Here is a 72,089-nt window from a genome sequence, read left to right on the forward strand (position 1 = left end):
ACAGGTCACACTCACGAAATTGGTGATGTGGCACAGACTGACATAGTTCCTTGCATTCTGCCCAAACCTGGCAATTATGGTCTCAAAGATACTTCTAACTAAAACTTTTAGATCTAGAAGAGGAAATGAAATGTCCTGCAAAACACGTGCTTGTTGATGAGAAAAGGGAGATAAAATGAAACTATGGACCCGTAATGTGGTGAAATGAAATGTCAAAACTTCACTCACAAGCAAAACATTATTTCAAAGGTACACACTGAAGCTCTTGGTACATTAAAAGGGAAGAAATAAATACAATCACTGTAACAGCCATGGATTGTAAAGGTCTCAAAAGCAGCTTCTGCATGTATCAAAAATGCCCAGTTAGTGGGCTTCCTTGTTTGGCCTCAATAGATGAGATGCACCTAGTCTTACTGCAACCTGATATGCCAAGGCTGGTTGATATCCATGGGAGGATTCCAATTTCCTGAGGAGAAGGAGAAAAGGGGTGGGTGTGGGGAGGGTGGAGACGGAGGAGATGGGAGGAGAGGAGGGTGGGGAAGCTCTGATCGGGATGTAAAGTAAATAAATAACAATAAAAAATGGCTTATTAATTATTTTCCATCCTCCAGTCTTTCAAAATCTCACCTTTCAATTACTCTCACAACTTAACCAAAGAAAACAGGCATGCAGCCTGGTTTGTGGGGCAGCTTCATCTGAGTCACTTGAAAAAAAATGTTGTTTATACATGGTTTTGTTTTATTTTATTGATTGATTGATTGATTGATTGATTGAAATAGAACTCGTGTAGCCCAGGCTGGGCTCAGACTCACTAAGCCACTAAAGATGTCCTTGAATGTCTGTTCCTTTCTCTTTCCTCCACCTCCTGGGTGCTAGGGTTACAAGTGTGTACCACCACCTGGTTTAGGTGGTGCTAAGGATCAAACCCAAGGCTTCATGAGCGCTAAGCACGTGCTCTGACAGTGACATTCCAGCCCTATATGACTGAATTTTTAAGGATCCAGGTCAATGCTTGTCTTAGTTAAGGTGTCTGTTGTGATAAATCACCACAACTAAAATCAACTTGGGGAGGAAAGGGCTTATTTTATCTTATATCTTATTCTTCATTATCCAGGGAAATTGGGGCAGGAGCTTTGGGAAATCAGGCTTGGGAACCTGGAGGTAGGAACTGATGCAGAGGCCATGGAGGAGGACTAGTTTGTTCCCCATGGCTTGCTCAGCCTGCTTTCTTATAGTACCCAGGACCACAAGCTCAGGGATGGACGGCACTACACACAGTGAGCTGGGTCCTCCCACATCAAATGTTCCACAGGCTTGCCCACAGACTAACCTCTGGACGTTTTCTCAATTGAGTTTCCCTCTTTCAAAATGATTATGGCTGTGACAAGCTGATGTAAAACTAGCCAGCACAATGTTGACCACACTCTCCATTTGAACACACTTGACTGGGTCTCCCTGGATTCTTCAGCTGATGACATCTTACTGTAATATAAACAATAGCTTAGTTAATCTTCCCTCAGCAAAGCTACAGGGTTGGCTGTTATACCAGTTTGTCTATGTTGTAGAGAAAACCTATTAGAATTTAGGTTTTATGATGGTCTGGACCCTGATTTGCTTCTTGCATTATTGACCACAGCCCAATGCAGCCTGGTACTTAGAAAGTATGTACTGAGGGCTCAGTGCGTGGAGGCTGGGGGTTGGAAATGCATAGATTCTTTTTCTCAGGGCAACAATATTTTTTTTGATACCTTCTTCAGAAAGTTTATTCTGCTTTGTCTCCCAAAGAACTTTTATCGCTTACTCTGTGTTCTGTCCACTTTGACCCTATTGGACACGGCATGGCAGATCTGAGTAGCTATGTGTGCTCTGCTGTGTTGATTAACGGCATCATCGTTATCACAAACACTATGACAAATGATCTCTAATGGATGCTCCCCTCCAAGGCCTTCTCAGGAACCGATACCTATTTGCATTCAAAGCATATTTCATTTTCACATGCAAATTAAAAGTTTTTACTTTTAAAAGTGGGAGCAACGGGAATCCGACAAGAAGAATGATACTCTTGCAGAATATTGAATTAATATGATATTGGTGATTATTAGTGAAATGTTTCAACACTTGAAGCTTTGACAGATGAAATGAAGACCTTATAGAAATATTGAACTGGGGGCTGGTGAGATGGCTCAGCAGGTAAGAGCACTGTCTCCTCTTCTGAAGGTCCTGAGTTCAAATCCCAGCAACCACATGGTGGTTCACAACCACCCATAATGAGATCTGACACCCTCTTCTGGTGCATCTGAGGACAGCTACAGTGTACTTGTGTATAATAATAAATCTTAAAAAAAAAAAGGAAGAAAGAAAGAAATATTGAGCTGATGAGATGGCTCAGTGGGTAAAGATGCCTACTGCTAAGACTGACAATCAGAGTTCAAGCCCCAGGACCACCTGGTAGAAGGAGAGAATTGTTCCCACAAATTGTCCTCTGACTTCCTCATGCCCATGAAGATACATACACACACAGTAAATAAATGCAAACCATTTTTCAAAAGAATTATTTATTCATTTTATGTATGTGAGTACACTGTAGCTGTCTTCAGACACACACCAGAAGAGCGCATCAGATCCCATGACAGATGGTTGTAAACCACCATGTGGTTGCTGGGAATTGAACTCTGGACCTCTGGAAGAGCAGTCAGTGCTCTTAACCACTGAGCCATCTCTCCAGCCCTTAAAGCGTCTATTTTAATGATAGAAAGCCTGTATTAGGAGAAGCTAGATGTTCTCTTGGGGTCACTCTGTGTTGTTTGCTTACATTGTTGCCTCGATCACATTTTCTATCAGGTCATGAGGAAGGACGGTAACCTTGCTGTCTCTCCTTCAAAATAACTCATGATGTTACAGCATGCAATTATTCAAAGCAGCCTTACTTTTTTTTTTTTTTTTTTTTCAGTTTTTCGAGACAGGGTTTCTCTGTGTAGCCCTGGCTGTCCTGGCACTCACTTTGTAGACCAGGCTGGCCTCGAACTCAGAAATCTGCCTGCCTCTGCCTCCCGAGTGCTGGAATTAAAGGCGTGTGCCACCACGCCCGGCTAGCAGCCTTACTTTTAAGTGGTAAAGTTGGGAACAACCAACTGCTCACCAATTGATAGATAAATGTACGCTACTAGATATACACACAGGGGAGTATCTACCAGCTATAAAAAGGAATAAAATACTGACACATGCCCAGAGATTCACCGTGCAAAGTGAAAGAAGCCAGTGGCAAAGACGACAGACAGCATGAGTCTCCTCCTCACATAGACAGACACATGTGCATCCAGAACAGACGTGTTACACAGACGCTCTGTTTTAGAGAACCGGACGCCTCCTAAAAATGATTGTGCTGTTGCTTCACAAGTGTGAGCAAGCTTTGAACCGCTGAATTGTAAACTTTGAAGAGTGTGAAACCGACACCTCACTAAGGCTGCCACTTACAACACAGACATCAGAGAGAATCCTCACAGAGGGTCTGGCTACTTATGCGAAAGCAGATCACACTGTGCCTTAAAGGCACTGGGTCATGGGGCGAGGAATGCATTCCTGTCTTCAGAAGCATGCTGTGCTGGAATAAAAGGACCGGGAGAGGCAACTGTGTCAGAGTAGAAGCAAACTCCAGGTCCAGAGAACAGAATCTGCAGCTGGGCTGCTTCAGTCATTTTGGCTAAGACGCTAAATCTGCTAAGGTGGGCTCAACCTTAAGCCATTGCTAAGGAGACAGTTGGGATAATTAGTTCTGGAAGGGCGTGCTGTGCTTTTCTCCCAGAATCCTCAGCCCTTGAGCAGAAGCTTGCATAGCCCTGTAGGGTCCTTACATTAGCCTCTTTGTCAAAGTTACTCAGAAAAGGGTAGCTACGCTCTTTTTCTTCTCTCCTCTTTTCTTTCTTTCTTTCTTTCTTTCTTTCTTTCTTTCTTTCTTTCTTTCTTTCTTTCTTTCTTTCTTTCTTTCTTTCTTTCTTTCTTCTTTCTCTCTTTCTTTTTCTTTCTCTCTGTCTCTCTCTCTTTCTTTTTTTCTTTCGTTTTTGTTTTTCAAGACAGGGTTTCTCTGTATAGCCTTGGCGGTCTTGCAATTCACTCTGTAGACCAGGCTGGCCTCAAACTCAGAAATCTGCCTGCCTCTACTTCCCAAGTTCTGGGATTAAAGGCATGTGTCACCACTGCCTGGTGCTACTCTCTTTCTTTAATTCTCTCCTAAACATGTCACTTTGGGCTTTTCTGTCGACATTTTAGGATTCCCTAGTCTCTCTTTGATCCCTCCCTCCCTCCCTCCCTCCCTCCCTCCCTCCCTCCCTCCCTCCCATATGGCTCTTTCTCAGCCCTGTGTTTGGCCTCAGAGATTTTATGGCTTGCCTGCCTATGCTTGTTCTGTTAAGTTGTAATAAAGTTGGCCCGTGCTTCCATCTGAATCCATTCTTAAATTGTTTTATTAACGAGAATGAGAATCCTAACAGGGGACCCAGTTCCCCTTTATCAGCTGGAGTGTCTGGATTTCAACTGTGGCATGAGCTCTTAGGGAGTCATGGCATTTGGGAACTTATTTCGTGGCACAATTTCCTTGTTTATAAACAGATGACAGTTGTGGTGCTGTATAACAGGGTTCAGTCGATGATTAAAGCTTTCACAGGGCCTGGCTTAAAGCAGAGTAAACGACACATAAGTAGTTGACATAAATGTTATTCTGTAGGTTAGCAAATTCAAAGCATAACTTTCTGATGTTGACTGAACTCCAACTCCAAAACAATAAATCAGTGAGTAACCGACCACACAAGAAAAGGAGGAAAGATTTTAAATGGAGAAATGGATGTGTAACAGACAACCTTAGCGCGGAGGTGTCTGTGTCTTGCTGTCCTGAGATGCCTGCAAGAAGTGATGTCCTTCCATCTTGTGATGGAAGGGTGGAAAGGCTGCCTGAAGGAGTGCTAGCCAGAGCTGGAGTCACGGCGGCAGTGATGGGAAAGTGGTAGTGCTGAGAACCACTCTGAGAACCAGAGGCTCAAGGACAGGGATGCTGGGGAAAACAGATTGGTGAGATGACAGATGTGTGGGGCTTAGCAAGGACCACCCATCAGGGTTCTCAGATGCTGGAACTAGGAAACCTGCTCCCAGGAAAGGCTCTGTCTGCATAAGGAGGATCCCTATTAAGATTTGGGTCATTGGTGGCATTGGCTAATTTACCTTGAGGTTTCTCACTTTGACCTCAGAAACCATTCGATAGCCGTTTCTAACACTATGTTTAGTGCTTCCTCTTCAAAACTGAGGGCTTATATATTTTTTAAGAGAATTTATAAATATTTATTTTCTAGATTAAAAATATTCTGTTGGACTTAGTATTGAAGTTAAGCTCAAAATAGGCACATTTATGTTTCCATTTTCATATGTCCACAGATATGATTCACTTTCAGGATCATAAACCCAACGGGGCTGAAGACCAGCTGGGTTATTACTCCGTAGTGATTGTGTGTGTGTGTATTTCAAAGTATACAGAAATGATTTTATGGTTATTTTCTAATTTGACTATAGTCACAGTTAATTGTTTACAGTATAACTTAGCCCCAAAGCCCATGTTAGAATAAGCTGTAGGCTACTGACTTTCTCCTCTGCCACTATAAGATGAGGCAGGAGGCAGGAGGCAGGAGGCAGGAGGCAGGAGGCAGGAGGCAGGAGGCAGGAGGCAGGAGGCAGGAGGCAGGAGGCAGGAGGCAGGAGGCAGGAGGCAGGAGGCAGGAGGCAGGAGGCAGGAGGCAGGAGGCAGGAGGCAGGAGGCAGGAGGCAGGCAGATTTCTGAGATCGAGGCCAGCCTGGTCTATAGAGTGAGTTCCAGGACAGCCAGGCTACACAGAGAAATCCTGTCCCGAAAACAAACAAACAAACAAACAAACAAACAAAAAAGAGAAGTGGGAAGAAAGAGGTAGCAAAGTGTGTAGGTCTATGTAGAGCATGCCAGAGATTGTCTGTAATTTTGTCAAGGGGTTGCAGATTATTTATTACAATGCATAACCAAAATTCCAGCTCTCAAGAATCTGAGGCCTGTGGATCAGGTGTTCAAGTGCAACCTTCGCTACACAGTGGGTTGCTACACACACACACACACACACACACACACAAGCAGCAGCAGCAACAGCCAAAAACAACAAACAAACAAACAAAAAACAAAGAGAGGAAGGAAGGGCAGAAAGACCAAGAGAAGCAATCAGGATGCTTTGGGTTCCAGATGGCATTGGGCTTAGGGGCACCAACATGGCTGGGTTGTACCCAAGCTTCCAAATCCTTTGGAACTGTTTGGAAGCTTGGATAATGTTAAAACATTGTACAGGGTGTTGCTATGTTTGATTTCAGATACATTTAGTGGTACTTGGTGTTTCTGAGTGTGTAGAAACACACACATACTTTCCATCCAAAGCAGAATGGAATAAAGAGAATATTAACTGGGATGTATACTGAACTATTTTCATTTGTGAACTGTAATTTCTTTGTGTCTTCTCTTCCTGCAGGTATGGAGGGCCAGAACTTTAGGGAGAAGGGTGGGTGGCCTTGTTGGTTAAGTTTCAGTCACCAAAATACGGAATGGAAGCAGGGTTTGTGCTATGCCCCCTTAGGTAGGTACATTAAGACCCGAGGGCATCGTTATTTTAATACTTAGTCAAATAAGTGATATTATTATGACTTTTGAAAAAGTGACAAAATATCTAGACCTTTCCTTATAATTTTTCTTAGCTTGCTTTATGACTTTTATTTCCAATTTCTCAGTTAAAAAAAAAAGAAGTAAAAAATCATGAAGTGTCTTTATTTACTATGAAATTTCAATAGGATAAAAAGAATTAAGGATAAATAAAAGCTTAGTAGCTTGCTTAAAGGGTTATTTTCTTTTGTATGTATATGTTGTCATGGTATGTGTTCCTGTGTGCATGTATGTGTACTTATGTGCAGGTACAATGTGGAGGTCAGAGGTCAATGTCATGTGTCTCTCTCAATTGCTTTCAGAATGAGTTTTTGAGACAAGGTCTCTCACTAAATCTAGAGTTCACTGACTGGCTAGATCAGCTGGGCAGTAAGCTCTGGGGAGCCTCCTACCTCTTTACCACAGAGTTGGAGTTACAGACATATAGGGTACTAGCCTGGCTTTGTGTGGTACCAAAGATAAGAACTCAGGTCCTCATGTTTGTACAGCCGGCACTTTACCAACCAGCTGTTACTGCAGCCCTAAAATGCTGATCCTCTAAGCACCCTGGGCAGCAGGATGAATACCACCTGAGAAGGGCTTAGAAAGTGCCAATCCTCACACCCTAACTCAACCCACTCTACAGAAATCCTAGAAGGGGCCCTGCTCTATCCTGATCTGTCTTCTGAGATCCTCTGGAGCATCCTGGTTCATCCATGGGTTGAGAGTCACTCCCTTAATACTTAATACTGCTGGGGCTAATAGGTGGGGAGCTTTGATTAAAAGACCAAGACCTTGCAAATTAATTGATTTATGCTTATCTTCATCTAGCTTACAGATGAATGAGACTCAGATTGTGGTTTAGTTATTTGGCTTTTATAATTACTGGTGTCCTAGGAAATCATTTCAATCAAATGTGCTGTTGGTCGGTCGGTCCATCATGTCTAATGGAGACCTCCTGTTCTCTCAGTCTCCTTCTCTCTGTCCTCCTCCTCCTTCCTCTTCCTCCTCTTCTTCCTTCTTCCTCCCTCTCTCCCTCCCTCCTTCTCCCTAGTGGTCCCTACCTGCAACCCCCAGCCTGGGAACTCCAGCTCTCTCTTTTCTCCCCAGTAATTGGTTGTAATTATTTAACCAATAGTATTAAATCAAGGAGCAGAGTTTTCACAACCAAAGCTAGTCTACATGGGAATTTGCTCATTTGTCTTGGGACAACCAGATCTTGGGGACCAGTATTTAGCATTTGATTATATAGTAGCACCATACCAACCCCCAACAAACCTTCCTAAAGTGGATTCAAAGGACTTGGTAACTCTGTAGACCATCTCAGGTGGAGGCTGTATTGTCGGACACTATTTCTAAAGTGACATAAACGAATACCAAGTCACCTCACATAGAGAACTGACCAAAGTGTGACCAAAGTGTGGACATCACCAGTCTAACCTAGTGAGCCGATGACCTTGATTGACACTGATTACAGGAATGTGGGTGAGGAATTACTTTTAGGAGCAAAAATGGCTCAAAGAGAGGTGCATCACCAAACTCCATCCCAGCGTGGGTGACAAATCAGGAAACCTGGGAACCTGAAGTACACTGCACAGCCTGCAGTGTTGGAGAGTGTCCTTCTTAGGCAGCCTAGCCTGTCTCTGGTTATTCTGGGCCGGCTAGCGAGATGGTTCAGCAATTAAAGCACTGACTGTTCTTCCAGAGATCCTGAGTTCAATTCTCAGCAACCACATGGTGGCTCACAACCATTTGTAATGCCCTCTTCTGGTGTGTCTGATTATTCTAGGCAGCTGGTCTTCTCTATGAGCAGGCTTTTGTCATGAGAACCTGTCATGATAGTCTCTGCCACACAGACAAGTGCCTGAGAACACTGTAACTGTGAGGCAAAGTATCCTGTTTTTAAGTTATCTCAGGTATTTGTCACAGCAATAGGAAGTGAACACATGGGGAGTCTACTACTAGTTATTTTCATGTTTGCAAGAGTATCAGCACAATTCTTTCTTCCTTTTCGTTAGTTTTAATTGATAAATAAAAACTTTATTTTGGACTTTTTTTTTTTTTTTTTGGTCATGGTGGTAGTAGCACTAGGGACCAAACCCAAGCCCTTATACCGCGAGTTGCATCCTCATATACAACACTTAAATCTTTAAATTGTATTGTGTGAGTGCAGGTGTTTTGCTTGCGTGTATGTTTATACACCACCTGTGTGTCTGGTCCACACAGAGGCCAGAAGAGGGCATTAGATCTCCCAGGGCTGGAGGTTCAGACAATCGTGAGCTGTTATGTGGGCGCTTCCATTTAAACCAGGGTCCTCTGAAAAGCAGCCAGTGCTCCTAACCATTGAGCCATCATTGAGACAATCTCTTTTCCCTTTTTAGAGGAAAGATATGGCTAGTCCTATGTACACAAACATGGGGTAAATTTAAAGTTTATTTTTAAAAATATTTATTTATTTTATGTATATGGGTACACTGTAGCTATCTTTAGACACATCAGAAGAGGGAATCAGATCCCATTACACATGGTTGTGAGCCACCATGTGGTTGCTGGGAATTGAACTCTGGACCTCTGGAAGAGCAGTCACTCAGTAGTTTTAACCGCTGAGCTGTGTCTCCAGCCCCCGAAAAAAATTTTTTTTCAAGTAGATGAAAACACTAATTTTGAAAATTGTTTAGCGTTACTTAAATTATTGACAAAACATTACATTACAACTTGGAAGAGGAGTAGGAAGTTTTTGAGTTCTATGAGGTACGGGAGGCACGGAGGCGTCTCAGAGGTCCAGGTGACCTCACGGTTTGAAGACTCCCAAGGAGTGTGCCTAGCACAGTCCTTAGAGATTCCAGAATCAGATTTCCACAAAAGTTTTGTTTTGTCTTAAAGTGGTGTACTGGTACATTGATAATTTGCATGCGACACACTGATATATATTTTTAAAACACCAAATATATTGCATGCAACTTTGACTTGTGTCCTTAGTTCTGCCGTATGAATTCCTGTGTCTATCAAATATCAAAGCAGCAACAACAAACCCACACTCAGTTCTCCCGGCCCCCCACCCGCCCGTTTTAAATGGCTTGCAAGTAGATATAATTAAGAGGTGGGCTAATGAGATGGCTTAGTGGGTAATGGTGCTTGCTGCAAAGCTGGGTGACCGGATTGGTCGCCAGGTTCCATATGTGACTCTTGACTTCTGTTAGCTGTCCTCCGACCTCCACATACATGTATGGCATGGTTGAGCACACACACTAAATTAAAAATATAAAAATGTTTCAGAAGATGTGAGGGAATGTCTATAGTATGCAGCTGTCTTGTTTGTAGTCCTGATAACAGTTTTCATTTTAAACATGTGTATGTACGCGCACGCATGTGTGTGTGCATGTGCGTTTATATGTGTGTGTGTTTGTGTGTGTGTGCATGTGTGTGTGCGTGCGTGTGTGCGTGTGTGTACATGCGTGTGTGCGTGTGTGCGCGTGCGTGCTTGTATATATGTGTGTGTGTGTGTGTGTGTGCATGTGCGTGTATGTATATGTGTGTGTGTGTGTGTGTGTGTGTGTGTGTGTGTGTGTGTGTGTAGGGCCCTCAGAGTCCAGAAGAATAATCAGCTCCCTTGGAACTGGAGTTAAAAGTTGTTGATGTAGGTGCTATGAACCAAACCCTGGTCCTCTGGAAGAACAGCAAGTGTTCTTAACTGCTGAGCCATTTCTCTGGTCCCCATGTTTATAGAAAGATTACTGTCAGTTAAAGCACATTTAAATAACACTATATAAAATAAAAATGTAAGCTGTTTTGATTATGAATGCTCTGATTTCTCTAAAATACCAACCAGGTTTCAGTTTTCTTGAAATGTTCATAATTTTGGGTTTGTTGAAGGTACTTATTTTAGGGATACAGCTCACCTGTTAGTAGAAAATGCACATTTTTTTGAACTTGTGTTTTCTTTGTTATCACAAATTTTTGAGAATTAACTCTCCTCTCAAGTGGTTTATCTCTTTAAAAAAGATATTTGCACTTCCGTTTCCACCAGCCAGTTTTCCCACTGCTTCTTCAAAAGGAGCAGAGGATAGACTGTCTTCTTTTGAAAGTTGTCTAAGCCATTTAGGAAAGCAGAAAGAACAAAAAATATAAAGGGTAATTAATATACTGGCAGATGCCGAAGAATATTTTGCACACATGACAGATGTTTATGAGAAACAATAGAGAGAAGGCACAGAAGCAGACAGACAGGTGCACACATCCTCTTCTGGGAGGAAAGTGAATCCATCTCTGGTTTTAGTAAAGACTAATTTGGATTAAAGGAAAGTTGCAAGTCCCAGTTGTGATGGTGCCCACATTAGATCCTAGCACTCAGGATGCAGAAGCAGGCTGATCTCTGTGACTTTCAGGCTACCTGGGTCTATATACTGAGTTCCAGGACAGCCAGGGCTACATAGTTAGATGCTATTTCAAAAACAAAAACAAAAACAAAACTTAGCAAAACAACAGAGAGGGGGAGGTTGGTGGAGGAGGAGAGCTTGTAAAAGGATTTGGTGGTAAGTGGGTAGCTATCTCTGAAGCAAACAAAGTTCATTCATACCTGTGGCTGTGCGACCACCAAACACTCTGCTCCTTTCTTCCTAAAAAATGTGAAATGAACACAAAATATGTTTAACAACCTCTCGAGTTCATCGTTCACCTTCGAATTTTTTACAAATCCCTATTTCTTTTACCTAATAAAGCTCCTAAATATTCTTTTAGTGACTGTTTGTGTGTGTGTGTGCATGTGTGTGCTTTGTCATTTTTCACTGAATTAATTTATATGTTTGGCTTTCTTTTCTTATATGACACCAAATAATTGTAAATCAGCCAGAGTTTATTTATTAATTAAATGGCTCCCTAGCCACCATCTGTTGTTGATTTCCTATGAAGTAGACACACTTCCTTCCGAAAACATTGAAGTCACAAACCCCTGGTAATGATCATTTTAGAGATAAAAATTCCATAAACTCAAGTCAGCCACTGACATTCCCTAAGTGCCATTGAGCCAGCGCAGGGGATTAAAGCCGTATCCTACTGTGTGCTCTGGGAAGTAGAGACAGACTTTATCTGCCTTGTATTGACGGCAGGGGGGTGGGCGGTGCGGAAGGCTGGGTAAATCAGGGCTGCTCTAGTGACGTCCGGCTTTGTTGTAGGTTTTGCCTCTGTGCTCCCGCTGTCTTCTGACACTGCAATCCCTCTGCTCAATGGTTTTCCTCTGAAGGGGCTCAGTGGTTGGGCCTCGGCAGGACTTCCCACGTACAATGCTCTGAAAGCCAGGGGGCAGCCGGGGTGGAAACAGGAGACTTCTGGAAGGCGTAGCCTGGGAGGGATCTGTTTTCTATTTTCTCCTCTGTATTGAACTCATCTGGATGGGAACCGTTTTCCTGTTTACTATTATCATTACCTGTGTGGGGTATTTTGCTTGCACGTTTATTTCCCCTGTTAGAAGAAACCGCCCGTGGGAAGAGTTAGATAATAAATGCAATTTTCAGTGAGAACACTCTGGGGGTGGGGGGCGGAATCCAAGTGCTTTAAAGTGGGCTCCACGCTTCGGTTTTAAAAAGAAAAACTCAAAAGTTCGAATTCTACAGGGCAAAGAAAAACTCAGAAGGAAGCAGGGAGGGAGGGAGGAAGGGAAGGAAAGAAAAGAAGGAGGAAAGGGAGGAAACACACCCTTTCCACGTTTCTGTGGGTCTGTTTGTTCTCTTGCATTTTTTCCCTTTGTGAAAGTCAATTTCTCTACGGGTATTCCAATCACAGACTCCCCGAAGTCATTAGTCCTGCCTTTGCTCTCAGGAGGCTGCGATCTCTGCGACGTGGACATTTAAAGTGACTTTGCTCGCGCCTTCCTGTCTGACTTTCTGCAGGCGGAGGTGCGCTCGGGTTTGCTCTGAGGAAATAGCTGCGGGCAACGAGGGACGGAGTGGGCTCGTGGGGCGGGATACAGGGGTGCGCATCTCTGTGGTGCGTTGAGACCGTTTCTCCCGTGGGGACCATGGGCTTCTCTATGGAGCCGGAGCCGGAGCCGGAGCCGGGGGTGGAGTGGGGAAAGGTGCGCGGCTCCTGTCGGGAGCTGTCTGGGGCTACAGCATCACAGCTAGACAGGGTCTCACACTCTAGTCCCCTGAAAACTCACAGCCTTCCCGGAAGGAGGAGCCGGAGGGCAGGGGACCGCGGGGCGGAGCTCTTGTCGGCCGAGGTGGGAAGGCGCAGCTGCGAGCCAAGGCGCTGACCTCCTCTGAGCTCCTCCGGCCGCTCGCAGGATCTTCCCGACCCTGCAGGACTTGGCAAACTCCCACCTCCGCTCCCATTAGTCCTCCCACCCCCACCAAATCTCCTCCCTCAGGGTCCCCCATCCATCTCACTTTGCAGAATTTATCGCTTCTTCCAACACCTTTTTGCAACACCCCAGAACTCTGAGTCCCTTAACTGAATTTGACTTTTGTTTTTATTTCTCTCTGGCTTCCTCTCCTGCCCCCTCATCTGATTGATGTGCGAAGGCTGATGTCTCTGCCAGAGCGAGAGGAATAAATAGATGCTGCCTCGCCTAGAGGCTTAGACGCTTGGGAAGAGCAGCCAGCGCAGCGAGGCACCGGGCTCCGCCAAGCTAGTGGACCGGACCTGGGAGGACTTGGATCCAAGAGAACTGTGATTGTCCCGGGGGTGGGGGCAGCTCCCCAGGTCGTTGTGTTCACCCCTCGGAACCGCAGGGGGAGACTTCGGAACGAACGTGCCTCCCGCGTCTGTCGCCCGGCTGCGCCCTGCCCCATCCTGCTGGGACTATGGTCTGCTGCGGCCCGGGACGGATGCTGCAAGGATGGGCCGGGTTGCTAGTCCTGGCTGCTCTCTGCCTGCTTCAGTTGCCCGGAGCCCAGGCTGCAACCTGTGAGCCTGTCCGCATCCCGCTGTGCAAGTCCCTTCCCTGGAACATGACCAAGATGCCTAACCACCTGCACCACAGCACCCAGGCCAACGCCATCCTGGCCATGGAACAGTTCGAAGGGCTGCTGGGCACCCACTGCAGCCCGGATCTTCTCTTCTTCCTCTGTGCCATGTACGCACCCATTTGCACCATCGACTTCCAGCACGAGCCCATCAAGCCCTGCAAGTCTGTGTGTGAGCGCGCCCGACAGGGCTGCGAGCCCATTCTCATCAAGTACCGCCACTCGTGGCCGGAAAGCTTGGCCTGTGAGGAGCTGCCGGTGTACGACCGCGGCGTGTGCATCTCTCCTGAGGCCATCGTCACCGCGGACGGAGCGGGTGAGTCCTGAACTTTGCCCGACCTCTGAGAAGTTAGTTATTTGTCTTTATCCTCTAGCTTGCTTTCTGCGCTGAGCCCTTACCTTTCCCCTTAAGCACACTCCTCTACTGAATCCTATTCTTTTACTTAAAAGCAAAACAAAACAAAACAAAATTCACTTTTATCACTCTCCCAGACAAACGCAGTCTCTTCCAACAGGTGATCTGAGCGATCCATCCGTTCTCTACTCTTCACACCCAACCTCCAAAGCTCCTCTTCCCTCCCCACTCTTTGCGTGTGGGAATTAGCTGCTTTACTCTTAACGACATTTGAGTTTCTTCTGTGTCTTGGTGGATTCTTTTGCAATCTCGATCGTTAGTGTTTTCGCGGCTTGCAATTGTATGGAGACATCAGAAAAACGAAAACCCCTATTTTCTTCTAATCATGAAAAGTGCTAATTTAGTCTAAATCAACTTCTAATACAGAGATCTCTTAGTGACATGTGCTTGCCCAGAGCTCATTTTCGTCGGTTGCCATCGCCTTTCAACAGAGTTCCCCCTCCTCTTGACAAAATAGATGGTGATTCCAATCCAGAATGAAACAGCTATGGGATATTATTGCTATGCCCTGCTAATTAACTTCTGTTGCTCACTTCAATCAGATAGCTGGAGAACCGAAAATAGCAGGCCCTTTTCACATGCCCACGTGCCTTCAAGTAATTTTGTATATGGCATATGGGTGAGTGGAGTTATATTTGGGGTTATATGTCATCTTCATAGCCTTATATAACTTTGCTTTCAATCTTGCCGGTTATTCCACCCATACTGTGTGTGTATACATGACCCACACGTTCACCCCCTTTCCCACTATCAAACTGTATTTTAGCTCTACGTTTAATGGGTTTAATCAGAGCTTGTTTTCTCACAGATATTTGTTCTAATTGTGACATTCATAACTTCAACACCACCCTCACCCCCTGGCCCCCAACTCAATCCAGTTCAAATGGAATATTTTCAGTAAACTCATCATTTTCCTACTAGGTAACCCAAGACTTGGATTTTATCCTTCATGTTCTTTAAAGAGAACGCTTGAACAAACAAACCATCGATCATCTTTCAGTCTCTCCCAGGATCAACTGCTGTTAAGTGAGCATCACTTGGTTGGTCCATCTCTGCTCATTTCGTTCTGTTTCTCAGTTTGCTCAAACTAGGCTCATGTCCTCAGTCCATAGTTAACGAATCAACAGGGCCGATTCAGAAAAATTACGCTCATTAACTAAGAGAGGGTAAAGGGAAGGCAGGACTAGTTGAAAACCAAGACTGAACAGAAAGATCTCACATCTTTCTCATGGTCAATTTCCTTAGCAAATCACCACGAATAAAGGTACTGTCTTCTTAATATCAATGATGAATCAAAAGCTAGTTTTATAAGACAATCTGAAAGAAATACATTCTTTTCGCTGTTGGGTCAAAGGGAACTCTGAGCCCTTGTACTGACTAACTAACATCCCAGGCCCTGCAGACATTGCTCTTACAGCTCAATGTGGTTGCTAGCCTGGCTTGACAGACACTGTTAAAGTCAGCCAAATGCTAGCACGCCTCTCTGGCCAAGCACTAGAAGTAACGCATTTCACTCTGAAATGCATACTTCCCTTAGAAGACAAACTGCTCCTAAGCCTAAGCCTAGAGGAGGACCGGGGAAAGAGTGAGGTCTGACAAGGCTCAGGGCTCTCAAAGGCCACAGTCACTGTGGATGGGAAGCAATTTCATTGAGAGTCCCGAGTTACCTATCCCCATGGGCTGAACATGGCACAACTGTCTCACCGAAGCACTGAAAGAGACATGCGCACCCGACAGACAGTTGGCACTCCCTGATTGCTGAGCGGCTCAGGAGTCCCGGAGGATTTGTTTTACTGAAGCAAAGCACCTGCCGGCAGGAGATAATCAGTATGCTGACACTCCACGGTTTCGTAGGAAACAGAAACCATGAGCTAAAGATGGGGTTGGCCTGAGAGGTCGCCAGGCTTACAGTCTTTTGAAAAATTACACATTCCCCCTGTTCGGTGAAACTGCCAGACACCTGGAATTACTTTATATGGTGACCTGGGGCTGGAGAGATGGTTCAGTGGTTAAGAGCGCTCTTAACCACTCTTCTAGAGGACCTTGGTTTGATTCCTGGTGCACACAAGGGAGATTAATAACCTCTGTAACGCTCATTCTGGGAGCTTTGCTTCCCTCTTCTGGCCTCCATCAGTACTACACACCTCTGGTGCACAGATAAACACACCCAAACTTAGAGTGCAGAACCAGATGGTGAATCGCTACGCATACTCCATGGGCACTGCATACATGTGGTGTACAGACATACAAGCAGACAAAACACCCATATACATACCACATATCACCATTTTAATTCATTTATTCTTTGGTTTATTGGGCTATAATAGTTTTCAAAACAGAGCTTATTTGCCTGTTTGTTTCTCCTTCGGATATAAGCAGAATTCTGGTGTTTTGGTACTGCATTCTATTTAGCCAGATATGAAAATGAAATCTCTTCTTAAAGAGTGGTACAACCGTTCACATTCAAGAGGATTTTAGTTCATTCATCCCATTCACAGTTATCTGTTTGCACCTAATATACTGTGACTCGGCACATAAGCTTAGCGCATTTAACAGAGCCGTCTCAATGAAACACACCGATGCGCCAGACGATTTTTAACTTCTGAAACACTGTGAATGAACATATTTTTATGAAGAACATGTGAAGCCTTGACCATCACTAGTAATTTCATATTAAGTTTATTGTGTATTTTGTATTTACTGTAAAGTGTGGCTTTGAGCACTACTATTTGGGAACAGCTCAATTTGGCCATTTTGCCAGTTAGTTGAGACTCTTGGGCAAATTCGTAGTACTGAACCGGGTGCTGAATTTCTACATGAGCCCATGCCTACTCCAGCTATAGGGGAATGATATAACCTCTTCAACCCTTACCTGGGAATAAAGGCAAAAGTGTTTGTATCCTAATGGCGTGGTGAAGACTACATGGTATGTGAACTGGCTGAGTCAAACCTGGGGCAGAGCCATCACAGAACAAATCACCGATATTATTTTCCCTTTTGTTAAATTTTTTTTATTATAGTATGTAAGCACAGTGTAGCTGTCTTCAGACTCACCAGAAGAGGATGTCAGATCTCATTATGGATGGCTGTTGAGCCACCATGGGGTTGCTGGGATTTGAACTCAGGACCGTCTGAAGAGCAGTCGGTGCTCTTAACCACTGAGCCATCTCACCAGCCCTATTTTCCTATTTTTAATGTTGCTTTATCAACTTAACTAACTTTTCCTTTTTATTTTTATTTTTTGTCTATTTGCTCATTTTTAACTTGCTAAATACAGCAGACACAGCCTCATACTCTTATTACTTCATCCCTGGAGAGCAAGATTCAACACTTGGATTTAACTGGTGAAGCAAGTGTAATTTCTCTCAGATACAGAAAATTAGTATTTTATTTCATACAAATCAAACTAGAACTCAGGTTTAGGAGTTTACTCCTACAGGAATAAGAGAAAGAGTGAGTTTGATGTCTGTTAACTAGAAATAGTTTATTAGGGGAAGAGACTCACAAGCCTCCACCTCTTCCTGAGGACTTACAAGCAGTTAATGGGGGCAAGGGTAGGGGTGAGGGGTGGAGGTGGATCTGGGGGTTCCACCTGTCCTTTATTATTGCAGGTTGTGGTTGCAGGCAAGGGAGAGAGATACATTTTCTTCACTAGTGGGGCCACTGGTAAGTGGCCCCATCTTCTCTCACTGGTTCATCAAAAAGAAAAAAAAGGGGGGGGGGAATCAGTATTTTTTTTTAATTTAAAAAATATTGACTGTGGAAGACAGATGATAGGGTGTTTCACAGCTGTTTCTGAGACTCCTGCAGCTTGCAGTAAGGGCTCTATAATCACCCTGTTATTGCTGGCTTCCAGTTTGTACTAATATCTCCCGCACCTACCAGGCTCTTGCACAACATATTCTTCAGCCTCTGGCCTGGCAGAATCCTGCTACCTTTCACATGCAGAAATGGCTATTTAATCATCTCTCCACTCTCCAAGGAACAGGCAGCCTTTTCTTTAGTGTTAGCCCTGGTCTACAAATATTTGAAGGGGCCAAATACCAAGGAGGAAAGGTCTGAACAAGAACATGTGATGGAAAGGAGAAGTGAAAATTTGAAGTTAAGAGAAAACCAGGATTCTAAGGCTCTCTCAGCATGTCCATACCAAAAAGCAGCCTGCCTGTCTTGGGCAGAGAATCTGTGTTATTGATTTTATTTAGAAGACAATCTAGTTGTCAGTGCTTGTGAAATCTTAGACTGCCCCTAGGTTATTATTTTAATCAGTCACCTTTTGTCTTCTTTTTACCGAACTTTGAAATAATTATTTGAAGAGCAAATTTGACCACGCTATCTCTGGTCTTTGTCTTTCTGCTAGGTGTTTAAAGGGACACAGCCACTGGGTAGTCGCGCAATTTTGAATAGTGGAACATTAACTTCAGCATATAAACTTAGGGCCAGTTACAGCTTCAGAGCTGCAAGCCCTTAGTTGGTTTTGTCATTCACTTTGTATTTTTAGCCACTTGACATTGGCACTGGCCAGTATTGGTGTATGCCAAGGGCAGTGAATGATTGATAGTTGGTAAAGCACATGCCCCACAGCTCAACAGCAACCACACCAGGGAGAGAAGACCTTCAGCCTTAGGGCCAGGGTCCTTAGTGTTGATAGAATAAAAGCTCACAACACATACTGTGCTCTAGGTATTGCCCTGTGTGGTATACACATGAGTTCTCATCACAGCTACATGGTACGTGTTGTTACTCCTATTTACAGCAAAGAATGGAAAAAAGGCACACAGAGAAGTGACTCGTCAAGTTAACTCAGTGTGTGAGAAGACAAGGGTTCAGACCAGAGTCTGGTCTACACTACCCACCTTCCTTTGCTAAGAAAAGGGATTTTGATCTATTTGAAGAATCTGTGCCTTTTGTTCATTTGGTTAAAGTTAAAGGAGCAATGTATTTTCATTGTGTTGACCCCTTGGCTTAAAAAGAATAAAAGAGCACCCTGGACAATGGGCTCCAAGAGATAAGGAATGGCTGTTTGGTTGCACTGCTGAGATAGGAGAGAATGCCTTTTCCAGATTCATCCAACGAAGGGCCCTCAGGCTCAGCATGCCCTAGAGCTGCCTGCTCTTCTCTAGCATGCTTTTAGTGGTTGCAAGGCTTTGATACCGCAGTTATCCAGACTTAGGAGCCTGCCTGATTCTTTCTCTTTTCTCATCCCTGCTGCACCTGAAAGCTCTAGAACAAAAAGAAGCAAATACACCCAAGAGGAATAGACTGCAGGAAATAATCAAACTCAGGACTGAAATCAACCAAACAGAGACAAAAAGAACCATACAAAGAATCAACAAGGGGCTGGAGAGATGGCACAGAACTTAAGAGCACTGACTGCTCTTCCAGAGGACCTGAGTTCAATTCCTAGCAACCACATGGTGGCTCTAATGAAATCTGATGCCCTCTTCTGGGGTGTCTGAAGACAGCTACAATGTACTCATATAAATAAAAATAAATAAATCTTAAAAAAAAAAATCAACAAAACCAGGAGCTGGTTCTTTGAGAACATCAACAAGATAGATAAACTCTTAGCCAGATGAACCAGAGGTACAGAGACAGTATCCAAATTAATAAAATCAGAAATGAGAAGGGAGACATAACAACGAAATATATCTTAAAGTAATTATTCTGTCTGTTGAATATTAACAGTTGAAAATGTTAAAATGATGTTCTCATCCCTGGTGGTTAGTAGGTATCAAGTGCTAGTACTTTTTTCTGTGATTCTCTTTGGGCTCTCTGCACCCCACAAGGATTATGACAGAGCATGATTGGCTGGCTCTTTGTCCTCAGTGTTCCTCTTCCCTGTCCTGGCGAGATGGTTGTTTGGAAATAGTGTATCTATTGCTTACATCCTTCAGACCCACTCTCCTCCCCCGCTCTCAGTAAGTTCACTCTTTGCCTGTCCCATCTCTGTTCTAGCCAAGCAGGAGGACATGCAGGGCCCTCTGCAGAGCAGTTGTCACACAGGCTCTTCCTGAAATCTCCTTGATGTCACTACAAACACTTGAGATATAGCATCTAGCCATCACACATTACCACTATCTACCACTTCCATCCAGAACAATTTTGATGGTAGAATTTCAGATTTTAACTATGTAAAAAAAGATTGGAAACCTTTGCATTCCTCTTACACAATTTTAACAATTGAATACTCAGTGTTTAAAAAGAAACATCTCATCTCCAGCTGGGCGTGGTGGCGCATGCCTTTAATCCCAGCACTTGGGAGGCAGAGGCAGGCAGATTTCTGAGTTCAAGGCCAGCCTGGTCTACAGAGTGAGTTCCAGGACAGCCAGGGCTATACAGAGAAACCCTGTCTTGAAAAACCAAAAAAAAAAAAAAAAAAAAAAAAAAGAAAAAAAAGAAACATCTCTGGTAACAAGCACAGGGAACAAGGAAAACCTCCTCTGTGGCTACACTGTTTCAAAGGAATTCTTTTTTCCCCCCAAGAGGCTTTATTTATCTATTTTTTATTTCATATAAACCTTAACTGCTTGGTGTTTTAAACGTGGACTAATATAATTTATTAATCTTGAGGGAGATTATTTAATATAAGCCATGTGCATCTTTATCTCATCATTCTTCAGGAATGGAAACATTGCATTTTTGCTTTAAAATTTGGAGACGTTTATCATGAATAAAGTCTGAGTAGGATAAAAGTCATCGAAGTTAATGGTTTATGTTTAAGTTGAGTCAAGTGCTTGTAAACTCAACTTGTATTTGTTATTTTTCATCTATTTAGAGACCTCTAATATATATATATATATATTATTATATATAGTGTTAGCTGACAGCCACATATGTAGCTCAGTGGTAGAGGCCATGTCTCGCATGCACGAAGCCCTGGGTTCAATACACAACCCCTGGAGTCCTTCCTCATTTATGTTTTATATGACGTATAACGACATATAAAGAGACAGACTGCCGGTTTGTTAGGTTAAGTAGAGGCATTGAGCTCGTTTAGCCTTAAGTGTTAATACAACTATACCACTCTTGGATGAAAGTGTGAGTTGAGGACCAGCAAGAATCCATGGTTAGTTACTTTGTCTCTCAGCGGGGGTACACAGCGCAATTCATTAGAGGCTGCTCTCCTAATTAGAACACAGAAGGCCATTATCATTACCATTTTCTGGGATTACAGCATCGTGAGAAGGACCCATGCTGAATCCCAATTATTGCCACATCTCTGAATTGTACTGGCTAGAGAGATCTACAGGCGCTAGGCTTCCTTTGTGCTGAACTCTTTAGTCTGCATTCAACAGAGGGCCTGGAGTTCTTTCTGGATTTCCCATAGACACTGTGCCAGGAGAGTATGACACAGCCATTCATTGACAAGGTGTGTTTGGTTCTATCGGTCACAAAGTCACACACATTGGGCCAGTGCCTCATATTTGTATGGCCTTTGCTGGGATACAACATTCATTTACAGCATTTATGAAACTCAAGAACACGTTATTTATTAAGTGCTAAAATTTTACTCATACATGATGCTGACTCATGAGCAGCAACTGTCAATCACATCTGAGAAAGGACCTCCTCCTTATTCAATCCCCAATAGTGGGGCAGCCTCACAGCCCTAATAAGGGACCATTTCCTGGAGACAACTGATTCTTCACCAAGTCTAGCTGTATAGGTGGCGTCCTGAGGTAACCACTCTGTCATCATTCTTTCTTTATTCTGTCGCCTTCCAGATTTTCCTATGGATTCGAGTACTGGACACTGCAGAGGGGCAAGCAGCGGTGAGTGAACAGCTATTCTTGCCTTTCATTTGTGGTGCAGATAATTTTTGATATGGTCTTCATACTTAAGTTTTATTTGCAGATACTTGTGTCCTGTTTTAAAAAAAACATAAAAAATGAATTCTGCATTTATGCTGACTTTATTTTTTGTGTTAGTATATTAAAATCAACCTCTTGGCTTAAAGTTTGGTTTACAAAAAATGCTAATGAACACATAGATTCATGTAACCACAGCCTTGCAGGATACAGAATAATTCTGTCATCTCTTCCCATACTCCTCCATGTATAATCTTTTTTTTTTAAGATTTATTTATTTATTATATGTAAGTACACTGTAGCTGTCTTCAGACACTCCAGAAGAGGGAGTCAGATCTCATTACGGATGGTTGTAAGCCACCATGTGGTTGCTGGGATTTGAACTCCGGACCTTCGGAAGAGCAGTCGGGTGCCCTTACCCACTGAGCCATCTCACCAGCCCGTATAATCTTTTATAATCAGAAGTTTCACCTGCTTTTAAGCACTAGCTGTTCTCTGGCACTATAATGTCCTGTAGGAATTGTCACATAGATGGAATCTAGGGATGTAGCTTCAGTGGTAGAGTATATAATCTTTCGATCTGCCAATCTATTTCCATACAGCCTGCAACCTGGAAGTGGGCACTATAGATCTGGCTCCAAGAGTACAGAATCTCCAGCTGCTCCTGTCTCTTGCAACCCATCCCTCTAGCCATCCCAAAGCAATGCTAATAGTAATAGCTATGCCAAGTAGCCTAAAATCCCCACAAAGGAGACCCTTCTCTCTGACTAGGGAACCAGTGGTGCTAAGAGACCAGGCAGATCCTGTTGGTTGGTTCGTAACCACCCACTTCTTGGCCCCAGATGCAGTAGCCATCACCAGAAATGAATTGCAGAATGGGAGAGATAACGTCCTAGCTTTCTATCAAGGATCAAAGTGGGGTGCTCTAAGGAATTAAATAGTACTGGGGATTTTGAGAGAGAGAGACAGAGAGACAGAGACAGAGAGACAGACAGAGACAGAGACACACAGAGAGAGACGCTTGGGAAGTGATCTTGCATGCATGATTGCAAACTGCTAGACTCACCCCTGGCTGTGTGTTAATTTGACTAAACAATGTCCCACAGACTGAAGAATTAACTATGGATTATGCATCACCTTAAGGGCATGCCTGGGTTGAATCTGAACACTGTTGAGAGTACAGAAAAGCCCACAATCGTTGTGTGTTGGTAGTGCAAACCCGAAAAGTCACATATGTGTTTTTGTTTTGCCTTGAGACAAGGTTTCCTTTCCTAATCTTGCTGTTGTTTATGCTTGAGCATTCCCAAGTAACTGCTTCATGCCTTCTGCTCAGGCTACGTTCAGTGAGAGAGAAAGAATAGGTCTAATTATTCCATCCACCACACAGTAAACCTTTTAATAAAGTGCAAAAAGAACAAAACCAAATAAGCTGGTGCAATTTTTCTTTTTTAAGCACTGCCTTGTAAAGACCACACAGCAGGATATTTGATGTTAGCGTGATCTAGATTCTGTGAGTCACTGCCACTTTTACATGTCTTTACAACGTGGCTTCTCGTCAGGGCTCTAACAATTGCCGATTAGTTTTGCCTGTTCTTGAAGTTTGCGTGAATAAATCCTCAGCTTTTCCTCTGTGTGCACAAGAGCTTTCTTTGCTCTTCTTTATACACGTTACAGTTTTAGGTTTCATTGATAACGCTGTCCATCACTAAATATACCAGGTACAGTTCTTCCTGTTGTTACTACATATTAGGATTGTTTCCTATTTCTGTTACTGTGTCTAAATGCGGCTCAGTTTCTACCTAGTTGTTTTCACTGATTTTGGTCAGTACGCTACAGTTTGTCCAGTACCTCATAAGTGAAAGGGAAATGTATTTGTCAATGTATGAATAAGTTAGGAATAAAGATTTTCACGGAACTGGCCACATCCATTGAGTATTATCATTAAGTTGGCAAGTATCTGACGTTAGGTACGGCCCATCAAAAGCAGCCCTAAAAACCACTTACCTTATTTATGTAAAAGGAACTGATTTAAAAATTATTTAGAATTTTTGAAGATGAAACTTTCATTTTAGTATCTAAATTCAAATTATACAGAATGCAGAGCATGGGGTGGGAGAATATAAGTGGAGTCGGCAGCCATTGCCCTGATTAGCATTGTACGCTCATTTCAATGGCCATAGCTGAGCCCAAGGTGCCACCACGGTATCATGATTTCCCAGTGCCTCACACCATCTTGCAACCCCTCACCCTGATCCTGAGACAGGAAAAGGTACTCAGGAGTACCCCACCCACACCCACCGCAGATTCCATGACAAACCCGGTTTCCATCCTGCTAAGGCAGCTGGCCTGCAGATGCCCCATAAGGACCCATGACCACCCACATCTTGCTTTCTAGAGGATGCTCATTCCTGATGCTTATTTAGAATATCTTAAGTTCTGGTGATGCAGTGAGAAACATCTTCTGTCACACAGAGTAGACATCCTTGGTGTCTGTGCTACTCTGAGGACCACTCCTTCTGTTGTATCTGTGTACAGCAAACTAAAAAAGCTCACGAATTGTTCACTAATACAGTTGGCCAGTCAGAATTTCTTGTCAAGTATGTGTGTGAATTGTCAATTTTTTTCCTGAAAGTTATGGTTACAGTTTCAGTGTGTCAGTGGGCAAAGGCATCGATAACAAACAATATACAGAAATGGGTCCACTTGGAGCAGGGCACGGTGGTGCACACCTTTAATTTCAGGTGTCTAGAGACAGAGACAGCGCTCTAGAGCCAGAGCCAAATGAAATCTCTGAGTTCAAGACCAGCCTGGTCTGCAGAGTGGGTTCCAGGAGACTCAGGGCTAAACAGAGAAACCTTGTCTCAAAACTAAGAACAAAAACCCAAACATACAAACACCCACAAACAACAACAACAACAACCACCCAAAACTAGCTCCACTTGGAAAACCTCGGAGTGTGTGGAGTGTTCCTGGAATCAGAGTTTCCTGTTTCTAAAAATGTTTTTCTGTTGGCTGGTATAATGGGGGCAAGGGGAACAGAGAGAAATGAGCGTCCATTCTGTTTATGGGGGAGGGGGGGGCACGTTGACACAGTCACATGTTTCAGAAGTAGGAGTAGTTTGCTCAGAGTCGGGATTTTATCTTTTGGAGAAAGGTCGCAGCTGAAAAGGCTCACGATAAAACAGGAAATGAGGAAGGCCCCAAACCATCATACCCGCCATCCTGACCCCTTTCCAAAATGTCAAGCTGTTTGTGTCTGGAATTTGGGGAAGACATTCTTTCCCTCCAATTAGTTTCTTTGTTGCCTTAACACTTAATTTTTTTTTTTCCTTCTTCTGTTTCGGAGATAATGACTCTGAACAGCGTCCAATTTGTGAGTGTATTTTACTGTCGTAAATCTACCATCATAAAATAAATAGATGTCCTGTATTACACCACATGGGGTGTAAATCACATCAAACCAACATAGAAAATTAGGAGGGATGTTTAACTCCTTCAGGGAAAGGGTATGGATTTTGTTCATTTGTGTTTTAGTTTAATTTTGTTTGTTTTTTTTGAGGTAGGGTCTGTGCAACCCAGGCTGGCCTCGAACTCCTGACTCTTCTGAAGATGAGCACAGGCTTCTGATCCTGCTGCCTCCACTTCCCAAGCTCTGACATGACAGCTGACGCCACCACACTTGGTTTAAGCACTGCTGGAGAGGAAGTCAGGCCTCCGTGCATGCTACCAAGCACCCTAACAACCAAGCTACAGTCGCAGGCCAATGTGTTGGTCTTTGGAAATAAACCAAAAATAATTCTAGTTTTGCGTGTGTGATGACAACCAATTTATGAGCATTTACATTTAAAAAAATACACATCTCCTCACCCCCACCCTCACCCCCAGGAGGCAACAGCTGACAAATTCTGATGTACTGTGTGTACATGACCAAATGACTTCACGGTCATCCCCAATATGAATATCAGCTTGTGTTAGCCTCTACTCTCCTTTCTTTTATCTCTCTTTTTAAAAAATTGGATATCTTATTTATTTACATTTTAAATGTTATCCCCTTTCCTAATTGCACCCCACCCCCCAGAAGCCCCCTCTCCTCTCCCCTCCCCTTGTTCCTCTAGTCTCCTTTCTACAAACACTTGCTGACTTCAGAGACTAAATTAACCAGTCACAACTAGGGGAAATTAGTACTTTTTGTGACTGTACTGCAGTTTACAATCATAGGTCTTTCTCCAACCTACCTGTCACACATGGGAGCTGCCACTTCAAACCAATTTTCTTTCTTTCCCATTCTCTTCCTTGAACTGTCAGCAAGATTGTCTTAGTGCTTCTGTGTCCCAGGCACAGGCACTCCAAAGGATCTCATCCTGGCCTCTTCTCTCTCTTCACGAGGGTGTCTTCCTCTTAGAAGTCATCTGCCTACAGAGGTTCTTAGTGATATCTCTGACTGGGCTTCTGTTCACTCGCCCAGGAAGAATGGCATATTTCTATTTCCTATCCACCTATCCTATTTATATTTCAAACATAATTGATTCAACAACAATAACAGTAACCTTTTTTGTTTGTTTGTTTGTTTTCAAGACAGGGTTTCTCTGTGTAGCCCTGGCTGTCCTGGAACTCACTCTGTAGACCAGGCTGGCCTCGAACTCAGAAATCCGCCTGCCTCTGCCTCCCAAGTGCTGGGATTAAAGGTGTGCACCACCACTGCCCCAAGAACAGTAACCTTTTAATAAAAAAACAAAAAACAAAAAAAAACCTTCTACCTTGAAGGATGTGGCGTCATCTTCTTCCCAGGAGGAGAAGTGTTCTCCCTGCAGGAGAGTGTCAGCATTGGTTTAGTCCATTCATCCTCCTATTCCTCAAAAAAAAAAAAAGTAATGGAAACTTGTTTCTCCCAGACCCACCACATATCAGGGCATGAGATAATGTGGTCAGTGGACTGCCTTTCCTCATTCCTGTCCCTCTTGTATGGACTTGGCACTGAGCAGACATGACCCTGTCATGGCGGTGAGGTCTGTTTCGTCCTTTCATTCTTTAACTTTAAGGACATTATAAAACAGTTGAAGGGAAAACAAAGTTGAATTGACTCATATTTTTGAGAATTTGAATGACTCTTAGAGCCAAAATCCTTGTGAAGAGCCATTTATTTAAATATTTCCGAAAATCTAATCTTGAAGAAATAAATGGAATTTCCTCTTCTTAGTGACGCATTGTTAGTCCTTGCAATCTTAAGCAATTTCCTCTTACAGAGCACAAATCACTATGAACTGAGTCCTTTATTACACAATTCCAGGTTTGTCTTCATAGCTGAGTTTGACCCTATGCTACTTTTGTTTTTCAAAATTTTTTTGTTACCTAGGCTCAGCAGTCAATTTCATAATGTTTTTCTCTAACTCAAAATAAAGATATATGTATATATATATATATACATATATATACATATATATATACATATATATATATGTCACTTCATTTTGTGGAAAAATGAGATGTTCTGTGAATTTCTAGTTAGTGGTATTTTCTAAGATCTAGTTTACTTAGAGTAAAATGAACCAATGTCTAGTGTGTGCTGCCCTGAGTTTTGACATTGCACCCATGCAGCCATCACTGAGTCTGGGATTAAGAACATTCTTGTCAGCATTAGAGATTTCCCATTCTAGACTAGCAGGGTTCTAGTTTTCACTACCATAGATTAGAACCATTACATCTTCAGCTCTCTGCACACAGATCAACAGTCCAGATGTATCTTATGCCCTTGGCAGCTTTTGCTTCCTATAATGCTTGAGAGATTTACCTACTCAGTTGTGTTTCATTGTTTCCAATGTATAGCGCACCTTCAAATGGTATGACACCAGTAAAATTAGGAGCTACTAGCCATTTAACTATTGCGCCCAGCTTGATGGAGTTACTGGTTTCTGATTCTGCAGGAACTGTTATCATAACACCCTCTCAAACTCTCTCCTCTCACTTCCTGCTTTATTACTGAGACCAGACAACGAGGATTCAGATGGATTTTGTTTTTAATGTCCTAGGAACAAGAAGACTCTAGAGATTTTTCCATCAAGTATTCTTTTGATGACGAGTAACATCAGGGTGAGGGGGTGTGCTTGGCCATGAGGGTAGACTCTCTGATGTCTTCCAGTCTCCTTGTTTCTAGAAGGCTAGTGGGATGAACCCTCTGAAGTGCAAATTATTTCTAGGCCATTCTCTGTCAGAAAGCTGCCCTAACAAGTCTGACATCCGTCCTGTTCTGTTTGGATGGTTTGTGACTGAGTTGAAGAGCCAGAATCTTTTACCCACTCCCCTAGAGCCACGTTCCACGGTGGCCATTCTCTTTCACAGGCAGGCTTTGCTCTGCCATGTAGTCATGGTTCTGACTTTGTAATCTTAATCTCAAGCATTCCACTCTTCAGTAATTTACCCCTTCTTCCTGATGATTGGTTCTGAAGCTGTAGCTGCTGGTTTTTCTTACTCCTTTGTCACTGCCTGCCCATCAGTTGTACTTACTATCTGTCCAGTCTCTGACTTCTTTATTTAAGTGAGATTTTACTGTTTATGAGAATGGTTTCCTTGAAAATTTCTTCAATTCTTTTATTTCCCCCATCTCTCTCTCTCTTTTTTTTTTTTTTTTTTTTTCGAGACAGGGTTTCTCTGTATAGCCTTGGCTGTCCTGGAACTCACTTTGTAGACCAGGCTGGCCTTGAACTCAGAAATCTGCCTGCCTCTGCCTCCCGAGTGCTGGAATTAAAGGTGTGCACCACCACGCCCGGCTTGGTCTCAAATTCTTAACAGATTCAATGGAGTGAATCACTCAAATTGGTGACACATGTCAGGAAAGAAACTTTATTGAAGAAGCAATTTGAGTGCCGGTTTTATCTACTACACAGATTGTCCTTCATTTAAAACATCAGTTCCATGCTTTCTCCTTGTTCCCCACAAGCTGTGTCCCTCATCTTCATGCTGCACAGCTGACAACATCATTCCATCTTTCAAGGAGAGAGTAAAAGCTGTTGAAGGGACTGCTCTCTCTCTCTCTCTCTCTCTCTCTCTCTCTCTCTCTCTCTCTTTCTCTCTCTCTCTCTCTCTCTCTCTCTCTCTCTCTCTCTCTCTCTCTCTCTCTCTCTCTCTCTCACACACACACACACACACACACACACACAGACACCCGCCCCCCATTCATCATTCAGTCTCTGTCAATACCCCCTGTCCTTACCTCCTGTGTGGTGAACAAGTGTCTGGCTTTCAAAGCCCTGTTCTCCTTTTTTTTTCTTTCCACCGCCCTGTTATCTCCTTGCCAATTACATTCAATGGACCCTTTTATTTGTTAACTAACTTCAGCTGTGAGTGTCAAAGAGATTGCCCTCTTTCCCCCTTAGGATTCCTGTTTTTCCAGCTTTTGGGACTCCATCCCCTCTTGTGTTTGCTCCCACATCTCTTGATGTCTCTTGATGATGCTTCTCCTCAGTCTCCCTCCCTCCCTCCCTCCCTCCCTCCCTTCCTCCCTCTCTCTCTCTCTCTTTCTTCTTCCTCTCTCTCTCTCTCTTTCTTCCTTCCTTCCTTCCTTCCTTCCTTCCTTCCTTCCTCTTTCCCTTCTTTCTCCTTCCTCCTTCCTTCCTTTCCCCCACCCCGCCTCTCTTTCTTTTCAAATTAGTGAGAAGTATTTCATGGCTTGCTTATTGTAACTCACCTTTCTAGATTTAGGTCCTGCATTGCACACACATAATGTGATTCTTTTTCATATCACACACAGAGTTGCAGATTGTCTTCTGTGTTGTTATTTTGTACCTTCTGCCCTGGCAGTGTTGCCCATCAGGTGTCCTGTAGTCAAGGGACAGAGCCTAGAATGTGACATGCCAAGTAAATATTAGCACAGCAAATTAGTGGACATACCAGTGGCTGAAAGACTTCAGTAGATGTTCCATTTCCTTGTTCCACTTCATGTCTAGGGAGGTATGGCTGACCCAGGGGTCTGAAGTAGAGGACACTGTCTTTTCTACAGCAGGAAGGCACAGTCATGGTGTGGTAGATATTTTTAGATGTCTAAAACTACTTAAGGACAGAGTCACGACCACTATTTTGAGGCAGTTGAAAATATATGAAGGGCAGAATTGAGGCTACAGGTCTTCACGTTGTATGAATTTAAAAGTTTGTTGTGGTTTCCTCCGAAGTGTTTTAGAGTAGAAGGGAGGAGACAAGTGGATCTTTTTTTCCACATCCTTTGACCATAAGTCCAAAGTATAGACCGGAGATACTTTCTTAGTAAAATTAGATAAATATCTACTCAAAGGTAGACTCTTCCAAAGCCATAATTGGTTTATGGGCTGTTGACATCCAGTGAGGTTAATTATAGTCTTACAGCTGTGCATGAGATCAAAATGAGTTCAAACAAAGGTCAGGACGAGTTAGAAAGTTGTATCACACTTAAGCTTGGTCTCAGACAAGGCTGTACTAAACAGCAATAACCCAGCCAGTAACAAATTTTATAATTGTATCAGTCCTTTGGAATTGTTTAGATCTTTTAAACCCATATAAAAATTATATTCTCTGTGTTTCTAATAAGTGAGGCTGCTGTCATGATCAAAGTGGCTTATGTGCGCCAGAAGTCTCACTGTAGTCATAGTAGACAGTGCATTAGTTCAAACACTGCTGAGTAACTTGGGGCATCTCAGTGCTGGGGATGGAATCCAGGGCCTTGCTTATGCTAGCTCTGCCTCTGAGCTCGCATATTTGATTCTGAGGGGTGTTGGACATGTTTGGCTTTCTTGTTTGTATAAGAGTGATACACTCTTGCTCATAATAGCATAATCAACAATATTCCTAGCAGCTGGGCTGGAAGAGATGGATGAACAACTGAGAGAATATAAAGAGTAGCCTGAGGCAGAGCCCTAGTCATGGCCACTCATGGATGAGTGCTACTCTCTGTCTCACAGTTCAGGGTATTGCGTTTAATGCTAGACAGTGAAGGGAACAAACTTCTAACATCAAAACTTTTGAAGATTGTCTTAATTTGGGTTTTATTGCTGTGAAGGGACACCATGACCAGGACAACTTTTATAAAAGCAAACTTTAATTGAGGCTGGCCTACAGTGTCAGAGGTTTAGTCCATTATCATCATGGCGGGAAACATGGCAACATGCAGGCAGACATGGTGCCGGAGGATACTGGGGGGATTCTGATTCCACATTTCACGGAGCTTGAACATAGGAAATCTCAAGCCCATGTCTCCACACTGACACACTTTCTCCAACAAGGCCACACCTACCCCAATAAGGCCACATCTTCTAAAAGTGCCACTTCTTATGACCAAGCATTCAAACACATGAATCTATGAGGGCCAGACCTATTCAAACCACTACAAAGACTTTCTTATCACTTCAGTTAGAAAAAGTAAAATTAGCACCTTAATGAAAAGTTTCCTTCCATAAAATAAACCACCAAGGCAGCCTATAATTATATATATATATATATATATATATATATATATATGAATCTTTATTCATATATCTATGAATACACTAACTGTCTTCAGACACACCAGAAGAGGGCATCGGATCTTATTACAGATGTTTGTGAGCCACCATGTGGTTGCTGGGAATTGAACTCAGGACCTCTGGCAGAGCAGTCAGTGCTCTTAACCTCTGAGCCATCTCTCCAGCCCCTCTGAGCAGCTCCAACATTACATATCAAGAGTGAATTCTTTTATAAGATTTCACTCTTGATATGTAATGTTTTTATGCAAAGACCAGTATTATATTTCATTTTGTCATCAAAGAACCCAAGACTTTAAGTTCTGGTCTCACCGGAAGCTGGGAGGGGAAGAACACTAACAGTTACATCAATAGGAATGGTAATCCTACTGGCTCAATAAAAAGTCCAAGAATAAAGAAATCAAACTGCTGATAGAAAAAAATAAATGGTCACAGCTTTATTTATGGTGGTGGACACAAAAAATTGCAAAAGATGATGCATGCAGGTTCTCTTTCCATGGCTTTTTTTCCCCTAGGCTTTGTGGATGTAAGTGTGAGTATGCGCATGCAAATGTGTGTGCATGAGTGTGTGTGTGTGTGTGAGTATGTGTTTGTATGATTTAGGACAGAGATAATACTTTGGCTCTATTAATGTAAGGTATGAATACATTTGGATTAAATGATTTTAAGTAAGTGGAAGGAAATGATACATTTGTACTTGGTGGAGGTAAAATTCTACTTACACTGTTGATAATATATTGAACTATTAGTCAAATTAGATAGGTATTTGCTTATACCAGAAGCTAAGAATTAGGGCAGAAAATTAGGTCATATTTTTATGCAGTGTGATAAAATTCCTTTTGTGACCAGTAAGAGTAATGAGTATGTTGCAGAAGAACAACCTCTGGCCCCAAGGCCATATTTGCCTAGCTCATTAGATTTTAGGCAATAATTTCTGCAGAGGCAACTGTACACAGCACTACGTAAATGTCCTCCTGAGATATTCCTAAGTCATTTTACAATGCAATTAAGAAGTACCTCTGCCTTGTAAGTTTGATGTCATGTATTTGTTTATGCTTCAGGCAAAGTTACATGGATAACACTATCAAATTAGATTCGATTCAGTGGCACTTGGTAGATAGTTTTTGACTGAATTTTTAATAATTAGAGCATAAGCAGTTTCTGAAGATTAGAAATGCATAACTAACTTATGGACATGTATTATTTTAACGTTATTTTTGCAATGCTGGGGACCAAATCCAAGACACTTTCCAGCTTGTTAAGCAGTCTAGTGCTCAGCTAAAATCTTAGTCCTTGCAGGCATTTTGGTGACACTCATGTACTTCTAAGTAGAGAAATAACAAATGTATTTTTATGAGGATAATTTGTAAATTCAAGCTACAGCATTTTTAAAAAAGATTTATTTATTTTGTGTATGTGAGTACACTGTAGCTGTACAGATGGTTGTGAGCCTTGATGCGGTTGTTGGGAATTGAATTTTTAGGACCTCTGCTTCCTCCAGTCAACCCCGCTCACTCCAGTTGGCCCTACTCACTCTGGTCAACCCTGCTCGCTCAATCCCTGTTCGCTCCAGCCCAAAGATTTATGTATTATTATACTTAAGTATACTTTAGCTGTCTTCAGACATACCAGAAGAGGGCGTCAGATCTCATTATGGGTGGTTGTGAGCATTTGAACTCAGGACCTTCGGAAGAGCAGTCAATGCTCTTACCTACTGAGCCATCTCGCCAGTCCATAGCATTTTTTTTCTTCAGAAATATTCTCATATTTAGGAGACCTTTATAAAATGTACAATATTACAACATATTAGAAAAAAATCATACAGCTAACAAGGTAAGACCTAGGTAACTTAATTTTCTTTAAAAGGTAATACAAACATTTTAATAATAGGAGCATTATTTTTGAAGTAGTTGTCTTTATAAAATCCTATTGTTCTGTGTGTGTGTGTTTCTCTCTCTCTCTGTTTCTCTCCCTCTCCCTTCCTCTCCCTCCCTCTATCTGTCTGTCTCTGTCTCTGTGTGTGTGTGTGTGTGTGTGTATGTGTGTGTGTGATATGTGATGTGATATGTGTGAAGGAGGGCAACCTTGGGGATTGTTTTTTTTTTTTTTTTCTTTTCCTTCCACCTTTTTGTGGGTTCCAAGCATTGAACTCAGCCACTTTGCTTGCTGAGTCATCTTGTCAACCATGGAGTGGTCCTCTTCAAAGTGTCCACAGACACTGATAATATCCATTGTTTACTAGACTGAGCTCCTACAGAAATCTGCTGAAAATTACTTGCAGAGCAAAGAAAGGGCAATGCCATGTGCAGTGTTGAGACTTTCCCATTACCACCATGACAGAAACAATTACAACAGTGACTGATAGGAGAGATGCTTACATCTATGAAAGCTGGCAGGTAGGGTCCATCTAGCCTGTGAACTGCTGATGCTCATGTGCAAGTTTAATTAAAGTAAAATTAATTTTGATTAGAAAATATAAGGGCTGGCAAGATGGTGTATCAGGCAAAGACTCCAGCTGCCAGGTCTTATGACTTGAGTTTGATCCCAGGCCCTACCTAGTAGAGAGAGACTCCTGCAAGTTTTCCTTTGACCTACATTCACAAACTGTGGCATGTGTGCACTCCCACAATACACATATGCACACATGCATGCACTCAGAACAAATACATATGTAATTAAGAATGTAAAATGTGGGGCTGGAGAGATGGCTCCACACTAAGAGATGTTCTTCCAACGGACCCAGGTTTGATTTTTTTCCACATCTACACAGCAGCTCCCAACCATTTGTAATTTCGGCTCCAGAGAATCCAGTGCCTCCAAAAGCACTGTGCAGATGTGGTGCACAGATAGACAGACAGATATGCAGGCAAAATACCTATGCACATAAATTAATATAATAGCAAATGGTCAACACAGAAGTTTGCTTTAATTGGTCCCCATACTAACGTAAGACAATTTTTAAACAGAACAACAAGAAATTAGCTTGCTTTCTCTAATTCCTGTGCTCCATGTCACCATATGGAAAACACTCATTATTTACTTTGTAGGGGAGCCTTCTCAGGGGTACTAACTTGAAGAATCCTTTACTAATCAAATATCTTCTAAGGAAATTGTGTTCTTTCTTTTTATATAGACTTTACTGGCAGTTTACAATGCTTACCATATGTGAATGTGTGTGTGTGTGTGTGTGTGTGTCTTATTTTCAGAAGTTTAGTCCACTATTGTCATTCAGGAGGCATGGCAGCATACAGGGAGGCTATGGTGCTGGAGAAAGAATTGAGAGTTCTACATCATGATCTGAAGGCACCTGGGATGAAACTGTGAGCCACTCTGGGCATAGCTTGAACATACAAGACTTCAAAGCCCTCCTCCACAGTGGCACATTCCTCCAATAAGGCCACGCCTACTCCAATAGGGTCACACTTTCTAATGGTGCTGCTCCCTATGGCCAAGCATTCAAACGCCTGAGTCTTAGGGGGCCACTCCTATTCAAACTGCCAGATAAGCAGATACATTATAACGGAGGTACATCTCCAACTCCAGTTTCTCAGCTAAGTAATTTTGGAAGTATAATGTTTCCATAGAAGTTTTAAAAAAATACACTCTTGAAGATGTCAACTTGTCTGCAAATGAAAGATTTTGAGATAATCAGAGATTTTATGACATACACCTCTACTAGGTAAAGTGTGTTCAGGGCACCACTCACAAATACCTTTTTACCATTTATTTTCACTATTAATAATTTTTTAAAATTAGCATCACCTTCCCCCTTCTCTTTTCTCCCTCCAACCCCTCTCATATACTTATATAATATATATATACTTCCTTTATTCTTTCTCAAATTCATGGTCTCTTTTTCTTTAATTGTTGTCATATATATATATATATATATATAAAATGACTTATAACATCACACATACATATATTCCTAGATATAGAACTACAATCAGTCTATATAATATTTCTCATATGCATATTATTTCAGTGCTAATTATTTGCAGATATTTTTATATATGGTATTTATGTTTACAAAAGACAAAGTTTGTCTCCAACAAACACAGATATACCATTTTGTGTGATGGCAGCTGTTTTACCAGTGGAAGGGGCTCACTGGCTTAAAGCACTTCCAGTTTATCTCCTGGAGTGGCTTTCTGATCCAGGAACTAATAAGTGGAGAAATGCCGTGTAATCTATAAATGTATATACAGCAAGTGGTCTTCCACAGGGCCGCACTAGAGCTTAAGCGCCTCTCAGTGAGCTGACATTTTTACTTCTGAAAACACTAAGTGCCCCTCGTTCCGGAGTCTGGGGTCCTGAGAAGCTCAAGCAGGACGATGAGCAGTGTTGCTGCAGGTTTTGGGTGGGAGAGATTGGGAACGCTCTTCAGAGCCTACGGATGCAGAGGAACAGGTGTGAAGACGGAAGCAACAGAAAGATAGTTCCAGGAGAAAAAGATCAGACACAGAAACCCAGAGATCTCTCACCACTAAGTTCATATTGAGTCTTCCTTAAAGCACACGGGTGAATGAAAGACCTGCTAATAGAGAAAAGTCACTTATCATTTCATATCTTTCAGAACGTTGCAAATGTAAGCCCGTCAGAGCTACACAGAAGACCTATTTCCGGAACAACTACAACTATGGTAAGAATGCCATTACCGTCTGCTTATAGATTGCTGTGTGTTGGGAAACCTGTGTGTATGACATGCGCATGCTTGCACGAGCATTTTAAAAGTAAACCGGGCGGTGGTGGCACACGCCTTTAATCCCAGCACTTGGGAGGCAGAGGCAGGCGGATTTCTGAGTTCAAGGCCAGCCTGGTCTACAGAGTGAGTTCCAGGACAGCCAGGGCTACACAGAGAAACTCTGTCTTGGAAAAAAAATAAATAAAAAAGGCTTAGAAACAAAGGACACTTACAAGTGTTGTTTCCAGTTTCATGTATCATAGTGACAAAGTTCTTCTCAAGTGTGTGATTGTGAGAGCATCGGTTTTATTAATTCATTAATTAAAACCATAGCATTGAGTACCTTAAGATCAGTTTCCAAGTAGAAGTTCTTGTCTCTGGGTTAGTACCTGGATCCCAATTGTGCTCCACAAGAAACACCCAAAGGACACTGGGAAGCAACATTTAATAGTTGTTGCTATTCATCTGAGGGAATCCTTTGCTATTTAACTTGACCAAATGTAACATTTTAATAAGCTAAGTGCTAACTGCAGAGCCTCCTGTACAAGCAGAGCTGACTGACATAATGGGAGGATGTTATCTCTCCCGGGGACAACTTCAGGCGCTTTCCGTGGACTATCTCATTTGGATTCTCATGAGCACCCTTCTCTTCCTGGCTTTATGAGTGATGATGACTGAGCCAAAGCTGCCCTTTCTTTCATCATGTATAATGTACGTTTGTTTGGGTACTTTTATGCTTCAGTGAATGTCAGTCATTGTTATGTGACACAGGCAGTCCCTGGTGCTTATCTTAAGAGGATCTTAGCCACTCTTGGTTAGAGAGGAACAGACAGACATCCCAGGGAGGGACAAATGTCCCTGGGTGAAGGGTTTAGTTCAACTAAGAATCAAAAGCCTGGTTCCTTATCTACTTCTCCTTATGCAAACTGCCCTGACTGCAGGGATAGGGAGGCCTTCCGTTTCAGAAGGCCAGCTTTTTAAGACTTATAAAGTCCATGTGAACTTTTAAATATAGTTATCATAAAAAGCAAAACCATAATTTCATATCAGGGGTCTGGTAGTGGTGGTGGAGGCCTTGCCTGGCATTCATGGAACTCTGGATTAGATCTTCAGCATCACATAAAATCGGTTGTGTTGTTCAATATTATTCTTTGATACATAGCAAGTTGTAGGCCAGCCTGGGATACATGAGAACCTGTCTCCAAGCAGACACACACACACACACACACACACACACACAGACACTGAAAACAGTAACAATAAAAATTATTTCAAAATTATGAGTTATTTTTATTTATCTTTACTTACAACTTTTAAGTAAAGTTACAACTTTTTTTACAACTTTGCCCAGCTTCCTTGTTAACACAATAGCTGGCGGTAAAATTAAAAGTTAAAATACTAATCATTACAAATCATTTTAGAGAAGGTAGCTGAGTATTACAACAATTGATAACAAGGAGGAGCTTTGTATGGTACCCTATCTGTAGTCCCTCCAAGCACTTACGAATAAGGTCAAGATTGTTGCAGTAAATCTCCAACCCAAATATGCCCCGGCAATGAAAACACAACTCAGTTAATATGAATACATGCTGTGCGCCTAGACTGGGCAGATGTACTGCTACACTACCATCTTTCACATCTTGTGAGACCCCTTAGAACTTGCGGTTTCTCCAGGCCATGTGCTTTTGCTCCACTTTTCTTCTTCCTCCTCCTCCTCTGTGTCCTCTCCCTCTTCCATTTTCTCCTTCTTCTCCCTCTCCACCTTCTGCTCCACCTTCCCTTTTGTCTGCCCAATCATCAACTCTTCTTTATTTTACAAATTAAGGTGGGAAGCAGGTTTACAGGAAATCACCGGAGTGCTGACTCATTCCTTGTTCGAAACTATTCACAGGAGAATGGAATTAACATCAAATATAATTAGCCCCAGGGCTATCCATAACACAAAAGGATCAGGAGTTCAAGGCCAGTTGAGACTGCATTGCAAGTTCAAGGTCAGCCTAGGTTTCCTCAGTCGCTATTGAGAAAAAAGAGAAGAGAAGAGAAGAGAAGAGAAGAGAAGAGAAGAGAAGAGAAGAGAAGAGAAGGAAAGAAGGAAGAAAGGAAGAAAGAGAGAGAGAGAGAGAGAGAAAGAAAGAAAGGAAGAAAGAAAGAAAGAAAGAAAGAAAGAAAGGAAGAAAGAAAGGAAGAAAGGAAGAAAAAGAAAGAAAGAGGGGAGGGGAGAAATTATTCTGTCATAGCCAGACACTATAGCCACCAATGATTTAAAGATTGGTTTTTGGGTGGGACTAACAGATTCTTAGGAGAAAATAGCCCCTCTAACACTTGGTTAGAAGGCAAACTAATGGAAAGAAAATATTTTTGTTTCAAAATAATTGATTTTCACTATTGTATGCATTTGCATGTTTCTGTTGAGACAGGAACAACTGCTAATTCATATGAAATCTCTGCCTCATTCCTGACTGAGTCAGTAAAAAATGTGAGCTTTAGCAAAATTACTTGAATAATGAAGTAGGTGTTGTAGAGAGGTATTTTTTTTGGAGGCAGTACATGTGCTAAAAATTCCTAATGAAAATAGTGGATGCGCCGAGAAAATAAATCAATCATTGGCTTGACAACCTTCGCCCAGCTCCCTAATCGCTAATGGTTCACGGATACTGGGAAGCACATTCATTTAAGCCAGGACTCACACAAACATGTCTGCTAGCTGGTCTTGGGAACTTACCGTCTGGAGGGAAAAAACGTTATCTCTTGTCAAAATACAGGGCCGAGAGAACAGGCAAAGAAAGGGCCTCCAGTTGCCAATCAAGCCAGGCAGGGCCAGCTGGGCAGTTAGACTTTGTCTGCAACAAACTCTCACACTTGTGTTGCAACAAATTCTCTGAAGATTGAAATACTCATGAACAAAGCTTACAAACTTTGGTAACTGAGTCTCTGTCCAGTAGATTGTCATACCTGTAGACCATTGAGTCACCATATAAAGTTAGGTCGATAGTGGAGAATGGATTATCAGGTGGTTTTATGTTTTGGTGGAGGGATTTTTTTTTTTAATCAATCCTGTATAATCCTGAACACCTAAAATACCTGGGAGAATCTGCCAGTGGCAGTTTGTACACTCCTACCTACAGAGCTCCTCCAAGGTGGATTCTCTTGCATATATTGTATTTCCTTTGTGGACGTTGTATTAATATGACAGAGCTTCCTGAGCAATTACTGTTGGCTTTTTATTAAATAACAAGTTCGATTCTTTCTTTTTAATAAATGTAAAACTTTCCTGTACAAATGCATACTTACCAGAAGCAGATCCCTACACAACGTGGCTCTTCAAAAAAAAAAAAAGAGAGAGAGAGAGACACACACACACACACACACACACACACACACACGGAAGGAATAGAAGAAACATAGCTTCTAGGTTCTGAGTCACCTCATTTGACTCTGCAGACAGAGGACAGTTTGTCTTTGTGTTGAAAAGTGAAGCTGATACCTGTAGGGAGTGCTGGGGTCATTACTTGCATTGGGGGAAGAGGATTGATGCAATCAGCATGCTAAAACATTGTCCCCAACATAGCAGGGTCATGGGGTAGCAGCGTGGCTGAGTGGAAGGCAGATGGAGGAGACAAGGTCTAACGGACAACTTTTGCTCACGAAGAAAGTTCAGCATACCTAAAGGAGATACAAACCATAACACTGGGGGCTGGAGAGATGGCTCAGTGGTTAAGAACACTTTCTGCTCTTCCAGAGATCCTGAGTTCAATTCCCAGCAACCACATGGTGGCTCACAACCATCTATAATGAGATACCCTCTTCTGGTGTGTCTGACTACAGTGACATTGTACTCATATAAATAAAATAAATAAATTGAAAAAAAAAAAACCCTAAAACCACATAACATTGGTATGAAGGAAGGAAAGTACCAATGTCAGAATGGCAAGATGTGGTGAAGGAGGTGAATGTCCAAGGAGTTGGTTGGGGAACACCAGTAAACAAGACTGAGTTGTAGCTGGGAAGAAAGCCTGCCTTGAGAAAACTGATCAACTGAATAGTTCTGATGAAGAAACAAAGCATCGAGTTGAGTCTAGGCCCTAACATGGGGTAAAATTAGTTTAAGTTAATACCTTTCAGCAGCCATTGGTACCACACACACACATAGCCACACATCCAAAGTGAGGCCGTGTAGGGGAATTATAATAGATTACTCAATCAACTATGATTACCTAAGTGGGTTCGTGAAAATCAAACGTGTATACACACATGCGTATATAATCACCAATGTCTGCATACACAAATACATACACAAATTGGCAGGGAATCAGGGCTGAGCAAGAAGGCCAGTATGGCAGTATGGCATTTAGTTTCTCTAAAGAAAAATGTCTGCCTGTCATTTCCTTTCTAACCATTGATCATGAAATTGAGAGGAATTGGCTAGAAAGAGGCCTACTGGCTCTTTTTTTTTTTAAGGGTGTACCTACTGTGTGTCATCATATAAATCAAATTTACTGTCTTTTATTCAGTCATCCGGGCTAAAGTTAAAGAGGTAAAGATGAAATGTCATGATGTGACCGCCATTGTGGAAGTGAAGGAAATTCTAAAGGCATCACTGGTAAACATTCCAAGGGACACCGTCAATCTTTACACCACCTCTGGCTGCCTCTGCCCTCCACTTACTGTCAATGAGGAATATGTCATCATGGGCTATGAAGACGAGGAACGGTCCAGGTAACCCTCCCCCGAAGGATGCAGGGGAATTGGCTTTCCTTCCACATCTTGCTGGGCTTTTCTTGTCTTAGGCTCTTTCTACTTTCTTGGGAACTATGGTTATATATTTTATATATTGGATAGAAAAGGGATATGAGCATAGCTTATGGGTATAGATTTTCCTGGAAAGAGGGATCATAGTTCATTTATTTCTAAAAGGAATCCACGATTCCTAAATGGTTAAGACTCTTCTCAGTTCAGCTCTCTGGCATCGGATTCTAGGATGAACATACTTAGTTTTTCTTGCCACCAATTCCTTGAATTTTTCAATTATATACTTTGGTTTTTCAAAATCATTTGATTTTAAAAATGCAGGTTACTCTTGGTAGAAGGCTCTATAGCTGAGAAGTGGAAGGATCGGCTTGGTAAGAAAGTCAAGGTAAGCTTGGATTTTATGTTCAAAGGAGTACTGGGGCTGGGACTTAGCTCTGTGGTAGAATGCTTACCTAGCAAGCACGCTCCAGGTTCAGTCCCCAGCACCAGAAGAAAAATTCTGTCTGATAATATAATCCGTAGAAAACCATCTCTCACATAAGCTAAATAGTTGAAGAGATGTCACCAAAGTGGGTGCTTAAAACAATGATGTGGCTTTAATATTTTATATTAAGACCCTAGACCATATATATGCATGTATGCATGTATGTATGTATGTATGTATGTATGTATATCAAGTAGTACATTACTCAGTAGAAATGGTTTTGTGTTTCTTATTACTACACTAGCACATCTTTCTCAAAAAGAAGAACGAGTGGGAGGGGGGAATGCATAGGAGGCAGAAGACTCGTCTAGGGTGTGTGCTGGGGAAGGGGTTGGGAGTGGAAACTACCAAACATACATCCTCTTCTGAGAGCTGGAGGGTGTGGGTAGCATTTCCAGGGAAAGTTAAACCCCTGAGGCAGTTGACCTTGTACACATGGCACCCAGCGTGGGTGGCAGACACACCTGAGTCGAAGTGACCTACAGAAATGTGGAGGGCATGGTTTCATAGCTAGAAACTACTGCTACTAAGTTCCTTCTGTCTCTAGAGTTTTTGTCAGAAGTGAGGTGCATTTCAGATGCTGATTGTGAGTGTTTTTTGTTCACATCTCTCGCCAATTAACCTGGTGTTTAATTACTAGAGGAGAAGTGGCTCTTCTTCAGAACACTGGGATGTCCTTTCAGCTTTTCAAGTCTGTTTTCCGCTTCCAAGTGCAGAACAGGAATTTGTCCTAAATTCCTGTACCAGTTGGGAGAACTTCAGCACCTCTGCTGCTGTGTGTAACAAGCCTCGCCGGTTATGTTTCCACTGGGAGGCATGGCTTGTCCTGTTTTGTAGCATGGTGAATATATTCCCTTCAGGGAAATCATAGTTCTTATGGGATCACTGATGTTCTCAGATTGAATTTAAACACACTAATGAGAAACAATGAACCAGTGACTTGAATAACTAATTAATCTTTGCTGTTTTGAGACTGTCTTGCTATGCAGCTCTGGCTGGAGTGATACTTTCGATTCAGCACAGGCTGGACTAGTACCTACGATGTAGCATAGGCTGGACTTGTACTTGTAATGTAGCATAGGCTGGCCTCAAACTCTGTCGTCCTCCTGTACTGCTGCTGTTTTTATTGTAGTAATTTATCACTGCTCCCAATTCTCTTCTGAGGTTCTTCTTTTTAAAAAAGATTCTTAAATTTTTATTTCATATGTATGTGTATTGTCTGTGTTTATGTCTATGCATGAGTTCCTCGTGCCCAAGAAGGCCAGGAGAGGGTGCGGGATCCTTAGGAACTGGAGTTACAAATGTGAGCTGTCACCTGGGTGCTGGGAACCTCTGATTCTCTGCTAGATCAGCAAGTGTTTTTGGTTTTGGTTGGTTGGTTGGTTGGTTTTAAACAGTTCTGTGTAGCCTTGGCTGTCCTAGAACTCGCTCTGTAGACCAAGCTGCCCTCAAACTCGGAGATCTGCCTGTCTCTGCTTCCCAAGTTCTGGGACTAAAGGTGTGTGCCACCGCTGCCACCGACCATTTCCAGCAAGTGTTCATAACTGCTAAGCTATCTCTCCAGGCCCAGTGTGCCATTTTAATGCATGTTTATGCTCTGAGTCAGAAGTTTGGGGAGAAAAATCAGTTCTGGTTGGAATTATTAGCATACTTACTATAGCTTTTCAGTTAACTCAGGAATGTTTAAAAGACTCTTATGGAGGATATTATTTTTAAATTCAATCAAAGTTGCTCTTTAGAGCTGATCTTCCTCTCTCTCTCTCTCTTTTTTTTTTTTTTTTTTTTCAAGACAGGGTTTCTCTGTATAGCCCTGGCTGTCCTGGAACTCAGAAATCCGCCTGCCTCTGCCTCCCAAATGCTGGGATTAAAGGTGTGCGCCACCACATCTGGTGCTGATCTTTCTCTTAAGAGTAGGCCAGTTAAAAAGATCGTTTATCATTCTCCTATGTAAATGATTATTTGTCTCTGTTTCACGACAGCCAATTGTTCAAGATATTTGAATTATCTTGGAGAGAGTTAAGAATCAGATTATTTTCTAAATACGAAAGCAATATTACTATGCAATAAAGTCAGCCAAGATGAAGATGTACTTTAATAGAAAAACTAGTAATAAATAACCTATTATATGCTATGCACTTTGCAATTTTTCAATCTTCAGAATAATCCTATTATTAGTTATTAATCCCAATATAGAAACAATAAAAATGTCGATCAGTTCAGAAGCTTTGTACGGTTAATCAGTGAGTTAGAATCAGGATTTGGGCCACCTGCCATTAGCTTTTTGCTACTTAAAATGAGGTCACTGAACCAGCAGCCCACAGATCATCTGGGAGCTCCTGACCTGTGGAAATCATGGACTGCATTCAGAGCTGATAAACAGGAGTCTGTTCTCAGCACGGGCCTCTGGTTTCTATGTTTGCTGAAGTTTGTGGAGTACAGATGCTCTTATCATTTCGTACACTTTCACCATGTAACTTCCATTCAATTTCTTATATCACAAATAAGCACTATTGACATCATTCATATGAAATACAGGTCGATGTGACTTTTCTTATTTAAAAAGATGCATGCAACAACAATTAACACCCCCCCCCCATGCATGCATTGTAAAGCCTGTGGCAGGGAAGGATCTTGTGGTTTTACTGTAATTGATTGTTGTAATTAAATATTTTAGAGACACCATTTTCCCTTTATATTTTCACTATTTAGATCAGCTTATTTTGTGTATATGTGTATGTACATGTTCATACATATGCACTTGCAAGTGCTGGCGAATGTGCATATGATGGCTGGAAGTCACTGCTAGGGGGTCTTCCTCAATTGCTCTCTGCCCTACTTTTCCAGGCAAGGTCTTTCCCCGAAACTGATTCTCACTCATAAGCTAGACTCACTGACTATGGACCTCTAGGACCTGCCTGTCTTCGCCCCCTGGCTTGCCGCTCTCTCAGGACTGAGAACATCAGGTTCTTGCACATGTGCCATCTCCCTAACCCCTCAACCAGTGTTTAAAAAGTTATGTTATTTTAGTCTTAAGAAAATGATGAGAAAAGAAGCCCTTCTTTCAAACTGCCAACATAAATCTTCCACTTAAATATAAATTCTGAAGGTATAGATACTGTTGACTTTTGTATCATTTACAGACATGGAATTTTAGTTCTATGTTTTGGTACGATGGCATCCTTGAATATCTTATAGATGAGATGGTTTCTGCTGTGGTTTTTGGAATCAGAGCATTGTGTTTATACAGTGTCATTGTTATCGCTGGATAGAGATTTTGTACTTTTGGAAAAGTAGCAAAACCCTTTAGAGATCTGACCCTGGATTCTCCCTCGGTTGATAGCATCATAAAAATAACACCCCAGGCGATGTGTCACGTGACTGTTCTCTCTTGTACATTTCGCAGCGCTGGGATATGAAACTCCGACACCTTGGACTGGGTAAAACTGATGCTAGCGATTCCACTCAGAATCCGAAGTCTGGCAGGAACTCTAATCCCCGGCCAGCACGCAGCTAAGTCCTGAAATGTAAAAGGCCACACCCACGGACTCCTTTCTAAGACTGGGGCTACTGGACTAGCAAAGGAAAACTGCACAGTTGTGCTCGTGACCGATTGTTTACCACAGACACCGCGTGGCTACCGAAGTTACTGCCGGTCCCCCTTCTCCTGCTTCTTAATGGCCTGGGGTTAGATCCTTTAATATGTTATATATTCTATTTCATCAATCACGTGGGAACTGTTCTTTTGCAACCAGAATAGTAAATATGTTGATGCTAAGGTTTCTGTACTGGACTCCCTGGGTTTAATTTGGTGTTCTGTACCCCGATTGCGAACGCGATGTTTCATGTAAAGAGAGAATCCTGGTCATATCTCAAGAACTAGATATTGCTGTAAGACAGCCTCTGCTGCTGTGCTTATAGTCTTGTGTTTGTCTGCCTTTGGCCATTTCCCTCACGCTGTGAAAGTTATACATGTTTATAAAGGTAGAACGGCATTTTGAAATCAGACACTGCACAAGCAGAGCAGCCCAACACCAGGAAGCATTTATGAGGAAGCGCCACACAGCATGACTTATTTTCAAGATTGGCAGGCAGCAAAATAAATAGTGTTGGGAGCCAAGAAAAGAATATTTTGCCTGGTTAAGGGGCACAGTGGAATCAGTAGCCCTTGAGCCATTAACAGCAGTGTTCTTCTGGCAAAGTTTTTGATTTGTTCATAAATGTATTCATGGGCATTAGAGATGAACTTATAGCTAGACATTGGTTGTAATCACTATAGCTCTGCTTCCTTCTAAATCAAACCCATTGTTGGATGCTCCCTCTCCATTCATAAATAAATTTGGCTTGCTGTATTGGCCAGGAAAAGAAAGTATTAACGTATGCATGCGTGTGCACCAGGGTGTTATTTAACAGAGGTATGTAGCTCTATAAAAGACTATAATTTACAGGACAGTGAAATGTGCACATTTGTTTACTTTTTTTCTTCATTTGCTTTGGGCTTGTGCTTTTGGTTTTTGGTGTGTTTATGTCTGTATTTTGGGGGGTGGGTAGGTTTAAACCATTGCCCATTCAAGTTGAACTCAATTAGAGTAGACTAGGCTCATTGGCCTAGACATTATGATTTGAATTTGTGTTGTTTAATGCTCCATCAAGATGTCTAATAAAAGGAATATGGTGGTCAGCAGAGATGACAACAACAACAAAAATGTTTTTCTTGTGTGTGCTGCAGTGAGACCCCCAACAGCCCATATGGGGACCCACGATGCCTTTTCTTCCTTCCCTGCAGCAGGGATGTGCCCATCACCTGAAAGTCTCATTCCCTGAAATTTACACATGTGGTAGTAGTAGGTCCAGATTCCTAAGTTACAGTGTGCTGAAAAATAAAACAGGTATGAAGCAAATGGTGCTGTGTTTCCTTCTTTGAGAACAGCCATGCAAGGATGAAGTTCATTCCCAAGCGGACGTTTTCTATCTTGGCAACTTCTCTAAATTCTTTCTTTTAGAAGCAAAAAACCATCCTCACTTTCCAATGAGCCCTAAACGCCAAAAATTCCCCCAATTCTAGAACCATACTCCCATCTTTGCCCCTAGGAGGACAGCACAGGCTTCAATCTACTATGTGGTCACTTTCTGGTACCTTGTACTGTGTGTTCTCACACAGGGGTATCTTTTCCTAGGTGTTACTATTATACTTTCAAGGTGAATTTTGTGTCCCTGGGTATTGGGGAGTACTGCTCTGGGGATGCCGAGGTAGGGGGCTGGGGGAGGGAAGTGCAGCACTAAGGATGCTGGTCTCCAACCTCTCCCAGGGTATCTGTCTCGGCTTTGGGCTCCCAGGATGAACACACCCATCCTATTCTGTTTCCTCAGGGCTTCCACAGCGACCCTGCAGAAAGGGCAGGACTTGGTGACAGGAGCCTTAAAGGATCTGGCATCTGGAGTCCCTAACATGCCATCAGTGTTTCTAGGGTGTACTTGAAGCTATTTTAAGTGATGAAGCTATTTTAAGTGATGAAGGTTTTACGGTATATTTATTTCCTTTTTTATGGTCCTGAAGATAGAACCTGGCCCTATGAATGCTAGATAGGTGTTCTATCTACATTGCCATCTGTATTTACCTACATCAAGCTACTCAGCCAGTGATGAAATATCTTTACATAAACAAGAACCTATATGTAGGTGCTTTGTTTAGGTGGATAGATGGGAAAACATATTTGTTTTCAGTGTAGGAATTTCTCACATAAGAGATGTAATTCCTGCACAATTGCACTCATAGATAATGGGGGCAGTCTCTGAGATGAAGCAGAATTTCTACTCCCTTCCATTTCAATCGTCTTGTTTGTCTGTATGAGACTCGTCATTTCTTTGAACATTTTGAATGGGACAACACCTGTGAACTAAGTGCCTGGCTGTTTCTCAGTTTGGTAGCTGCAACATCTTCCCTAATAAACTGTGCAGATATCTTGGAGGGAGGCATGATTTCATCATGACATGCAGGTTTCTGTGCACACTGCAAAACCATTTACACTCCACTATGGTCATATAAGTCTCACCAGTGCCTCTCTGCAGGTCCTTTATGCTCTCCTTGAAAGCCACTAAAAGCTGAGTTGGTAGTACATTCATTTCATCTCAGCACTGGGGAGGCAGAGGCAGGCAGATCTCTGAGCTTGAGGCTAGCTCTACAGATTGAGTTCCAAGATAGACAGGGTAACACAGAGAAACCTCTTGTTGAAAAACAAACAAACAAACAAACAAACAAAACCAAAACAAAAAGCCACTACAAATTTAACATGCATGCCTGTTAGTAAACCTTGAGGCCTTTGAAATCAATTGAAATTTTCTTAAGACAATTTTGCTCACCTTCAGGATTTTAGTTTTCTCACCCAGCACAGCAGCAAAACAGTCGTGTGCACGGTGAATGAACCATCGAAAACACGAGCAGCAAGCATGTATCCTCTTTTTCATGGATCCATGAGTATGTGACTGTGTTGTGTGTAGTAATCTGACCCGGTGCCACACAGTCCACTGAGCATTGGGGGTGGGGTGGGACAATCCCATGTCTTTCCCCATCTGGAACCTATTACCAAGTCAAATACAAGAGTTACAATCACTGTGAGTAAATAGCTCTGCTTACTGCCTTCTGCAAGAAATTATTTGCTATTACATTTCAACAGTAAAATGACTCCTTAAAAAGCATTTCAAGGCTGGTAATTGTTCAGCCCTATGGATTTTAACGTTTTAATACAGAATAAAGAAAGCACTAAGGAAGAAGGTAAAATCCAAGCCCAGACTTTTAGTAGTGTGTCACTGAAATGCAAGCATATGGCTCCCAGCTGCATCCAAGTTACCAAATAACGAAAATAATGTACGCATACCTTTGATGGGGATCTCCTCTGCGTCCTGTCTAGCGGTGGCTAAAAGTCATACAAAACACTTACACATGTCCTGTTGGTGCCTTAAAACTTTATAGTGTGATTCCCACTTCATAGATGAATTGAAGATTTGGCTCTTCAGACACTGTAAGTGGCCGAGAGGGGCTTTAGAATCTCTTCGTCTTATTTCCCAAGTTGTACGTTTTCTGCTGCAATAAAAATGTAACTGCACCTTAATATTGTTTTCCAAAAGCACAGTGCAAGGCAAGTGGAAGATCACCTGACACTGTCAGAAAGTCTACACTGTGTCATCCTAACATTGCCCCTAAATACTGTCATTGTGCCTATTCTGGTGTCCCCCACACCCTACCCCGAAGTCAGAATCTTAGTGGGAGTGTTCTAGTCCTTTATAAACAAGTCAAGTGATTCTTTTTGATATTGGTAGCTTGATTTTGAGTTGGGAAATGGTTATTTTTTCTGTCTTCTTTTGAATTTGGAAAAGGTCTGAAGTTCCAAGCCTTTGGGAAGGTTTGGAGGTAGGCCAAAGTCGAGGAAGGTGGTTGCTACATAGAAAACTCAACAGCTGTTTTCCAAAAGGGAGGGACTGTCACATCCTAGGCAGCTCATTACCTTCATCCCTTGAACAGCTAGGGCTGCCATAGTCTAAAAAGAAACTGTTCCACATGGCCTACTTTCCCAGCTTGTCATTCCTGAAGCATTTTTATTATGACAGAGTCAACATGTCACTGTAAAACAAAGATGTTTTTCTCTGGATAAATTGCAAACATCAGGTTTCTGCTTGGTGGGCGTTACAAGCTTGAACTGTTGGCCGACAAAGGAAAGGGTGCGATACTTCAGGCCAATTTGTCTAAAAAGGAAAGGAAGTGTGGAGTGTTGAGGAGGCTGATGCAGAAATGAAGTGACGTGAGGATAAAGATTTTGCACCAACCCCAGGTACAGGAAGGAAAGACATCACCCACTATGCAGTGGCACTGTAGTCAGATGTTTGCATAGATGTGGAGTGGATGTTACCACTTAGGTCTGGGCTTTGTGATTTTGCAAGATGAGTGAGGTGGGAAGCATGGGATAGCTCGGTGGGAAGAGAGTAATAGTCCATCACACTGAATGGTAGATAAAGCTCAGAAATAAATTGGATTGGATTCATTCTAATGCCTATTTCTACATCATTTGGGTGTTTCTATGGAAACCATCGCTTCTTGGAGGTTCCACCTCTGTGTTGGTGTAACTGTATCCAGAATTCGTGAAAGAACAGTTGAATAGGAATAAGGATTTATGTTAGCTCCTTTTTAGACATTCAGTCTCTGTTCTTGGCTTCCTTGACTCTGGGTCCACGGTGAGGCAGAACGTGGTGGGATCGTGTGAGGGGTAAGGCTGTTCATTTCATAGTAGTCAGGTAATACATAGAGTATTACCATCAAAGGCACACCTCTAGTGACTCACCTCTTCCAGCTACCTCCAACCTCCTGAAGTTTCCAGACTGTCCCAAAATGTTGTCCTCAGCTAGGACAGGAGCTACAGGAATGTGTTGGGGGAACATTTTGTATTTAAACAATAGCTGAAAAAACAGTATTTGAGGTTAAAAAAAAAAAGAATTCTAGAAGAACTCAGCAAGAGAGGAAACAAACCCGAACAATATCTCAGCTAGAAATACTTCCCTAGGACGTAGAATTTGAAGGAAACAACAGCATACCAATGGAGACTACATCGTCTGGTCAGCCACTCCCTGCCAGGCCACCCTCCTGCTTATTCACCTATTACTTGGTTGATAAAGTCAAACAAATGGCTACATCAATATGTTAAGAACTGCTGAGATATCAACTACGAAGCAAATATTTAAAACTAATATTCTTTAAATTCATTGATTAGTAGTCACCTAGTTCATTTAAATTCTTTAGATTCCCAGATTAAGTAGTCTGTGTCTGATCTTGTCTACACAGTTCGAGAACGAAAACTGCCAACCCTCCTCTTTCCTTGGAGAGAGCACTTGAAGACATGCCATCAAGACCTTTATAGAACAACTAAGAAAGCTTTGGAGTCAGGTACCTAGATTTAAGGTTCTAGTTTGTTATCATCAAGCTACATCAAGGGCTTGTGAATCAGGATTGGACGAGGCTGAGCAGAACATTGCAGTTGCTTAGTAAATATTGAGATTATTCTGTCTGTGACTCCCAAATACTCTGAGAGGTTCACAAAGCCTGAACAGGGCTCTAGCAATGATTGGAAGAGAACAAAATTGCCTGGGAGATATTATCCAGTTATTCTCTCCTACATCTTTAGATGCCAGACTTTTAAAACAAATCCTTCTCAATTCATTCTCTAGCTGATCACTAAATGTATTCTCCTTTCCTCCCTGCCAGGAAGATGTTCTTAAAAAGCAACGATAAGGGCTGGTGAGATGGCTCAGTTGGTAAGAGCACCCGACTGCTCTTCCGAAGGTCCAGAGTTCAAATCCCAGCAACCACATGGTGGCTCACAACCATCCACAACGAGATCTGGCGCCCTCTTCTGGAGTGTCTGAAGACAGCTACAGTGTACTTATATATAATAAATAAATCAAAAAAAAAAAAAAAAAGCAACGATAAGCCTGACGATGGTGGTGCATGCCTTAATCCAAGCACACAGGAAGTAGAGGCAGGTGGAGGCCAGTTCTGAGTTCAAGGCCAGTCTGGTCTAGATAGGGAGTTCGAGGGCAGCCAGGGCTTCAAAGAAAGAGGGAAAAAAAAGCTGTAGGAGGAGAGTGTGTGAATACAGAGCTGGATAGATGGTCTCATGGGTAGGGTTGCCTACCGTTCTTACAGAGGACTCAGGTTTAGTTCCATTTACCCACAAGGCAGTTCACAATCTCTAGAACTCCAGTTTCAGTGTGTCAGACATACTCTTCTGGCCTTAGGAGGTCCCTGTTTGCATAGGGGGCACAGAAACTTATAAAGACTCACACACATATGTATACATTTTTTAAACTCTCAAAACAAACAAACAAACAAACAAGGATGCAGGCTAGTTTACATTGTTGACACAAATCATGAGGAGAGGGATCCTCAGTTGATAAATTGCCTCCATAAAATTGGGTTCTGGGCAAGCCTGTCAGGCATTTTCTTACTGAGTGATGGAGCAGCAAACCCATCCTTTACCAAGGGGTAAGTAGTACTGCCTCCGGCAGGAGGTCCTGGGTTCAATAAGAAAGCAGGCTGATTAAGCCAGTGGTCAGCACTCAGCCATAATCTCTGTGTCAGCTCCTGCCTCTAGGTTTGAGTTCCTGCCTTCCTTTCCCTCAATGAACAGCGACTCAGAGAAATAATTTTATCTTTCAATTAAGTTTTTTCCTCTCCAAGTTGCTTTTGGTCATGGTCTTGCACCACAGCAATAGAAACCCTAATAAGACAATCAACAAAACCACTTTCTCAATGTTATTGTAAAAGTTTGGCTTTCTCGGAGAGCCTGTACCCTGGGGCAACCAGCAGAGACCATTTAGAAAGAAAGATACACGTTTCCAACAAGAGCTGAACTTTTTGTTAGAGTTGCTTCTAGATGTTTTTCATTTGCTAGGCAGTTGCAGGAGTACTAAGAGTATATTGAGACAAAGTGTTTATGTCCCAAAAAAGTGCAGACTCTGCATTCTGGGCTACACACTTGAAGAAGGGTCTCTAAACACAGGCAGCTTTTACTGCACTGGAAAATAAAACTAACTCACAAAGGAATTGAACTAGTCTCTATTGGAAAAACAGATGACAACTGAACAGTGAGCTGAAAAAGGAACAGCCTAATCTAGGGGGTGACAAATTTTTCTATAAAAGTCCCATACAAAATACTGAAGGTTTTTGTAGGTCATCGGGTCTGCTGTGTGTCAAAAAACAGACACACTGGTAACCAAAGCATGAACAAGCAAGGCTGTGGTCCAATAAAATTTATTTTCAAAAATGTCAGGGGCCAGGATTTAGCAGACTAGTTTTGATTTTGTTTCCTTTGTGGGTCTAGTCAAATGCTCTGAGAATTATTATTCTTTGGATTTAATGAAATCAATAGTTTGGAAGGCATAAAAAAACATTGCTACTGAAAAAAAGTTAGATCAGACTTATAGATCTGAACTGAATTATAGATAGAACTGAATTATAGATTCAGTTTTGGGTTCACATCACAGATGTGTGGAGGGTCTGTGGATGTTCCAACTCATTGTTTCATTTGTATCATTGTCTTACTAAGGAAGTGGCTGGAAGAATCGTTTTCCCTAGAGTATTCGGTTTCTGGAAAAGAAAAAATGAGATTGAAGGAAAGAACACCCCCCCACACCTTGCTTAAGCAATTATTCCTAATAACCATTTGCCATCCAATTGTATTTTGTCCCTGGGGGTAAACTACTTCTTTGTTTTTGTTTGCAGTGCATGGGGGTGGTCCCATCTAGGCTAGGCAAGACCCAATCATTGAGCCAAACCCTACACAGAAAGCACATTCTTTAGGGATAAAGTGTTAACTGCAGCAAGACTCATGTCCGGAGTTCCACATAGGGTAGCAGATGCTGGTGTCTACACAAGAGTCAGGAACAGAGAGAGGGTAAAGCTGCTTTTGTAAATCCCTAAAGTTCTTGCTTTCCTTTCATTCACGGCCCCCTCCCATTTGCTCTAGTTTGATTGACATCTGGCACCTAGTGTCTTATGTTGATTGGTGTTTGTGTATGAATGCATGTGTGTACAGGTGTGCGCATCACTGCTTACAGAAGCCAGAGGCAACCTGAGTTATCACTGTCTGCTCTATTCTCTTAAGGCAGGGTCTCTACCTCAGCCCAAAGATAGCCTGTTGGTCGGCAAGCTCTTGTCTCTTTCCTCCAGGGCAGTAATGTTGCAATCTCTCATGTGGCCATAAGATCTGAGCTTGGTCCTCCTGCACTCTTATCCACAGAACCTAGCCCCCACTACTCATTTTAAAAGCTGGCTTGTCAGGGATAGTGAAAAAAATGATAATAGTTATGTAAGGGTTTTTTTTTCCCCTCATTATTTTGTTTTTTGTTTTTGTAGTGCAGGAAATTAAACCCAGGTTCTCCTACGTGCTGGGAGTTGTCAGTTTTTAAAAAACGTCTTTTGCTCGCTTGCTTGCTCTCTGCCCTTCTTTAAAGTTGCTGAAGTTTAAAAGAGAATGTAGGAAGTCCCTGGAGCATTACACCCCTCTGTGTGTTTAACCCATTCACTGGTGAACTTGATTTACAACTGCCGTTCTTGCTTGATGGATCCCACATGCCCTGTAATTTAAGCATCTTAATTTGCTCTCGCTGGAGTGCCCTTTTATTTGGATGTAAATTGATCCTGAAACAGCTTCCAATCAGAAGTTTGTGTTTGATATACTGTAGCTCAGAGTTAAATATGGTCTTTCTAAGCTTCAGTCTGCCAGGGGTAGGACTGAGGTTCAGTGCTGCTCTAATTCACCTAGCTCAGGTTAACTTAACCATAAAATACACACTTTGGCAGACTGTTTACCTTGTCACAAATAAATAAATGGTAGAAATCCTGAACCACTCTATAATAAAATGCGTTCTGTGCAGACAAATACAAAAGAACCTGAGTTTATAATTGTTTTTGTTAAAGGTTTTGACAAATAGTCAGTAGGATTTTTGTAGCATGCTTGGCCTCAAACACTACTAAGTCTTCTCTTTCAAGTTAACCAAACATATAGACGATAGAAGCAGAGGTTATCTGTCCCACTGGGCAAGGGCAGGATGGAAATAATGATTATCAACTGCAGCTAATGCTAGAATGCAGTAACAATCCCTGCCATGAACAATACAGACTTCAGGTTTTAGTGCAAGAAAATGCAAAACTACATGAAAAAAAAATTTCCGAGGTGACAAAAGTTAAATTTTGTTGTTGTTGTTGCTTTTGTTGTTTTTGAGACAGATGCTCACTGTGTAGCTCAGGCTGTACTCAAACTTGTGATCCCCCTGCCTCAACTTCCTAAGTGCCGAGAGAAAAAAAAATATTGTCTTTATTTGGGGTTCCTTTTGTCTTTCTCTTTTCTCTTCTTTTCTTTTCTTTTCTTTTCTTTTCTTTTCTTTTCTCTTCTTTTCTTTCCTCTTCGCTTCTTTTCTTTCCTTTTTTTGACATAGGGTTTCATGCAGCCTGGGCTAGCCTTAAACTTGAGGTTGACATTGAATTTCTACTCTTCTTCTACTGAGAGAATTCCAAATGAACAGGCATGTTTCAAACCAGTTTATCAGTCCTGATAGGTCAGCTAGACTGAGTTAAGAAAGAAGTTAATTTAGCAGGGACCTCAGGTCTGGTATGGGCCTTTCGTGGCTTTGCTGAGTGCCGTGGTGGGGCACGGAGGTTTATTATTGTATTAGTTATATGGAGATGTTGGAAGTCGAGATTACTTGCAGAAGATGTTGCCTGTCCTGGAACCTGTCAGAACCAAGAAACCAATCTGAACAGTGGGAATGCAGGTAGAGTATAGCCCCATACTCTGCCATCCCTGAAATGCTCTGAGCAGTGTGAGCTGGGCCCATCAAGCCTGTCAGGGGTGGGGAAATAGATAGAGACCCCCACAGCCACACCCTACGATGAGGAAGCAGGATGACTCATGGAAATGACTATGGATTACAAATGGCTGGGTAACGTGGTATATCCTGCTGATGCCACTGAGTCTAACAATTGCTTTGGTGATGGTATAACTGATATAAGTGATGAGAACTTTACAACATTTATCCTACCTTCCACACTACTGATGTGCCTGGTAAGATTGGTGACACAATAGCGTCATAATTATTGAGTGTGATTGTTTGTTTTCTGATTGACTTTAATAAAGACTTGCTCCACAGGCGAAATTCTTAGTTTCATGCTGTAAGTCAGGGCAGAAACCTATGACTGGGTCTGTCTTAGGCCCTCGTGGAGACACTATTATTTTCATGTTGCTAAACAGAAAAGATGTTTACATTGTAACATGTCACATGCTTACATTGTAGAATGCTACAATGTAACACATTGCCTTCTAAACACCCATAGATTGCATTGGGTGCTAGTTACTATGGACATTTAAATCATCCAAACAGCTGAGAGTGAGTGACTCTCCTGAGGCCCAAGGATCAATCACAAATGGGAAACAATCAAATACTTGTATTACTCCTTCCAATGCTCAGAAAATATGGGAGAGAGGATGGAAAAAATGCTAGAACTAGAGGAAGGGGTGGGATGTTATACTGAGCTGTTTCCTCTTGATTGAAATGTTTCTTCTTAGTGGGAATAGTAGGGAGGCTCATGAGACTTAGGGAGCTCTGACACTTATGCCCCTGCCCCCCAGGCTCCTCCCCAAGGTGCTACAACTTGAGAAGAATCACTAGGATAAGGATATTCCTGGGAAAAACTGTATGCAAATTGTTCAGGAGTTGTCCTGGATGCTGGCGTGGGCTTGGTCGATGCAGGTGCTGCAGGTGCGTTTGAGCTGCAGGCTCCACGGGAACCCATCTCCAATTGTATTAGTTACTTTTTAAATCCTATGACAGATACCCAACAAGATACAATTTAAGGCAGGAGATTTCCCTTGTTTCACAGTTTTAAGAGGCTGCAGTCTCTCCTGCAGGGAAGATGTGAGCTGGGAACCTGAGGTGACCTGAGGTGACCTGAGGTGACCTGAGGTGACCTGAGGTGACCTGAGGTGACCTATCTCATTCAGGAATCAGAGCAGGTGAATTCTGGTGTTCTGTTCTCTCCCTCCTCTTCCCTTTTTTTATTCCTCCCAAGACCATAGCCAATGGGCCTGTGCCAGTATAAGTGTATTTTGCCTCTAATTTCTTTCACAGCTAACAGAAAATTCTGATTTGTTTGTGATAAATGTGAGAGGTTTAGTGGACAGGGAGAAATGGTGGGTTAGATTAGCCTAGTAGCATTTTGTGTGAAGGGTGGTAGAGATGTCTAAAGTAGACTTTCCCTCATCAGGAATACCTTCCTGAAAATACCCTCAAAGACATGATAAGAGGTATGTCTCCATGAGGACTCTAAACCCAGCAAAGACAACCATGAGGATAATCCTCAGATCCATGCCCATGTCAGTGACTCCAATAATCTCAATGGTTCACCAAACTTGACTGAAATGAAACAGTTTCTTTGGTCTGTAACTGGTGCCTTATCTGAGTTGCAAAGACCTTTATTCTTGTCTCCTCAAGAAACGTCAGGCTCTAGCTAGCTACTTGGAAGAGCTGTAGAGAAGATGGGACAGGGGAGAGAGAGACAGTGACAGGCATAAAGGGCCACACTAGCTGTGTTAGGGAGTTGCTTTTTATGTCAAAATGGGGTCCAGTGATCTTGGCTGCAGAAAGATGGGATCAGATTTATGTTTTTACAAGCTTATCTAGACTTTTACAGGGAGCCTCACTGTGGGGTGAAGGCATGATTAGATAAAGGAGTCTGTTGTGGTATTTCAAGGGAGAGGTGGTGGTGGCAGGCTTGGCTAGCAGGAGTGGTGTGGGGGGAGATGGACAGGTGTAAGTCAGAGAGTAGACTGGGATCGGAGGACTCACTGATGGGTTGTGTAACCTGTTGGGAAGTGGAAAGAGTCAAAGATGTTTCAAGTGACCAGATGTGAGACATTGGGCTGACTGCAGTGTCACCTCTATTGGGCTGACAGTAGTGAGGATGACCTAGAGAAAGAAAACCCTTGAGCCCTGTGCAGGGAAGGGGAAACGTCTGCCTTCCTATCTTCCTTCAAGTTTAACTGAAAAATTCTGATGTGTTTGTGATAACTTTGAAAGACATAGTTATTCTGCAGGGATAGGTGTAGGCGATCAGATACACAAAGCTACAACTTGGAAACTGCAAAACTTCAGAAGCCAAGCAGTCAGCATTTGTAAAATATATACAGGTTTTACTTATCTTACTCTCAGAGTCTCACCCAATAGTTTTGAGTCAGAACAATGCCCACAGACTGGAGAGAGCAGACTGAACTGGAGAGGAATTTCAGCGGAACTACGGGATTCTTGAAAGATGATGGGGGTTGGGCATAATCAGGGCTTATCATAATCAGGATGAAGTTGCTCTGGGAACATCTATGAGGGCACTCACTAATATTATTTTGATGTGGATTTATATGCAAATATATCAGTGGCATCTCTTTGAAAGATCCACAACAGGATTAGGGGTTTAGAGGTGACTCTGCATCGTTTAATCCCACTTGAGTGTGCAGGGATGAGTTAGGTATGTGAGATGTGGACACACAGCTATCGTAACATAACAGACTTCACCTTTATGATCTGAGTGGCCTGAAGAAACAAATATGTAGCTAACACTGAATTGTTCCAGTCAACAAACAGATTGGTTTGTCAAGCATACATAAGATGTGACCAACATGTGTGTCCAGGTTAATGCTTTGATGTTCCAAAGTTTCAGCTGGGAAATGTTTCCCTGGAGTTAAAGTCTTATTATTGTTATTGTACATAAACAAGTAAGAAACACACAGACTAATCTTGAAGTCTAGTTGCTTTCAAGTCTGACTGAAAGTTATCATGTGTAAACAAACAGCGTCTGGGGGTAGGGAATTCTGACACATGCCTGGGGGAGAGCATAGAGGGTTAGTGATGGTGCCAATGTGCAGAATGAAAATATTATACATAAGGAAAGAGAAGTCTAGTATGCTGTACTCCAGAATCTAAAATCAAAAGTCCTGTGTAGGTTTCCCAGGGGAACACAGATCAATGCACACAGCTTCTATTTGCAAATGCAATCAAAAGGTGTATATTTGAAAACAATGTCTTTGCTGGACTTTTATTTTTTTTTTTTTTTTGAATTTGAGTAATTTAATATAATAGAACACTTTGCTTTGTGTTATACTTTCTAAGTCTACCCATTTCCCTGTAATTTGCATTTTCTTTGTAACTGAGGAAAATTCCATGATGTATCTGTACCACATTTCCATCCTCTCTCCATCAGCTGGTGAGCACCAAGACCGGGCCCATCCTCTGTCCATCAGCTGGTGAGCACCAAGACCGGGTCCATCCTCTGTCCATCAGCTGGTGAGCACCAAGACCGGGTCCATCTTCTCTCCATCAGCTGGTGAGCACCAAGACCGGGTCCATCCTCTCTCCATCAGCTGGTGAGCACCAAGACCGGGTCCATCCTCTCTCCATCAGCTGGTGAGCACCAAGACTGGGTCCATCCTCTCTCCATCAGCTGGTGAGCACCAAGACCGGGTCCATCCTCTGTCCATCAGCTGGTGAGCACCAAGACCGGGTCCATCCTCTCTCCATCAGCTGGTGAGCACCAAGACCGGGTCCGTCCTCTGTCCATCAGCTGGTGAGCACCAAGACCGGGTCCGTCCTCTCTCCATCAGCTGGTGAGCACCAAGACCGGGTCCATCCTCTGTCCATCAGCTGGTGAGCACCAAGACCGGGTCCATCCTCTGTCCATCAGCTGGTGAGCACCAAGACCGGGTCCGTCCTCTCTCCATCAGCTGGTGAGCACCAAGACCGGGTCCATCCTCTGTCCATCAGCTGGTGAGCACCAAGACCGGGTCCATCCTCTGTCCATCAGCTGGTGATCACCAAGACCGGGTCCATCCTCTGTCCATCAGCTGGTGATCACCAAGACCGGGTCCATCCTCTCTCCATCAGCTGGTGAGCACCAAGACCGGGCCCATCCTCTGTCCATCTTTGCTGGACTTTTATTGAAGAATTAGGATAGGAAGGAAATCTTGTGGCTGCCTGTTCAAGGATCTGGGGATGCCACCTGTAAGTGCAACAAGAGATGCTAGGTTGCTCAGCTTGGCATTCAATACTACAAAATGTCTACCCATGCATTATATTATGTCCTGGTTAAAAACTCCTTTCTTCTGATTCTTTTCTATTCTTTGATGAGTTAGTCATCTATGAGTTTCAAAAAAAAGTTATCATATGTGCATGATATATGGTATGTGTGTGTGTGTGTGTTGAATTCACACCATGGTACAATTGTGGAGATCTGAGGACATTGTGTTGGTTTCCTCTTCCCTCTTCTCATGGGTTCTGAAGATTGAACTTGAGTTACCAGCTTGTTCAGCAAGCTCCTTCGCCCATAGAGCCATCTCTCCAGCTCCATCTGTGGGTTTTTGTATCTTATCTTTGTACAATTCCTGCCACCCACTGCCCCCCGCCCCCAACTCCTGAAATGTTTATTTTGAAGCCTAGTAGGATTTGACTTGATGTTTAGTCCAGGAAAAAAAAAATAAGAATGAGAAATGTAGGGAAAAAAAAAAGATAAGACATACATGCAGAGCAGGCAAGTTAATGTCAGCTCCAGAAGGAAACCAACTTTAACATTTTTTAATATTGCAATTACATGGTAATGGTAATAAAAAATTTAGGGAAAGACAAGGGAAGTTATCACTGTGACAGGTTTAAAATAAAGTGGTTCAAGAGACATTAACAGCATTGGAAAGAAAAGCAACAAAGCTTTTAAATTGGGCCTGAATTAAGATGTCTTAGAATTAGACTTAAATTTAGACTCTTAGATGTGTGAGCTAAACAGGTCAGGCAGATAGACAGCCGCTTCTCTGTCAACTACTACTGAGGTGACATCCTGTATTGTGTCTGCCTCCAGCCTGTATGCATCTTCTATGTTGTCCAAATTCTAAGTCAATTAAAAGTGCATATTTGTACCTTAGAAATCAGCAACACTAAAGGACTCCACCTTGGAATCCTTCTTCTCCTTCTATCATATGCCTGGCTACCAACCGGCTCAAACTTTCCAGGCTTGGAGGTAACTATCTCTACTCTCTGAGCCATCTAGCCAGCCTAAGGTCTTTATCTCATTGTTGCCATTTTAGCTATTGTTAAAGCTTGTAAGAGCGAGAACATTAACAAATTTTCATTCGCTACACATGAAAAATAAACGGCTTAAGTTTGCTAGTTGCCACAAGATGAACTGAAATTTGGGGAAACGATTCAGATTTCTGTCTTTTGTGCTCTGTAGTATGTGTAAGATAAACGCATCACAGCTAATTTTGCTTCTCTGTTAAAATTAATTGCATGTGAAGTCTTGTTGACCTGCTCTGTAGTGCATATTTGCTTTGGTCTGCTAATTGAATTGTCAACAGTAAACACAGGAAAGGAGGCACTTAAAGCTACCTTTTGGGGCCCCCAACCTTTCCCTTCAAAGCTGCCTGCTGTTTCTCTCAACTAAGCATGCAAAACAATTAAGAGAGGTCTTGTAGAAAGGCAGTCTGCTAAATCAATGGTAAGCTGTATGTCGGAACTCACAAAAGACACACAAAAGGCTGGCAGATCTTCTCAGGACCAAACTCTGTGCAGTGGTGCTTATTAAGAATGTGTGACCCAGCTAATAGAAAAGCACTTAGCCAAAAGTTAAATGGCCCTGCTGCCTTTTGCTCTATAAACTGGTGTCTAGCCTTAAGCTTGAGAACTCTGGCTTCAGGCTTATTTACCGAGGCAGAAATACAATGAACCAGATAGGAACAAGCCTAATGACTCCTCCAGTCCTGGGCCGACTGTTTATGAAGAACTATACTGAATGAATACATAGGGCTTTGTTCTAATTGTGGTGGCGGAAAGGTTACTAAGTTCCCACATGTGAGGGCACAAAAGATACTTTGCTAATGTTACAGCTCCGGTGGGACACCAGAAGATCGGAAGGGCTGCCAGACTGCCTACATTTAAACTAGGTTAAAAAAATAAAATAAAATCGACACTGGCTCACAATTGCCTGTGCCGTCACTACATGAACTTAAGTTACCGGTTCAGAAGACATAATTATTCTGTTGTTGCTAATAGCTTATAATTTTGACCTGTACTTTATTACTTTACAAAATTATAGACTATTCTAGGCTCTGAAGGACACCTTACTTTTAAGTGTTATTGAAATAATTCAGGGGATAACTTACCTATGAGATTTCTTACACTTCTAACATTGATCACTGGTGGTTGAGTGTGTGCAACAGATTCTGGGTTAACTCAGGACAGATCACGAAAAATTGCCTACAAAATTGAAAAGTTTATTTAAAGTTGCCAGTCAATATTTCTTGAAAATAAGATACAGAAAATACTGAAAGTAAAAACTGCTACTAAAAAATAGAACAGTTATTTTAAAAGTTATTTCTCAAAAAAGTGGACATTGTAAACTTGAAAACAATTTACTATGATTTTTATCATGTCATATATATGGACACAGGCACCGCAAACTGTAGCCTGTTTGATGAACAGAGTTTTAAAAATTACATTATTTTATAGAAGCTAGAATTTGTGGAGAGTGTATATGTATGCACATGTACATATGTTATTTCTTAGAAGTGAAAATATTTTTATTCACTTGACTTCAGTTCAATTATATTTTGAGAATCTGGAATGACATGGTACAGTCATCTAAGTCTTGAAGGATTATTTGTGCTCCCTCAGGCAACGACCTTCGGTGCCTTTGCCACAGACAGCAACATCCTTTGTTCTGACAAGTAAAAAGCAGCTCTAATGAGAGCTTCAGTGTCTCTGTTTTAGGTAAATCATGAATATGCCTGGCTATTTATTTTCTTCTTCTTATAGTGTTCAGTGAAAACTAATTATTTTTTAGCCTAATTCAAGTCTATATCATACAACCTGCTGATTTAAATTAGGGGACTGTGCCAACAAAATGGATTGCAGTTTTCTTTCCAATGCCAAAATGATTGCAACCACATCTTCTTATTCCCACAGAATGGATAAACATAGAAACCAAACTGCACTGTGACTTACACTCAGCGGAGTACTTCTGTATTTAATCATTTGATCCCAGTAAAACACACTGACCCAGTAGGAGATTATAAGCTTAACTAGTAAAAAACATTTTTACTTCTCTTTTACACAAATCATTTTGATTTCATCCTTCCTTATAAAAAACATTGTGGCAAGATCACATGACATTCAAAACTTGCTCTTTGATGTTACTGTTCCCACTTCATGATTTGGAGTAGCCATAAAAGCTGAGAGATCAAATTCATTTCAAAGCATCCCTGACATGGAAAATGCCCGTGTGGTATCGTGCATGGTCAAAGGTTTGCTTTTCATGTCAGAACAAAGCTGGTTGCATTTCTGGGTCCTCTTAGACCTCAGTGAAGGCTGTGTAATACTAGCAAGTACTTCTGAAAATATGCAGAGGCAAAATGAAGTTAGCAGAGGACAGAAAAACAGCCAGCCCAAGGCATTACCCCTGGATGTTTGTCATCAATTAAAGTCCTGTTAAAGGTTAGGCTGAAATTCCCCAGCAGTGGTGTTCCATGTAAAATAAAATATTGCCAGCTGCGGTCAATTATTTGATTTCCCCGTGAAACTTAAGACTCATGTAATCACCGTTAATATGGTAAAAATTGATGAAGTGTGACATGCTATATAATTTACTGATTGCAATAGCCCTTAGGTACCAGCTCAGAGTACATCTACTGATTAGTTTATAGATTGAGAAGGCAGGATTGACCCACATATTTAAAATTTTGCTTTATACTACATCACAGATGAAAAGACCTGTTATTTAGCCATTTGATGGAAAAGTATTAACTTTTTAATTTTTATGAAAATATATGTGCGAAGAGTTTTTGATAGAATAGAAATGAACAAAACAGGGCTCAAAGCTGTATGTACAATGATTCCAGCTTTAAAAATCCTATAGAACACATGTACACACACACATACACTTCTATGAATCCACATGTTGGTTAAAGAATTGCATTTAGTCATCTGAATATGATACGGGAAAGTCATAGGGAGGAAGTGTATTTAAATGTATTAAAACCAGAATAAATAAAGTAAATAAAGTGCCCACCAAAAGAGAGGCCCGAGATCCCACACATTCATTTTCACAACTTGTGCCAAGAAAGTAATTCCCTCAGTGCAGGTCTGAGAAGCAGTCCGGGGATGCAAACATCAGAGTTATCTCTGGCGAGGCAATTAAGACAAGGCTGTATAATCACTGCGTGGTCTGGAGGCTAAACTCAGGAGCATGCCATAAATCTGCTGCTTTCAGTGTTCTGATCTACAAAGTAGGAGTAATGACCTTTTGAGAGGGACTATTATACAAGCAAGCAAGGTAATGCTTAGAAAGCACAGAACACCCCATTTGGCGATGACTGAAAACTCAATAGTTGTCACCCAGTTTTATCTTTTACAATGTCTATACTTTGTGCTTAAATTTTTTCATTATTGCTATCATCATCATCATCATCATGAGCATCATTATTTGTAATATATGATTCCATGCTATGTAATATACATATGTAATGTGTGCATGCCGTGATACATATATGCAAAGGTCAGAGACAACTTGCAAGTAATGGTTCTCTTTTCCAACTATGTGGGTCCCAGATACTGAACCCAAGTCATCATCACCTTTTGCACAGTGAGCCATCACTCTTGTCCTACACTTGGTGTTTTTCTAATGTTTCCTGTAGTCTGTAAATTTTAATTTTTGAATATAATAGGTAATGAATACTTTAAAAGTGATTTTTGTGAGCACAAATTATCATAGGCCTGAACCAAAGTCTGGAACACATCTCTGGGTTTTTCTGTTCCTGGAACGAAGAATTGGACCAGGGCCACATGGGAAATGATACACACAGAAGTTTGTTAAGTGAGCACAGCTAGGGATGGGAATAGGTCTGAGAGCTGGATGGTCCTGGACCATGAGAGTTATGGCATCTTTATGCATCGTTTCAGAGTACCTGGCTTCTTTTCCGTGTGGAGATCACAGGTTCTCTTTGTGTAATGACTCTCCCTTGCACAGCCACTGTGTGGGTGTTTCTAGTCTTTTTCTGTTCTTGGTTTCATTTATGGGGTGATGTTGGTGAAAAAAAGATGAAATTTCAAGACCTGTAAGTCATACAAAGTACTCAGAAATTGCTGGTTGTTTGTGAGCCTAGAGGCTGCCTGGGGCTGAGAACAAAGAAAAACAAACCCAGGCATTCCTGGGAACAGCTTGACCATAAAGATAAAGAGGAATGTGAGGACATAACAGGGCTATCTGAACTGAGTCAACAACTCACAGAACTCTGACACCCTGACCTGCATGTATTCTTTTGCTGATGTTTGAATAAGCCAATAGTGTGTCGCTATTCTGAATTTCCCACCCCTAAGCCCTTTACCTCATAAAAACCCCTAGCTTTCGAGCCTCAGGGTCAAATCCACTGTCTCCTGCGTGAGATACATTTTGACCCAGTGCTCCGTCATTAAACTACCTTGTGTGTTTACAGCAAGAAGGATTCTCGTGTTTCTTTGGGTGCACTCTCTCTCCCAAGACTAGAGTGGGGGTCCCTGAAAGGGGGTCTTACATTGGTACCTTCTGCCTTATTCTCCTGCCACAACTGTGCCTTGTAAATGGAAGGATAATGACCAGTCTTGCATAATGTCCTCCATTCTGATGAAGGGTATAGACCTGGCCTAAAAGAAGCCACAAAACTCTTTCTTATGTTGGACATAAGTTGGAGAGGACACTTTCAATTCCCTGTAATTGGCTGGAATCCCTGCATCATAAAGAATTTAGTTTGAAATCGTCATATATTCTAGAAGATACAAATTTTACATATTCAAAATACAAGGGCTAAATGAGATTATGGGAACCAATGGATCAGAAAGGCCAGGATACAGAAGAGTCATGGCTATGCTTTTCCCAGCAGAACCATCCTTATGTAAAGCTGTTCCCAGGGGTTTGATTCCTTGGACAGTGAAAACCAAAACCAAACAAACAAACAAGCTCAGCAACAACAAAACAGAACCCCAAAGCAAACCGATGATTATATATTGAGACTGTGACAAAATGCAGAAACAGGGTTTTAGGTAGGAATCAAATAATAGAGTAGATGAAAAAGAATAATGTGAGGTTGTAATCACTGCGTAACAACAAAGAGCGAGGTTACAACTACTCATAGATTTAAGATAGGGCTTATCCTTGTATTTAAGATGCTATCTATCTTTTTCTTGTTTGAAGAGAAGTTTTAAGGATTTTTTAAATTGTTGTTGTTTGTTTTTATTTTTGCCTAGTAGCAGTTTTTAAGGTATAAATGACATATTTGCAATCCTCTTTTTAAAATATTATTTTATTTGTAAGAGGGTTTTACATCTACGTATGTGCACCACATGCATACCTGGTACCCATAGAAGCTCGAAGATGGTGCCAGGTCCCCTGGAATTAGAGATACAGGACGGTTCTGAGCTATCATGTGGGTGGGTGTAGGGAATTGAACCTGAATCTTCTAGAAGAGCAACAATTTCTCTTAACCTTGAAGCCAACTCTCCAGTTCCTTAGCGTATTTTCAAGGCTTCAAAAACTCAGAAGGGTCAAGGTCTATTTTAGAGGCTAGCTTTGGGGTCATCCTGCGAAGGAACAGCAAACAACATATTCAAACAACTCATCCACCAGCATTACTTTAGCTGTTATAACTCATACCTGTTCTCGATATTCACATGTTGCATATTTTAGCTGGAGACTATAGGCTGAGGATTATCCTCAACTGTTGGGCAAATACTCCCACACTCCCGATGTTACTAGGCCATGTATAGAGCAACTACCAAAGCAGAGACTGACCATAACTGGCTTTTGGGATTCCCATCAACACTGATTACAACACAAGTCCTCTTAGTGAGGGGTTCTAAGTTATTATTCCCAAAGCTTGTTATTGGGAAAGCAATTGGCATCTTTACCTGTGTATCACGAAAGGTACGGTGCTGACTACCTGAGGTCTCTTGAGTGGGCTTTAGCAAGGGAACATTGGAGAGCATTAGTCTTTAAGGTAAGCCATCACTTGGGCTAAAAGCTCATCCTCTGTTGGGAGCATAGGGCATCATCCATTATAGCAATCTTCCTCAGCAGAAAGGGCAATATCTGTTTTCTTAGCACTCACAGAGGGAGCCGTCTCATGCTCCTTACATGCTGTTCTGTCCGGGTGGGTTTCTTTTGTTTGTTTTGTCTTTTTTGGTCAACTTGACAAACCTAAATAGAGAAAATGCCCCATCAGTTTGCCTGTAGGTAAGTTTGCAGTGTATTTTCTTAATTGATGATTGATTTGGAGGCCCCAGTTCTCTGTGGGCAGTGCCACTCTTGGGCAGGTGGTCCTGAGGTGGATAAGAAAGTAGACTGGACAAGCCAGTAATCAGTGTTCCTCCATGGTCTCCACTTCACTTCCTGTTTGAGTTCCTGCCCTGAATTCCCTCAGTGCTGCAGCATGACCTGAGAATTATAAGGTAAAATAAAACCCAGGTTGTTTTTGTCATGGTGTTTTATTAAGCCATGGAAACCCTAACTATGTCACATACCACCACTACCTTTTATGTCCTATGTCTTTCTGTGACTCACTTGGACTTTCTGTGATATGCTTAGCCTCTCTGGTTTTGTTCTCACTTCTCTCTTTTTTGTCCTTAAATTTTAAAATTTATGCAAGCAGAGTTGAGTATCTCTGAGAGTTCAGAGCCAACCTGGTTTACATAGGAAGACCCTGTATCAAAAAAAGCACAAAGAAACCAATTAATTAATTAAAAATCATTGTTAGTTTTATGTGTATGAACATTTTGTCTGCAGCTCTGTCTGTGCATGGATTTCATGTTTGGTAACTGCAGAATTAATAAGAGGACACAAGGTCTCTGGGACTGGAATTACATACAGTTGTGAGACATCATGTGGGTACTGGGAATTGAACTAGGTTCTTCCAGAAGAGCAGCCAGTCCTCTCAATGGCTGACCCATCTCTCTAGTCCCCTAAATTCTTTCCCCTTCCATTTAGAACAACTTCTTAGGGCAAAACTACCATCTAAATTCTTCCTCATCAGAAGAAAATTACCTTTAAAAAATCTTATCAAAGATATATTTTTTTATCAGCAACTTTTATATCTTCTTTTCCTACTTGATGGTTTCATTCTATATTTCTCTTTAAAAACTTTGGAAAACATTTACAAAATAAAATAGTTGTATTCCAATGAGAACCTAAGAAATATTTCAGAAACTCGCAAAACATAGACATTGTATCTTAAACATCTAACAACTATACATGCAGAAGAAAAAACTGTTAATTACAGAAAATATTTCTGTTTTATCTTCCCAACAAATTTGCATTGACCGATTGGTTAAGAATTTGAGTTCTACTACAAGAGGCACTTGGAAACTGTCTTTGTTTATTTTAATGGATTTATCTCTCACGTGTGCCTGCAAGGCAAAGAGAAAGGACCATCAAATTCTGGCATTTTTGTCTAATTTGGGTTATCTGTCTCAGTATTAGTTACTCTGTTGCCATGATAGAACACCATGACCAAGGCAACTTGAAATTAAAAGGCTTATTTTGGAGTACAGTTCCAGAAGGCTAGGAGTCCAATACTTTGGGAAGCATTGAGGTAAGCCATAGGTAAGTTTATAGGAGCAGAACTCGGAGGGCTTACATCTCGAACTACAAGCACAAGGCAGAGAGTGAACTGGAAATGGCACAAGTTTTTAAACCCTTTAAAGTCCACCTCCAGTGACTTACTTCCTCCAACAGGGCCACACCTCCCAAATCTTTCCAAACAGTACCACCAATTGGGGACCGAGTAACCCACTTGGGTTCCAGGAACTCAAGCCTCCCAGGACATATTATGGTTAATCATCCATGGGGCCAGGCTATAGACTGGAGCAGAAGCCATCATGGCCTGCCAGCCAGTTTATTCCCTTAGAGCAACAGGATTCCCGTAGAACACTTGTAGAGACAGAGCTGAAACAACGGGTCCATCAGGTAGCATGTTGACTCTGATCTTCTGTTTTCATTTCTTTCCTTTGCCCTGTGATCATTACTATCTCTATAATTGGCATATTGGGACTAGAAGCCTATGTAGACTGGGCTGCCAGAGCCAAGACTATTTGTTTTAAAATTCAGGTTACACAATGACCTCACTGGCTAACTTAACTGTTTTAATTTCTGTGACTATTCACCTGTAAGTCAATTTGGTATCATGTAAACAAGATAAAAAGCATAGACCCATGTAGACTATCAAGATACATTTAAAAAGCACAAATTTTGTAGTTTTTACTTAGCCTCACCATTTTAAGTAACCATTGGTCTGATAATCCCCTCCCCCCCGAGTTTTAATAATCCTTAACCCAAAATCTGTACCTGAAAGACATAATTGAGAAATATTTTAATCTATTCTTTGACAAATTCATATACATACAATGTGTCATTTTTAGATTTACTAATGTGTATGTATATATGTGTGAGAGTGTGAGTGTGTGTGTGTGTGTGTGTGTGTGTGTAAAGATCTGGATCTAGATTTTCATGCCACCAAGTTTCGATGCTAGGAACCAAACTCCAGTCCTTTGGAATATCATCAAATGCTCTTAACCACTAAGCCATCTTTGCATCCCCAATACACTGTATCTTGAACATATCCACTTTTTAATTTTTATTTTAATTTTATGTATATGAGTATACTGTCACTGTCTTCAGACACACCAGAAGAGAAAGTTGGACCCATTAGAGATGGTTGTGAGCCACCATGTGGTTGCTAGGAATTAAACTCTGGAAGAGCAACTAGTGCTCTTAACTGCTGAGCTGGGCCATCTCTCCAGCCCAATCATATTCACTTTTAACACACCCTTCCCGGACTTCCTTTGGATTCCCCAGACATGTGCGCCTCTGGAGCACTGTCATAACCTTCTCAGTGTTCTCTCTCTCTCTCTCTCTCTCTCTCTCTCTCTCTCTCTCTCTCTCTCCCTCAGTTTCTCCTCTCTCTCTTCCCATGGAGTCCAAATCTCCAAATGCCAAATTTAAAAGCTAACTTAGGATGTCTGAGATCCCACTACCTCCCACTGTATGCACATAAGCAACCTACCAGCAAACACATCCCTAAAGAAAAATACCTCCACCAGCAGCCATCAATTGCCAATAGCTGGTCAGATAGGGGCAGACTCCTGAGATTCTACCCCAATCCATGCTGTAATTATTGAAGGTCTTGAGCTTATGTGCTACAGCTGTAGTGAGTTCCTGAGTGTGGCAGCGGTGTCACACCTAGAAGACAGCTTTTCACCCCACCCTGACTCTTCCTGCTCTCATGCTTCTTCCTGCCTCTTCTTCCATGATGTCCCGGAGCCTTGAGTGGGTTGATGTAAATGTCTTACCTAGGGCTGAACACTCATTAGTCACTTACTCTTGGCATTTGACCCATTCTGAGTTTCTGAACTGACTGGAGCACACGAAAAAAGGAGCTTCTCTGTTAAAGGTTGAAACAGCACTAACCTGTGTGTGTAAGTATTTAGAAGGCAGTTTGAAAACACAAAAGATATGACTCCACATAAATAAACGAAAAATATTTGTGTCTTAAAAACACAGTAGCCAGCCTAATTACTGAGAAGGGTCTATGCAGGTTGAACAGGTGTTAACAGCTTGGTTTAAAATGATCTTGTTCCTTCTCATACTTTTGATGAAATCAGACACATGCAGGCAATGACTCATACTTAGTGACACAATTGCTATTTAAAAAATTATCCTAGTTGTGACATATTAGTTATTTTCTTTTTGTTAAGACACTACTATATCTACTCCCTCCCCTTACATACAGATAGGTTGACCAGAACTCCCTCCCCTTATATACAGATAGGTTGACCAGAACTCCCTCCCCTTACATACAGATAGGTTGGCCAGAATTCTGAATGCTACTGCTTGTTGAGATTGTACCCCTGCAATTTCACTGTGAAAAGGAAATTTAACAGAAACTTTGCAAACTCCCCCTCCACCTACATACACTATTTCACATAGATCACAAACTTCATAACAATCTTACATTCTATACCCAGGTGTGAATAATGCCTGCCCCATCTAATTAAGTTACATAATCAAAAAATAAATATTTAAAAATCTTAAATTTACATTTTGCATTAAAATATGGAAACCAAATTCACAGTAGTTCATCTGTGAATTCCTGTGATTTTTTTAAGGTACATTATTTAGTAGTATTTTGATTAACAAAGTATTTTATGTCCTTTTATTTTTATTACCTTGACTAAAAAATTGAAATAAAATTTTAATTTTGTTCTAAAATCTGTTTTTGAAGAAAATTCTTATAAAATTGATGTAGACAATCTTAAAATTTGTAGCTTAATAAAACTTTTATGATTCTGTAAATGTTATTTCTAAAAATCAAGTAGCATTTCAAGGATTTATAAGGCACATTTAATAGCCCCAATAATCTTACTAGATTTTAAGAAGAGTACCTAAGTTTATAAAGCAGTATGCATTTATCCCATGCTTTCTTAGACACAGGGACATATAGTTACATGAAAACAATTCTTATGAATCCATTTAACACAACCATACTAAGTCAATATATACCTAGTAAAACAAAGTGGAAAACATATCTTTAGATATTTAGGTAAATATCTTTAAAAGAGACAAAATTACTTCTTAGGGCGCCAGAAGGCTGCCTTTTGCTCTTATGTCTCCTAGTGTGCCTCATTGCTCATCTTCTGTTTTATAAAGTGGTAATGGCAGGGTGTGTCCCTTCTTTTTCTGGGAAGAGGGAAAGTCCACCTTCCAATGCTACGCCTCTGGTTTCTTACACATTGGCTCTTGGGTGGGATTTGGTGCCTCAGTGTGTCCGGTGGCCTAGGGCTTTGATCTGGTGTCTATATTTTGATGTCTGAGACTTACCTAGGAGTCCCCTGGTGGCTGAGCTTCCTCAGTGGTACCCATAGGTCGGTTTCCCTGCTTCTCTGAGTTTTTCAGAGATTGGATGTTGAACAACAAGAAGCCGGCGTTCAACACCTTAGTCTCTATGCTCTGAGGTTCATCTGAGCCTCTGTGGATGAGGGGCTCAACTAGCTAGCCAATGATGGTCCTGAAGTGGAGAGGGATCCATATTGGTGAATTTCCTGAAAGCCTCAGTTAGCCTGTTGAGAAACAGAGCAGTAATTCCTTCCACAGGTAATCGTTGGTCGTCTCATAGTTAACACGCGTCTTACTACATTTTTCATCCCTGCAATGAGACCCCATTATCGTCCTGAATATGAGCTCCCAATGGAGTGCTCTAATTTTAAGACGTGAATTCTGATCTGCAAGGAGTTGCGATCCTGGCAGACAGTCGATATAGTCTTCTGAGTAAACGGTTTATCTGCATGACATCCAGCTTCCTGCCAAACGAAGGTCCAGCAAATAGTTGAGATAAGTACCGGTCCTTCTGTGTAAGATTATCTGCTAACGTTAAGATCCGAGAGTTACTAGTAAACCAGGACAGGTCCCATGCTTTAGAAGGGGCTGCGGTGACGTATACTGCTCCAGGTGGTCAAACTAGGTACAAGGAGGACTCCTCTCCTAATGTGAGCCTCTCCTTGATATCCTGCAAGCAAGAAGTTAGGGGACTGGAAGAGGATGCAGATTCTCAAAGAGCAGCTTTAACTTCCAAATGCTAACACCTCAAACAGTCTCGTTACTGCTTACTTTATTTTTTTTTCATTAATTTATTTATTCACTTTATATCTGGATTACAACCTCTCCTCCTTCCTCTCCTTCCACTCCCACTCTAACAACCCTCCTCCCCCCATTGCCTCTTCCCTTTCTCCTCAGAGAAGGGGAAGCCCCCTGTGGGTACTAACCCACCCTGGCACATCATGTCTCAGCAGGACTAAGCGCATCTTCTTCCACTGAGGCCAGACAAGGCAGCCCAGCTAGGGTAAAGGGATCCAAAGGCAGGCAACAGCATCAGAGACAGCCCCCTACCCTTAAATTGTTAGGGGACCCACATGAAGACCAAGCTGCACGTTTGTTACACATGTGTTTGTTACACATCCAGCCCCTGCATGCTCCTTGGTTGGTGGTTCAGTCTCTGGGAGCCCCCATGAGCTCAGGCTAGTTGACTCTGTAGGTCTTCTTGTAATATTTACTTTAAATGAGCAGTAACAGCAGTTTGGGCCTCTACACTTGCACACTATAGGAGATTTGAAATCCAGGCCTCGCCTTTTCCTACCCCTGGTTCCGCATTCATGTGTCAGC

At 41.9% G+C, this 72,089-nt stretch overlaps 1 protein-coding gene across 2 annotated transcripts; it reads left to right on the forward strand.

The window, feature by feature from the left end:
* The first annotated feature begins 12,563 nt into the window (after positions 1-12,563).
* On the forward strand, positions 12,564-46,186 carry Frzb (frizzled related protein). Of its 2 annotated transcripts, XM_021154507.2 has the most exons (7): positions 12,564-12,585; positions 13,213-13,972; positions 21,796-21,843; positions 35,938-36,003; positions 40,557-40,761; positions 41,116-41,179; positions 44,682-46,186. In XM_021154507.2, exons 2-7 carry the CDS (start codon positions 13,495-13,497, stop codon positions 44,790-44,792), a joined length of 972 nt encoding a protein of 323 aa, XP_021010166.1. In that variant the 5' UTR covers positions 12,564-12,585; positions 13,213-13,494; the 3' UTR covers positions 44,793-46,186. The 2 variants fall into 2 exon arrangements, with proteins under 2 accessions (XP_021010166.1, XP_085690863.1); XM_085834737.1 differs by lacking the exons at positions 12,564-12,585; positions 41,116-41,179 and having other exon boundaries at positions 12,922-13,972.
* Positions 46,187-72,089: the final 25,903 nt, after the last annotated feature.

This window comes from Mus caroli, unplaced genomic scaffold (genome assembly GCF_978045245.1).
Source record: "Mus caroli unplaced genomic scaffold, Mus_caroli_1 scaffold_2, whole genome shotgun sequence".
Lineage (NCBI taxonomy): Eukaryota > Metazoa > Chordata > Mammalia > Rodentia > Muridae > Mus > Mus caroli.

Excerpts from the sequence above, each read along its gene's own strand:
- Frzb (XM_021154507.2), top strand. The coding sequence starts at position 13,495 with ATGGTCTGCTGCGGCCCGGGACGGATGCTGCAAGGATGGGCCGGGTTG. Across the intron at positions 36,004-40,556 it reads CCGGAACAACTACAACTATG|TCATCCGGGCTAAAGTTAAA; the intron begins GTAAGAATGCCA and ends TCTTTTATTCAG. Across the intron at positions 41,180-44,681 it reads GGCTTGGTAAGAAAGTCAAG|CGCTGGGATATGAAACTCCG; the intron begins GTAAGCTTGGAT and ends TACATTTCGCAG.